General features: G+C 32.4%; 5 protein-coding genes and 1 non-coding gene across 7 annotated transcripts; 3 read left to right on the plus strand and 3 right to left on the minus strand.

The window, feature by feature from the left end:
- Positions 1-3,031: 3,031 nt before the first annotated feature.
- On the minus strand, positions 3,032-4,577 carry LOC144551677 (uncharacterized). Its single transcript, XM_078299742.1, has one exon. It carries the CDS (start codon positions 4,227-4,229, stop codon positions 3,615-3,617), a length of 615 nt encoding a protein of 204 aa, XP_078155868.1. The 5' UTR covers positions 4,230-4,577; the 3' UTR covers positions 3,032-3,614.
- Positions 4,578-21,282: 16,705 nt separating this feature from the next.
- GATA26 (GATA transcription factor 26) lies at positions 21,283-25,964 on the minus strand. 2 transcript variants are annotated; one of them, XM_078299767.1, is made up of 8 exons: positions 25,456-25,964; positions 24,286-24,627; positions 23,292-23,652; positions 23,078-23,147; positions 22,869-22,972; positions 22,365-22,551; positions 22,033-22,123; positions 21,283-21,828 (listed from the first exon to the last, which is right to left on the minus strand). In XM_078299767.1, exons 1-8 carry the CDS (start codon positions 25,493-25,495, stop codon positions 21,500-21,502), a joined length of 1,524 nt encoding a protein of 507 aa, XP_078155893.1. In that variant the 5' UTR covers positions 25,496-25,964; the 3' UTR covers positions 21,283-21,499. The 2 variants fall into 2 exon arrangements, with proteins under 2 accessions (XP_078155893.1, XP_078155894.1); XM_078299768.1 differs by having other exon boundaries at positions 23,292-23,646; positions 25,456-25,877.
- A 9,479-nt stretch (positions 25,965-35,443) lies between these two features.
- Positions 35,444-45,849, plus strand: LOC144551876 (serine/threonine-protein phosphatase 7 long form homolog). Its single transcript, XM_078299973.1, has 7 exons — positions 35,444-35,512; positions 35,608-36,005; positions 36,083-36,302; positions 36,387-36,758; positions 36,849-37,169; positions 45,638-45,652; positions 45,772-45,849. Exons 1-7 carry the CDS (start codon positions 35,444-35,446, stop codon positions 45,847-45,849), a joined length of 1,473 nt encoding a protein of 490 aa, XP_078156099.1.
- Positions 45,850-53,738: 7,889 nt separating this feature from the next.
- Positions 53,739-55,601, minus strand: LOC144551981 (uncharacterized). Its single transcript, XM_078300093.1, has 2 exons — positions 54,787-55,601; positions 53,739-54,017 (listed from the first exon to the last, which is right to left on the minus strand). The coding sequence occupies exon 1, from the start codon at positions 55,502-55,504 to the stop codon at positions 54,791-54,793; it is 714 nt and encodes a 237-aa protein (XP_078156219.1). The 5' UTR covers positions 55,505-55,601; the 3' UTR covers positions 53,739-54,017; positions 54,787-54,790.
- Positions 55,602-58,295: 2,694 nt separating this feature from the next.
- LOC144552231 (small nucleolar RNA snoR114) lies at positions 58,296-58,380 on the plus strand. The gene has a single exon (XR_013510976.1). It is a non-coding gene; the product is annotated as a small nucleolar RNA snoR114 (small nucleolar RNA).
- A 6,526-nt stretch (positions 58,381-64,906) lies between these two features.
- On the plus strand, positions 64,907-67,850 carry LOC144551678 (cyclin-P4-1-like). The gene is made up of 2 exons (XM_078299743.1): positions 64,907-65,474; positions 66,925-67,850. Exons 1-2 carry the CDS (start codon positions 65,113-65,115, stop codon positions 67,184-67,186), a joined length of 624 nt encoding a protein of 207 aa, XP_078155869.1. The 5' UTR covers positions 64,907-65,112; the 3' UTR covers positions 67,187-67,850.
- Positions 67,851-70,112: the final 2,262 nt, after the last annotated feature.

The raw sequence follows: 70,112 nt of genomic DNA on the forward strand, positions 1-70,112 counted from the left end.
ATGAAACATTATGAGTGCAGACTGCAGAGTACGACAGTTGGCTTGAACTTTTACGAGGAATTCATACTATGTAAACACAGACAATCCCAAAATGGCCTTGCTTTCTTTTTTACTTTAATTTGTTTTCTAATTTTTCTTATGTAAAAACTGACACCACTGTGTTTTTTAATAGAATCAAGAGAAATTTGGATATATACCCATCACAACTTCTTAAATTAGATATTTACTCATCTAAAATTAAAAATTAGATATTTTCCCATCTAAACATAACATATTTATTAATATACCCATTTTCAATTTTTCTCACTAAAAAATATTAATTAATATTAATTAAATATTTCAATGACAATACTACCCTTCACAGTTCTCTCCCCATCCCACCCTTCTTCTCATCCCTTCCTCCTTCATGTGCTATGACAACATTACATCAATAATGCGTTCAAAGTTTAAAATAAATCAAAGACATTTTTAACAGTCAATAATACATATACATAATTGACCAATACAGCAATAATGCTCCAATTGAACCCAAATAGATCCTAATCAGCCATCAATTATGCAATTGGATAATCTTCTAGCTGTTATTGGCACATAGTACAGCTGCTGCAGTACTATGCATTCTGTTTTGTTGTGTTCTATTAGTACTGGTACAGTAATTAGAAGTAGAGAATGTACTTGTTTCAAAACTAGTGAGAGAAGAAGTGTTGTCATAGTCAGGTCTGTCATTAAAATTTTGAGCTCCTTTTGCATTCTCAGGTTTAACCTTGTAGCTTGCGCCATTCAACACAGTTTTTTCTCTTCAGACAGTACAAAATGTTGTCTGTAATTATGGAATAAAATTGGTATCTTGTATCAACTCCATGTCAAGTCACACTATAAGTTAACCTTATTGGGATATTATAAACAAAGACATAGTGAATTAAGACCGATTTTTTTATTTATATCCAAAAATTAAATCAAATTACAAAAACTAACCGAAGTATCGTTGAATTTCGATTTCTACCCAATCCGGTTATCCAATAACCGGATTTGGGATAAATGTCCGGTTATCCAACAACCGAACTCAAGAAATATAACCGGTTATTGGATAACCGGAAAGTAAGTTTTTTTTTTTTTTTTTTTTTTTTGAAAACCAGAAATTTCGAATTTTTTATATTTTTTTATATTAAAATATTAGAAATGTTGATTATATTTCTTTAAAAATAGATGAAATACAATATAATTTGATTTATTAGAAAGACTGCAACAAATAACCCGGATTAATATTTTTCAGGCCGGATTTTTCGCGGCTGTAAGAAAAATTAATATATTTCTTTATGTGCTATTAGAAAAAAATAAAAATGCTTAGATTCTGAGTTATTGATTCCGGTTCAAAAGTCACTTCTAGGTAATCTAGAAAATATTGTGATCCATCTAATAAATTTAATTGATAAAAAGTTGTTTCTATTTTGATAATTCTTTTTGAAAAACAATTATTAAATAAATTAAAGTTTTTATTTTTTTCAAAAATAGAAACAACTTTTTATTAATTAAATTTACTAGATGGATCACAATATTTTCTAGATTACCTAGAAGTGACTTTTGAACCGGAATCAATAACTCAGAATCTAAGCATTTTTATTTTTTTCCAATAGCACATAAAGAAATATATTAATTTTTCTTACAGCTGCGAAAAATCCGGCCTGAAAAATATTAATCCGGGTTATTTGTTGCAGTCTTTCTAATAAATCAAATTATATTGTATTTCATCTATTTTTGAAGAAATATAATCAACATTTCTAATATTTTAATATAAAAAATATAAAAAATTCGAAATTTCTGGTTTTCAAGAAAAAAAAAAAAAAAAAAACTTACTTTCCGGTTAGTGATTAACCGGGTTTTCTTTAAAAAAAAAAAAAAAAAAAAAACATAACTTTCCGGTTATCCAATAACCGGTTATATTTCTTGAGTTCGGTTGTTGGATAACCGGACATTTATCCCAAATCCGGTTATTGGATAACCGGATTGGGTAGAAATCGAAATTCAACGATACTTCGGTTATTTTTTGTAATTTGATTTAATTTTTGGATATAAATAAAAAAATCGGGAATTAAGAGGAAGCGAGGTTGGAGGAGATGAAGGGTGCGCTAGGGGAGAGGGAGGGCGGTTGGGAGAGAACAAATTATCGTTCCTGGAGAGAAAGGGCGGGATTGGGGAAGAAGAAAGATCTGCTGCGCGGGAAGGTTTTAGGAAAGAACTGTGAAGAGTAGTATTGTCATTGAAATATTTAATTAATATTAATTAATATTTTTTTAGTGAGAAAAATTGAAAATGGGTATATTTATAAATATGTTATGTTTAGATGGGGAAATATCTAATTTAAGAAGTTGTGATGGATATATATCCAAATTTCTCTAGAATCAAAATGCTAGACCTTCATAGGCTTCATGGCTTCACATACATAAAAACCATAGTACTAGAATCATAACGAAGAAAACTCAAAATAATATGACTGGAGTGAGTCTATGGTACTATGCATATCACGGATGGGTCCGTACTATGGATCAATATTTTCATTTTAAAAATCTTAACGGTCGATCCAAACTGTTCAACATAATTTCCATATGAATATGTACTTGCATACCGAATTTTATAGTTTTTAGAATTTTTTTACTATTTTTTAAAATAAGTAAAAAATCACTTGATCTGAAAATTCTGGACCATCTAAAAACAATGATTTTTTTACCTATCTTAAAAAAAAGTAAAAAAATTATAAAAAATATAAAATTTGGTCTTCAAGTATATATTCATATTGAATAGTTTGGATCAATAATTAAAATTTTGAAAATGAAAATATCGATCCCTAGTACGGACCCATCCCCATCCATGCTATGCATAGTACCACAGACTCACTCGTATGACTGTTTACATTCGTCAATTGTAGAACTGTATGAACCTACGGGCTTGTTAAAAAAAAAAAAAAAAAAAAAAAAAAAAAAAACAGTAGAACTGCCTAGTCTTCACTTGTTCATACTCACCACAGAAGATCCGGCCGTAATGTTTTTCTGTTTTTCTGTTTTTCTATTTCCGATTTCAGTTTTCCATAAACTTTTTTATTGCAGTCAATGAAGGAATTGGGGAATGGAAGGACCGCTAATTCATCCAACTCCAACCATCGGTTTCCTCCGTACCAAACAAAAATGCTTGACGTCCCCGGTACGCTCCATTGCACCCAAACCTTTTTCTGAAGCCTCGCATAAATTCTGCTTTCTTCTCTCTTCTTTTCCTCTCTTTTGAGTTATATCCTTTTTAATTCCACTCTCTACTCTCCAGTCTTCATGAAAATTCGGGGCAAATTACACAATTCCACTTGTTGAATTTATTGTTTTCAAATGTACCAACTATTTCTCAGAGAGGAACAAAGGGAAATTTTTTTTCTAGCTCTATAACTTCCCCTAAACCTTCTAATTAACAAAATTACAATAATCATTTCGCACCAAGTCAATGGCACAAAGTCTTAATTTCCTACTGACCTGTTCTTTGTTCAAGTTTTGTTGATAATCTCTATAAATAAATAAAAAGGAAAATTAATGCACCAAAATCAGAAAAAAGAAGAAGAAAATAGTGAAATATTACTAATCACCATGGGATACTACTGCTTCGAGATCTACTCCCTCCTCCCTCTGCTCTCTCTCTTTCTCCTTCTCCACCACAGCCGATGCAGCCACCTCATCCCCATTCGCTGTTGCTTCCTCAGCAATTAAGAGATCATCCCTAATCCTCAACAATGCATGTAAGAACACCATCGGTAATCCAACAACAGCTGTCATTTGCAAACTCTCCACAGCTCTAGTCGCCACCAATTCCCCTACCACCACAATTACAAACACCACAGCAACCAGCCTCCGATCAAGCACCCTGCGCAATATTGTAGAAGAAGGAAAAGCCTTCAGCAACACGGCGTAGCATAAGATTGCCTTAGCGGAAGCCATGAGAAGAAGCATGGAGCTGCGGTGGTGAGGAAAGAGAGAGGCAAGGAGAAATGTCCAGAGGATAGCTGCGTAGTGGATCTTGAAAGTGCGGATGTTTCGAACGATCCGAACAGCGCCCGATTCGGCATCAAGAGGGAATCCAAAAGCTCCTGGATGTGGCGCGAAACGGATTAGGGCTCGCCGGGTCGCGCGGACCTCCCCGTAGACCCGGTCCATCGCTGCCGCCGCGGACCGACGGATCGCGCCGCCGGTCACCATCCAGTGTAGGTGCGACACGGATTGTGATTCTGTGCTTTTCTGGTTTGCGGTTTTTGTTCAATCGTCGGTTGCGATGTTTCTTTGTTCGAGTTTTTATTGGGAGAGAAGAAACGGTAAGGGCAAAACTCAAGAGACAACTGGTGCTTCGTAGACCAGTGTTTCAGTACAGTTCTACTGACTACCTGGTCCCACATGTCTATTTTTTTTAATACGGGTGACTGTCAGTGACTTGTTTATTTAGATGCTGTTATGAAACAAGTCCAGGTAGCATTTCCCGATTCGAGGTCGGAGCGTTGAAGTGGTCTTCACGGAAAGCGTGAAAAAACAATTAGTCTATTTCCATGTAGAATGTCTACAGATTGAAAAGATTTTTGATAAATGGATAAACTATTTTGATTTTTTGTTTCCATAGAAAGAATAAATAATTATTTTGGTTATTTTAGAGGATGAATGTTGAGATTTATTATGTTTTCGGTATTTCGGATTTTGATGGGTTCTTTTGGAACGCCTATATAGATCCAAAGTGAACAAGGAATAAAATACAATTCATTTTGAACTATTTTCTACTTGGTATCAGAGCCTAGAAAACCCTAACAACTCTTTTTTTCTCTTTTTTCCTGGTTTTCACTGTAACAGATTTGATCTGCCCAAGGCAGAAAAGAGCTCCCTCCCCACCAGTCCGCTTGAGCTCCGTCTGGCCCGCTAAGCTCCACCCTAGCCGCCGCTGGAATGACTTAGATCCACCTAGATCCGCCTCTGCCTAATCGGACCAGCGCCGGCTCTGATCTAGTCTAAAAGTTTTGATGTTTAGATAGCAAGGAATAAAACAAAAAAAAATATTCGACTCAAAACAAACGATCTAGTTATTGCAAGTGCAAGAAACAATCTTAATTAGCCTAATTAAGAAGAGAATAACATAATATCTTAGATTTGATCTCCAAATCAAATCAAGAAGAGTTGTCTTTCTTAGCAACTTCTTATTTCCTTTCTCTTTCAACGGTGGTTGTGCTTTAGTCCTTTAAATGATGAGCCTCCTTAGATATCTACCGAAAGATTAAAGAAATACTTGTATTTCTAAGGCTCATAAGAGATTAACAAGTAGAATCTTAATATTAGTTTAACTCTCTTGTTAATTTCTGAAAATTTCTTAGAGGATTTTTAAATCTCAACACATGAGAGATGGGAGAGAATGGGAGGGAAGAATAAATTTCGGCCAAGAGATAATAGACAAAAATTTTAACCTTTCCATACTAAAACTCTTATATCTCCTTTTAGGTAACTCCAAACGGCTTAAAACTTTCACCTTGGATTCTAGACTTAAAGGGCTTCAAATTACATAGGTCATACGTTCAAAGTAGTTAATGTTTGCCCTTTTAAATTCCTGTTCAAAGTTACCTCAAAAAATGTCTCGAAATTTCTCTCATCTTTTATGAAATTGATTAGGTTTAATGACATATTTAATTATTCCTTAAATCATGCCATCACTAATCAATTCTCCCCAGAAATAGCGACGCTATTTGCTATAGTTTTTTTTGCATGCTTCCCGCTATGACGCGATAAACGCTATTTAGAACCTTGTTTTTCATGCCGGATTTTTTGCGGTTGTCAAAAAAATTAATATATTTCTTTATGAGTTATTGAAAAAAATAAAAATTCTTGGATTTTGAGTTATTGATTCCGGTTTAAAAGTCACTTCTAGGTAATACATAAAATATTGTGATCCTTCTAGTACATTTAATTTTTAAAAAGTTGTATTTATTTTGAGAATTTTTTTTGAATAAATATATTATAAATATTTATATTTAAATAAAAAAATGCAAAAATGCAAAAAAACAAATTGAAATTGCAAAAAATTATAGCGTTTTTTGTTTGAACCCACAAAAAAAATTTGCGGTTTGAATATATTTCAAAAAAATAGAAAACCTGAATAGTTTCTGAAATTTCATATATTTTTTTTAATGTTAATAAAAATTTCGGTACAACCTCCATATAGAGGTTTGCATTCGGGTAGGGTACGGGTACCTCGGGTATACCCGGGACGGGTAGTCGGGTAGGGCGGGTACGGGTAGGACGGGTAGTTGGGTAGAACGGGTACGGGTAGGTCGGGTAGGTTTTTAAAAGAGTGTACCCTATCCGTTTCAAACTCGTGCCCGCCTTGGGTAACGGGTACGGGTACCTCGGGTACGGGTAGTCGGGTAGGGCGGGTAGGGTACGGGTATTTTTTATTTTTTTTTTGTTTTTTCGTTTTTTAATACTGTTTTTTTTTCTGTTTTTTAGTTTTGTTTTTAATACTATTTTTTTCGGCGGCAAAATAATTTTGAATTTTGAATTAAAAAAAACGGGTAAAGGTACACGGGTAAACGGGTAAAGTTGGTCGGGTAAACGGGTGCGGGTACGGATAAAACGGGTGCGGGTAGGCGGGTTTCGGGTACGGGTTGGGCGGGTTTTTTTCTCGAATCATTGAGTCCGGTCCGTCTCAAACCCATACCCGTGTACCCGTTTACCCGCCTATACCCGGGCACGGATACGGGTCGGGTAAAACGGGTAATACCCGAATGGGTATTAGCAAACCTCTACCTCCATATGCCTTTGTTTTGTTTTTTCTAGTTTTATCTCTCAAATCTCTAATACCTTAGTCCGGACAGTCTAAATTTAATTATGCATTATAATGTATGTGAATGAAAGTTATTAAACTTTTTTAAAAAGAAATTAAAAAACAACTTATTCTGGTCCTTTTAATTTTCTATCGAATGATAAACTAAGTAACACTAGTCAGTATTCAGATTCAAAAGTTATATGTAATTTTATCTCGAAGGAGTAATATGATAAGAAAATTTATTTTCTCGACAATACAATTGAAAATTAGGTTTTGGTCTATTAATAAAGACAATACTCACCGTACAGGAGGTTGCAGGTTCAAAACTCTATTCGAGTAATCCTTATGGATATTAAATAGTTTGGTAGCTTGACCTCCAATCTTTACTAAAATATATATATTTATATATATATAGAGAGAGAGATAGACTAATGTGCTTTCGGTAGCATATGGGCCGAAATACACACGATCCAAATTTGAAATTTCAAAATTCAAAAAGTCGATCTGAACTGTTCATCTTGTTCTCCATATTAATACGTGCTTGGAGACCAAATTTTATATTTTTCTGAATTTTTTTTAGTATTTATTAAGTCACTTTGAAAATTGCTAATCCAACAGTTTTACTGTTTTGTTAAGCCACCGTTGGATCAAAGAATGACATCAGATTTGTTTCCTGTTTCGTCGCTGTTGAGGGTTCATATCCATCATTTATTTCGGCCAACGGTTCAGATTACTTAACAGTTTTTATCTTTTAAAAATTTAATGTTGTTACTCCGATGATATTGGGTGTTTACTTTTTGGGAGAATTTCATGTATCCCCCTCAAAAACTTGGAAATTACGTATTTCCCCCTCTAAAATTCATAATATCATATTTACCATTCTAAAGTTAAAAAACTCACAAATTTACCCATTTTAATATCTTTTCTATTAAAACTCATTTAAAATTTTTGAAGTACCCATTATACCCTTATGCCAATTTTAAATTTTGAAGTCGGAAGAAAACAAAAGAAATCTCAATCTCTTTTTAGGTGTTCAATCAATGGATTTACCAAAGCTTCAATCAATGGATTTAAAATCTCTTTTTAGGTGTTCAATCAATGGATTTCACACTCCCAATGTCTATCTAAAACTTTCTCGAATGACGCAATCAAATCAGATGAAGACAAAGCATGAAGATTAGAGACATCTCTCATGGGATGGGTTCAAAAATAAAGATCACAGTTTGTTAGAAGGGACAGGAGCTCATGTTCATTTGCAAATGAAAATCGAATACTCTCATCGCGTTGTTATGCATTAAAACAAGTTTTGCTATAAATTGAATTCCTCAGAGAAGGTCTGACAAACCAGTGTGTGAAATTTACAGCCAAGACCTTATAAATATCACACATTCCCTTTTTTAGAAGAAGACATTAGTTTATCAAGAAAACATGTCTAATACTTGACAGAGAAATGACTCAATCTTAAAAAAGAAATAGGCTGCAATTCGATGAGGAAGGACTGCCACCAGCAAAATCTGTTAAATCTTCTTATTTTGTATCAGACAATATCAATCTACTCCTGTAATTAATGAACTGGAAATGGCATTCTCAAAATAAAATACCAGTACCTAACTGCAACGCCTCTGATGTAGCAAAGCTCAGAATCATAGCAATGTCACGATATATTGAACAATTTGATCCAATTTAAAGAAATCAGATCTTGGATACAAAAGAACAGTAAATAGAAACAAGAGATAGAAACCAGAAAATTCTTATTCAATTGCATGAAATGAGACACTTCTAAGCCTTTTATAGGGAATCGTAGAGAAACAAAATTTACAGAAATTGGTTTACTAAATTCTTCTAACTACTCTCGTTATTACAAATCAGCGTCTAGTCAGTTTAATTGGCTGAGTTGGTGTAACAGGCCTTCAATTAACAGATTGCCTTCAGTGCTCTCCAGGTTGTTCCCAGCGCTCCTCTTCTATAATGAATTACTGACATTACAAGACCCAGTTCTCTTCTCACTGACTGAGTCAAGATTGACCCGGATCGTTGCACTAACTCTAGCCTAGTAGTACGCAACAAAATAAATTAGTGTTAGAGAAGAAAGGACGATGGAGAAAGGAGATGAGGTTTCTTTTGTTTTCTTCTTCAGACTGCCAAATAAAAAATTGGTACAAGGATAAGGGTAAAATGGGTACTTGAAAATTTTTAAATGAGTTTTAATAGAAAAGATATTAAAATGGGTAAATTCGTGAGTTTTTTAAGTTTGGAAGGGTAAATATGATATTATGAATTTTAGAGGGGGAAATATGTAATTTCCAAGTTTTTGAGGGGTATACATGAAATTCCCCCTTACTTTTTTGTCTATTATGATATTATCATTCTCACTCAGCTGCAACTCGAGATCCTCGTTTTAGACAAGAGAAAAACAATATCCATTATCATTTTTCACAGCTCTCCCAATTTGACTCGAATTAAGACCTCCTCATGTATGGAGGATAGAGTTACTAAATCCAGACCATTCATTAACTCCGCACAATTCTCAAAACAGATCTCTTAAATCTTCAATAGCCACCTCTAACCATTCTTTTCTAACTGTAAGAGTACCGAGTACGGTATCTCTGAGGGTATATATATGGATTCATCGACAGTGCTAAAATTGATAGACAATTTTCTTTAGTAATGATCAATTTTCTGTAATGGACGGCTCAGATTTAATTTCAGCCGGTGCGTGATCGGAATGACAGTAGGGGGCAATATAATTTGTGCTTTGAGATTCGTGCCAAGTTAAAAATTACAATCTCGGATTGTCCGATTCAATTCTACCCAGTCAGGTAACCTGAGGGCATACGAATTCAGTTTATTTATGGTAACAGAATGCTCATTATCACAATGAATGATCACTTCATTTTTTATTCAGACAATTAGTCGAGCACTTTCTGGAAAATTAATTTCTAACTTCACATCATCACATGCAACACTATTTAATCTTTCCAAATAACATACAAAATGAATCATATTATGTCCAGACATCATAACCAAAGTAATTGCATTTCTGTAATGAAAATGGGTTGTTAGGCCTGTCTTGATACATCAACAAACTCATATGCTCAAAATGGGTTATTGATATCTGATTTTTTTTTTTTTTTAAATCAGGTTTTTTTGGGTTGCCTAGCTTTAAAAAATTGGATTGCCTACCTCTAGCCTCTGTCCAGCAGATAAACTCATTTGTTTTTTATTATTATTGAGTGTTCTTCTTGATTTCTTTCATTTTCTATTTTTTAGGTTTTCTAGCTCTAGAACCGGCCTTGTGTGAGTTGGAGAAGAGGGAGATGGATCTGACCAAGGGACCTCATATGTCGGCCTCACAATCATCTCTCCAGCTTATGTCTTGAATTCGGGTAGAGATGTTTCGTGTGGACCGTGTACAAATTTGAACAAGGTTCACGTGGTCTAGTTGATCTAGATTTATATAAAACGAAAAGATCTCTTGAAAATTTAAATGACATGATGCCTCCTTCTTTCTCTGGGTCCCACTAGTCAGTTTCCCTTTGGTTGTACCCAAATTGCATCCAAAAATTGTATTCGTATCTTGTGAAATCTTGTAAAATTCATATAAAATCAACAATTTGGAGATTTTTCGAGTTCTTTATATCGAAATTCTCGGTTTAACGCGTAGAATATTATCATGGTATTTTATTTCAAGAAAATCCAAATTCTTTTTTTGCGAATTTCAAGAAATTAGATTTTAAGGCATTGATGTTGTAACTTTTGCTATGTTGAATTTTTTTTGCAACTATATATGTTCGCCTACCTTAGTGTTGTGCTCTTGGGTAGGGTACGAGTACCTCGGGTAAACCCGAGACGAGTAACGGGTAGGGCGGGTACGGGTAGGACGGGTAGTCGGGTAGAATGGGTACGGGTAGGACGGGTATTTTTTTTTAAAAATGTACCCTACCCGTGCCCGTCTCGGGTAACGGGTATGGGTACCTTGGGTACGGGTAACGGGTACCTCGGGTAGGGTACAGGGTTTTTTTCTGTTTTTTTACTGTTTTTTTCAAATATTTTCTTTTCAATATATCTATTCAAGAAATGCCTCCACCAGGTCATCAAGACCAAGGCATCCAAATCCGAAATATGCAAATGCTGCCATTTCCACTTCAGTGCCAAATTCACCTGGTAAAGAATTCCACCAACGTGTAATTGCTTTATTCAAATCATCTTGTTCAGCCCAAACTTTTTCAAATCTTGTAACTGGTGTATTATGAAAAGAACCTAAAGAAGTATCTAGGATTAGAGGATAATGATCAGATCCTACACGAGGTCTAGACATAACCACGACATCAGATCAGAGAAATGTCTATCCCAATCACCTGATGCAAAGAATCTATCTAATAATGCAAATGAAGGTATTTTTTGTGCTTATTTTGTGTTTTTTTTTCTTTATTTTTGTGTTTTTTTTGTGTTATTTTTGTGTTATTTTTTTTTCTTTTTTTCTGTTTTTTTTACAAGCCAGCGGGAATTTTTTTTTTTTAATTTGAATTTCAAAATTAAACGGGTTAATGGGTACGGGTTAAACGGGTAAAGGGTGCGGATAGAACGGGTAAAGTATGCGGGTTTGGGTTCGGGTAAATGGGTGCTGGTACGGGTACAACGGGTCCGGGTAGGCAGGTTTCGGGTACGAGTAAGGTGGGTACAGGTTGGACGGGTTTTTTTTCCAAATATCGGTGTCCGGTCCGTCTCAAATCCGTACCCGTTTACCCGCTTATACCCGGACACGGGTACGAGCAGACCGGATTCGGATAACCCGTTTAGGGTATTAGCAAACCTCTAGCCTACCTAACAGAATTTCTAGCTTCGCGACTATTGATATATCAACAAAATCATAACCAATTTTCCAAAAATCAACAAAATCAAATGCTCCATTGAAACTTCAATTCCCTTTTCATATTTACAACTTTATTGTATTCTTCCTATTATATTGTTGCTTGTAATTTTGTGTCAAGATATTAACAGAGCAGTTTTTAATTCATGTGGCGTACGACTGTACGAGTCACACACTGTTATTTTGCTTTCATTGTCCGTGCGCAACATGAAGTAAATCCTACTCTGTCAATATCTTTTTTTTTTTGGAAGGTTAGATGACTTGTGCCACTAACAATATATTGATGATAATAGAAAAGGTTTATTTACAAGCATAATTAAACTCAAGACAGAAATCTCAAATCTCAAAAGTTCCTAACTAAGCTCGTGAATGCATATCCTCTGTATTAACTCAAAAAGGAATCTTTTGAGTTAATGAATCTCAACCGATTTTAAATGGAGCCAATCCAGCCTCTGCTTATGATATAGGGGCCTTTAATATTAGTGTAAATCTAGTCTCCACGAATCTTAAAACAGATCGGATGATTGAGTTAATGCAGAGGATACAAATTCTTAAGCTCGCCCCGATTGCTACTAGCAAGGTAGTATATACGCTTGCGGGAATTCAGTTGAACAGTACATTTTCTATTCTACTGATTGGTTATGTTTATGGAGCAAATGTTGAAGCTTTCTTCAACAATGGAGAGTCAGCAAAATTACCCGTGGGCTCCGGGCCAACTGGGCTTTTTTGCCATCCCTACTCACAAGTCTAATTACACAGATCGTCTGATCTGTGTTGGCACAAATGTTAAAGAAGTTTGGTGAACTTCTAAATTTAATTACATTAGTTCTGATTTTAATTTTAATCAGACGGTCTGAATTATTTGAAATTTTATTATATTTTGATTCTCACTATTTGTGTTAAATTAAACGTTGTAAATTAACAAAAAAAAAAAATCCTACAAAACATGCCTAGACTCCAAATTTTGAATTTGAAGTTCGGACACTGGATCGGTGCTCGCTTACCAAAAATGCTTTAAGTTGTGCGTGAGTGCGTGACAAAAGTAAAAGCAGAGAAAAATCACACTGTAAATTCTGAATTAAAGACGCGCTAAATCGAGCGTGATCTGATTTTTCAAAGTTGGGTGTATTCGGTTAGATTCGGTACAAAGTACATGTCTCACCTTATTTTGGTTCTTTATTAACGAACTTGACAAGTGCTGCACAGCTAACAAGTTTTTTTTTTTTTTAATGAACCATCAACATCTTTTTGTTTTAAAATCTACAAGTTCGTCTGCCAAAGAGCGACAAAAAAAAAAAAGAGAAACAGTCTTTTTTTTTTTTAAATCTTGACAGCGGTTGTCAAGCATAATTTTCATTAAATAAAATAAAACTATATTAATTTTCTATTATAACATCGCCACATTGAAGTCTAAAGAATACATCAACATCTAATAACACACCATTTAAATCATTTAAAAAAAAAATAGAGAAACAGTCAAGGGTGATTTCAAAACCATAGTTGCCGCCGTTGCCATTTCTTTTTCTTATCAATGAAATTGTTTGACTCGTTGTAACTTTGTTTTTCTTATCAATGAAATTGTTAGTTGACACTTAAAAACACTAATCTTAAAAAAATAAAATCTATAAGTTCGAATATAAATATTGTTTTTAGGCCGTACAATCAAAATCAAACAGCAAAACAGAGTTGCAGGAATATCTTATTTACTTTGTATTGCGTGATTTATGAAAGCTGTTTAATACTCATATTTATATTTATGTTGAGAGGGATCTAATTACATCTTTTTTTGTGATACCGAATTACACTTTCGATTTTCAAAATTTTCAAAGTTTAAATAATCAATTCAAACCGTTCAACATAATGGATATATTAAAATGTACTTGTAGATCAAATTTTACATTTTTTGGAATTTTTTACTATTTATTAAGTGTTTAACAAAATCGGTATATTCAGACCATTGAATTTTTGTTCCCATATTAATAAATAGTAAAAAAAATTCAAAAAATATAAAATTTGATTTGCAAGTACATTTTAACATATCCATCACGTTGAACGGTTTGAATCGACTGTTTGGACTTCAAAAATATAGAGTGTAATCCAATGTCAAATGTAATTGGATCCCTCCTCATTTATGTTACATTTATAAAAGCTCTTTAATATCTTATTCTAAAACTTGCAAGTTTAAAGGAATAAAAAAAAAATCACATTTATGTCATATTATTTTTGAACTGTTCAATAACCAAAAGAAAAGTTAAATAAAATTGCAACTTGGCATTTTCCCTTACCTTGCCATAATTTTTAGAAGTCTAATGAAATTCTTGTTTCTATTCTAGAATTTTTTAAAAAATATTTAAAAATCCCATGTTACAACTAATTTTCTGTTCAAGAATCTCCATAATTAAGACTAATAATTGTACACGCAAACGCAACTTGCTCCTTCTATATTATCTAATCAATATCAAATAGTAAATTTAAGTTAAATATATATATATCATATTATCACTATACTGTATAATTTTTTTTCTTCATGAACGTCAAGTATAAAATGAAAAGGCATAAAAAAACTTACCATACGATATGAAAAGGAATTCCATTAGAAAGTTGTATTTGTTCTGACTATTCGAGCTATATAATACAAATCAATCTGCATATAATATTTTTCTATGCTAAGACTTAAAAATATTTTATTTAAAACTTTTTATTTCAAAAATGTTATAGATCTAAGATGCCCAGTCAATACCTACAAATTAATATTTTAGCAAGAAAAACTATGCAAAGGCATTTTATTTTCGGATTAATATGAAATATCTAGCCAATTTTCATTTCTATTTTAGAGCCTGAAATTGGTTCGGTGAGATTTAGTATGTGCTATTACCTATTAATCTGACCGGGTTAATTAATAAGAAGAGGAAAATTTTCAAATTCGTGTCAGGGACGATTTAAATTTAATATGTGCTATTAATCTGAATTACTAAATGTCACATGCATATTTATATCGTCATTTAAGATCAGATAGATAATCAAGATTCCAATCGGATTTCAACCATTAGAACTAAATTTTCGTTTCTTTCTCTCGCGCGCACTCAATTCTCGCTCCAAGATAATCTCTCTTTCTCTTTTCTCACATTTTTCTTCACTTCACTCCATATATTTTTCTACAGGGAGAGAAAATTAATTGAGATATTCCGGTACTGGATTTCATAAGAAAATGTGCTAACTAGTGAGATCCACTTATTAATAATACATCTCTTGAGAAAATAAAACTAGTGACTTCTTTAACAAGCAGAGGAAATATACTAAATGATATTTTGTTCTTTCGTTATTACCGCTAAGCATTTCAAATCTTTTTGTTTAATTTGACAAGTCACTATAAGACTTTCTTTCACACTCTTTGCTCGTCTCTCTTTCTCTTGCGCACACTCGACTCTCGCTCAAAGATGACCTATTCTTCCTTTTCCCTCCCTTTCTCTTTTCTCGCATTTTCCCCTCACTTCACTTCGCAGGGCTTTTTTTTATGGGGGATAAAAAAATGATTAAGACTTTGTTTCTGGGTCTCATAGAAAAATGTGCGAGCTAGTGAGGTCCACCTTTTAGTACTGTGTCTATTGAAAAAAAAAAGTGCTAGTAACTTCTTTAACAAGCCTTTTGAGTCTCGAGGTGGCGGAAAAATACGGACGAGATTTTATTCTCTCATTTCTTACTGCTAAGCATTCCAAATTTTTTTGTTTGATTTGATCAGTCACAGTAACATTTTCTTCCGTGCTCTCTCATTGTCCCTCTTTCTTTCGCGCGCACTCGACTCTCGCTCCAATATGACCTATTATTTCTTTCCTCTCCTTTCTTTCTCTTCTATCGCATTTTCCCTTCACTTCGCTGCAGGTTTTTTTCTATTGGAAGAAAGAAATTGATTGAGGTACTCTAGTATTGGGTCTCATAGGAAAATATACTAGCTAATGAGGTCTATTTTTTAGAATTGGGTCTCTTGAAAAAAAGATGCCACTAACTTTTTTAACAAGCTTCTTGAGCCTTGTGGTGGAAAGATACGAACGATATTTTATTCTCTTTATTACCGCTAAGCATTCCAATTTTTTTTTGTTTTATATGATCAGTCATAGTAAAATTTTCTCTCGCAATCTCTCATAGTCTCTCTCTCTTTCTCTCGTGCACACTCGACTCTCGCTCCAAGGCGACCTCTCCTTCTTTTTCTTTCCTCTCTTTCTATTTTCTCGCATTTTCCATTCACTTCACTCCAGTTTTTTTTCTACTTGGGAAGAGAAAATTAATTGAGATACTCTAGTATTAGATGTCATGTGAAAAGATGCTAGCTAGTGAGATTCTCTATTTAGTACCAGGTTTCTTGAAAAATAAATAACTTCCTTAACAAGCTTCTTGAGTCTCGAGGCGGTGGAAAGATACAGACATAATTTTATTCTCTCATTATTACCGCTAAGCATTCCAAATCTTTTCATTTAATTTGATCAATCGCAATAATATTAAAACAAAATCTCTTAAACGGCTCTAAAATCATCTCTCATGAAAAAAAATTATGGCTTGGATTTATCAAAATGTGCAAGTGAAAAAATAAAAAAAATTCTCAATATCGATCTTTAGTACATATCTTTTGATATAATGCAGATGACAAAGGCTCAAGCATAAATCTGTTGGTGTGTATTTTTCTAAGAACACATCTAAACAATGTCAAAGGACAAAATAAATTTGTACAGGTAATTTCTTTTTTCTACGATGGCTTATATTAAAAAAGAAGACTTATGTGATTAAAGCTATTACATAATGTAACTAATTACAAATATTGTATAGATTTATAAACCTATCACAGATGATTATGATCATTACAATCACCGTTATACGGATATACACATGTTCAATTATTATAAGAGATATTTTAAAAAAAAAATGTCGGATAACAGTACTCCTTGCCTCTCAAAAAAAAAAAAAAAAAAAAGAGATACAAATGATAAATTTAAACATCTAAAATCAAATAAATCCAGAACACATATTGCCAAAGGGTGCCTAAGATAACAATAGAAGTAGCCAAGTAGGTATTGAAAGCTACATCTTATAATTTAAAAGTCCATTTATTTAGTTCTGACGCAATAAAAATTTATATATCATTCCGGGGTACAACTAAGTCATGGAAAAAAACATTAAGATTGTCTTTCAGAACAGAGCATATAAACAAATGAAAATGAAGCATACTCTAACACGCCTCACCACTTCAGAAGCATACTCTAACACGGACAGAATTTTCTTTATAAACCATAATTAAAAAAAAAAGATTTTTATGAAAACAAACATGATTATTATTTTTTTTGACAAAAATCATAAAATTAGAAATGTCATTTCGGTCCAAATTTTTTTTTGGGACTGAAATGACAATTCGGTCTGAGATATTTTCACAATTTTTCATGTGAAAACGACTCGGACTGAATTGACATTTCGGTCAGAAAGAAAAATAGAGCCGAAATGACATCTTGATTCTTGTGATTTTTATTAAAAAAACAAAGCAATCAAGTTGGTTTGATAAAATATATTTTTTTATTGGAAGTGTCTAATTGTCCACAAAAAAACTGTCATTTGATTTGCGTAAAAAATTATATACTATAATCTCATATAACAAATCATAACAAAACACACTTTAAAATTATAACATACAGCGGGACCACTTTGTGTACTTGCAACTTGCACAACTTGTCAAACTAACTGTATTTGCAACTTACAGTTAATAACAGTTTTAAAATCTTCTAGAACATTTTAAAACTGAACCACTTCTCAAACTTGCAGTTTTTTCAAATTAACCCCGGAAATTATGCAAAATTATTTTTTTGCATCAAAATTAATTTTTTTGAATCAATTTTTTTTCGAAATTAAAATTAATTTTAATTCTTTTGAAAAAAAATTCATAATTCTTTACTTCAATTATTAATATTTATATATGCATTTATATCCTGTAAATTAACACTATACATACTGTATGTATACAGATGCAAACTATAGAACTTCAATACTGTAAAATTCTCAAATGCAAACTATAAAAACTAACAGATGCAAACTATAAAAATGTAAATTATAAAACTAAGATAAAAACAATGCAAACTTCAATACTACAACTTTAAAAGATGTAAACAGTAAAACTAACAGATGCAAACTATAAAACATCAATACATCAACTATTCATAACCACATTGTTAAACATTAGTAACTATTCACAAGCATAAACTGTCGCTATTGAAAACATCACTATTCAACAATAGCAAAAACAAACAATGACATTTTAAACACAAATTCATACATTCCACACAAGCGTATTAATCAACATGCAAAAACTTTTACTTCATAACCCTTTGTTTAGTATTGTTTAGATGAGTTAGAAGCCTCATCACTAGAACAATGTGTTATTTAGAAATATTATCCTGCAAAAAAACAAAGCAAATAAGGTTATAAAAACTATATCCTGTAAAACACTCAACATATCCTGTAAAACTGTAAACTATATCCTATAAAATTATGAACTACATACTGTGAACCTTTAAACATCAATTATAATAGATATTGCTAAATGATACATATATCATGTAAAACTGTGAACTATATCCGGTAAAATAATCTACATAACATTTAAACCTAATTCATATATCCTGTAAAATACTATATAGATATTGTAAATCTATTATAAAAATACTGGAAATTTAAATTAGTAAAACTATTAACTAGATCCTGTAAATATTGCATATATATCATGTGAAACTGTTAAACATATCCAGCAAAATAAAGAAAAGTAATACAATGCATAGCTCATGTAAAATATATGATATATCATGTAAAACTATAAAACATATCCTAAAAAATACTCTACAGTAATTTAAAACCTAACTGACCAATCATGTAAATTAATGTGTAAAACCTGTAAACTGATTACATGCATCCTGAAAATTTAAATCCGTAAATAACTCACTCAATTTAAATTTTACCGCTGCTCTTCAATCTAAATCGCAAATGATAAAGATCAGAGATGATTCGTCGTGTTGTTCTTTCAAAAGTGAAATCAAATATTGTAAAACAAAATATCGAATCATGTAAGTTCTTCAATCAGAAAATTCAAAACGATAACATTACGAAAGCGATCTATGTAATTTTGAATTCAAATATCAAATTCAAAATAAAAAAATTTCAAATCAGACATTGAAATAATGTGAGATCCGATATTAGTCACACGACGGAGTTGAGCACGAGGCCTCGTATGGAGAGACGACATCAACAGTTATTGCTGCCGATCTCGAGAACTCGGCGGAGAGAGAGATCGGCGAAGAGAGAGACCGTCACTCCATCCAATGAAGAAATAGAGAATTAGAAAGAGAGAGAGTTCATTGGATATAGATCCGCTTCGGAATCGATTCTCCAAATTCGATTCGAGTTTTAAATAATTCACGCGAAGATAAAGGTGTAGATCAGAAGAGAACAAAACAAAAAGAGAGATAGTTCATTGGATTTGATTTCTATTATGATCAGAAAAGAAGTTTTGATGAACAAAACAAAAGAAAAGAGATGTAGATCTATCGGAGGAGAGAACTTGATGAAAGAGAAGAGATTGATCCGAAAAATTGAGAAGAGAAAAAAGAACAGAGAAAGAAAGAGATCGGAAAGTTATTAAATAAGACAGTTAAGACAGTTTGGAAACATCGTTAGTCGTTGAAAGTCTGTTAGTGGATAGCGCTGTGGACAAAACGTGGGACAAAGGTCTATGAACCAGAACCTTTTCTCTTTTTTTATTTATGGTTTCTAAAAAAAATTCACACGGACATGTTGTTTTAGATATTTCCAGATAGATTCTTATGTAACATAGTTTTGAACTTCATAATCAATTTTCTGAATGCCATTCATTGTAGTGGAATACTTCGAATAATTAATTTGAAGTCTAAAATTGTTATCCGATGTAGAATATATTTCGAAAATTTTATTACAATATGATGTATTATAGGAACGGTAAAAAAGCTCGTAGCTCGTGATTCGATTCGAAAAAAAATCACAATTAATTCGCTCGATTGAAATTCGTTCTGAAACAAATTAAATCAACTCAGTTTGAAATTTGTTCAAACTTGAACTGAATGTCGCTCGGTTCGAAATTGGTTTGCGAACTGTTCATTAGTGAGTATCGCTAGATCGCTACCTCTCGTCCTCTCCCTTGCTCTCAAGTTATGAAAGCAAGATTAAATAGATGACGATTCTCCTCTGGTTCATCTCAATTTGAATTATTAACAAATCAAATCGAACTAGTTCGAATCACACAAAATCGAATTCGAACTCTTCTTTTCAGTTCGAAATCCTGCTTCAATTTCAAACCATTTCAATTCAAAATTAGTTCAAACTCAAACTCAAACTGAGTTAAGTTCAATTCAATTGCAGCCCCAAATTTGACAGTAATGCTTATTCGACCTCCATATTTTCTACAATTTCTTTAAGACCAGCCATAATTAGATCACGGAATCCTCCAAGTCCAAATTATTTCTTCCTCTTTCCTAATTGTTACCATCTTTGAACAGATGCACATTTTTTTGGTGACTTTCTAATTTGACCTCTTCTAATGTGACAAGCCAAGCTACCGTTGAAAGTGGAAACTTAATACAGGGAAAGTGATAATATCCAAAGATTTTGTCAAATCCTCCACTAAGAATCTAAGACTAGCTCCAGAACTCACTGTGGAGAGGAAGGGAGGGAAGGGAGAAAAAAAAGGTCACATTAAAAATTAAAAATGAACTTTCTCTGTACTTCAATTTAGAAATCGATAAATAGAAATTAGTTACGCTGTTATCAGTCACGTGACGTGACTATCCTTCTTCATCTTAGTCACGTTACGTGATGATTTTTTTCAATATTATTTCTTAATTATATATTTTGTAATAATTTCTTATTTTTTTGATACATTTTATTATTATTTTTTATGAACTAACTTAAATTTAAAAACAATAATTAAACACGATTAGGCACGTTATGCAAATAGTCATGCTAACGTGATTATATGCATAGCTATTTACATAACGTGACTGTTCTCTACTATTTTAACTATATCATATAAAAATAAATTTTACAGACTGTTCTCTACTATTTTAGCTATATCATGTAAAAATAAATTTTAATCTCTGTACTATTTTAGATATATCATGTAAAAATAGATTTTAAGACCAAATCACATCACATTTTTACTTCTCTAAAAATCGGAGTGATGAAAATCGCTAAATTTGTATTGCAATTTCACATTCTTCTTCCTATCTTCTTCGTATCTTAAGCATTAACAAATACAATCATATCCGATCTTTTAGACATCTAAATGGCAAAATGTCAGTCAAAATTGTCAAAATTTTCATCAAAGGCAAATAAGATAAAAATGTCATAAAATTTACTAGCACCAGAAGAACAACAACTTTCTTTTAATAACCATTGAATTCAAAACAAAAATTTCAAGCTAGAGACATCATATTTTCCAAACCGAGATAGGTGACAAAAAAAAAATCACAGAGACGAGTTACTTAATTTGGGGTAATATAAACCCTCCCAAGTCCCAACTCAAAGAGTTACAATAACTAAACAATATAAAAAACTTTATTTAAGCCAAAGCTGTACTTTACCAGGCTATCTAAAAAGGGGAAAGACAAAAACCAACCCCATTTAGTCTAAAAGGTGTAAATACTACAATTTTACTCTCCACCAACACCACTATCTGGTTATTTAAAATAAAATATCAGTAAAACACAGTATGCTATATCTATTAATACTACAATTGAAGCTGAACTACTTAATGGTACGACTAGAAAGGCTATTTTCTGCTGTTATCTCACTATCTAAAAGGGGGGAGCTATTTGCGTGAGATTTAACTTTCAAGGGGACATTGTATAGAAGTTCAGCCTCGGGTGACGGTGCATTGCGAGGGGCATCCATGAGCAAGTCATTGTCAGAACTATCTTCATAGTGCAGAGGGACTGGAATTAAGCAAGAAACCCCCTCCTTTTCAGTAAATTGAGGTGCCCCAGCTGTAAATTTATGGCCTTTCTCATGAGAGGGAAGGTTTGTGGGCCCCAATTTGCGAGCTTTACTAGGGCTTCTCATGGCTCCTTTGACCTCTGAATCACACAAAATATGAACATGAACAAAAAGAGAAAAGCCATAGGATAGGGATATGGCACACACCTTTAACAATAGCTACAATCATATCATATCATATCTGTATGTACTATAAATTTTATAGCATATACTTTGTTTTACTGACTACAACTAATGGGGTATTGATTTGGAACCGAAATCCTCCGAAAGAACAAATACCAAACCTGAAAAGCTGTCACGAGGCCTCTTAATTGATGCCTGACTAACAAGTCCACTCATCGGTTCCTTACCTTTTGTCTGGTTCCGACGTTTATTCTAGAGAAAAAGAACAAAAAAATAGCTCATTAGAGGTTATGTTTTCAGGAAATTTTTTATTAAACTGGTCTTAGCATGAGATGTGCTGCTACTTTACTATTTGGAACATAACTAAATTTGTGTCAAACTCTCAACATCTTTTATGCATCTAAAAAAATAACATTGCTAAAAGAAATGGATCCATGCATTCCTGGTACTATGCACCTGGTGTGACCTGGTACCAACTGAAATTAGAACATACCTTGATTTGCTCATAGCACTCCACCCATTTAGACTTGGTGAGGTTACCAAACACTAGACTTTTCAAAATTCTACATTCCTCTCCAGTTGCTCCAGAAACAGAAAGACTCAGTACACCTTCACTTAGAATTGTCTTGAATTGGGATACAGCATCCATAAAAGGCTTGCTTTTAAACATTTTATCTACACTGCAAATATACAAAAATAGATACAACATTAGATTGCACACATGCAATAGGAAATGAGTTAAGATAACAACTTGTAGTTCCGATTTTTTGAGTTGATAAAGTAGGCAGTTAATTTATATATTCTTGATTCCCACTCATGTGTGGTGGTTTGTTCACGAATCCATCACGTGCAAGATAATTAATGGAAAATATATTTTTTATTAACAGAGGCCTGGTAGGATTAGTACTCAGGTCATTGGCTCCGATAACATGAGAATATTTGCTTTAAAAACTTTTGCTATAGAGTAGGTGGTAGGTCATTTGCCTAAATGACCGACCTTTCAGGGGCATTATTGGTATCGACTGAAGGGAGGTACTTCAGTAGTTGCTGCTGCTCCGCACGTGTTAACATTTTCATGAAGCTGTCATAGTTTATTATGTCCTAAACAGGGAAACATAAATTAATAAGTGCTTGCCACATCAAAATTAAATGTGAAACGGCTTCTAAGTAGATGTAATAATAATCAAATTCACTTTGAAAACTTACTAGTAGGTCTATTGATACCAAAGGCGACGTCCTGTCTCTCATATCCAATTTTTCATTACCAGTGTTCGCCCTAACAGATTAAAAGTAGAGGTGGGATGATAAATCTTTGAAAAGACATCAAGGAAAAGTTTATAAGACATCGAGTATTTGGAACTACAATTTTGGCTGTGAACTATTATGTCATTACAAAACTATTACTGCCCAAGACTCGTACCTCTTCAGACTGTCTGGGCGAACAATGGAATCAGAAAAGGAGCTAGTAACTGTCGGTGCAGCGCATTTACTATTTACCGGGACTGAGCTCGCCTCCGACTCTTCTTCCACGGTTTCTGAATTGAAATTCGAATTTAAATTTCTAATTAAAACACTCCCATAGCCCGTCTCCAAAGAATCAAACTCTGGATAGAGGAGATCATCATCAGAAGGCGAGTGTGACAAGCATTCCTCATCCATTATTGAGTGAAGATCCTGTGTCAGCTTCTCAACAGGAGACTGCTTTGTTGGGCGAGTCACATATGTTCGTTTTTTTGACGGAACGATTGAAACCCATGAATCAGATTGCACTGAACCTGAAGCTAAACAAAACAAAAATTAACACTAATGTTGATCTCACAATTTAACAATGGAATAATGCATATTATCTCCATCTACAATTCAAGAATTGCATTTCAGTGCCTAAACAAGTTTTTCAACTTTGTAGAGTTTCAAAGATGTGCTCTAATACACCACTTTTAGTGAAAAAAAGTTTGAGTGTTTGATAAACCAAGTATAATATTGGAAAACATAAAATCAATACATTATATTTTTATGGTAACAAATCTTATAAACAGAATGAGTGTGAAATATTGTGGTAGATGTATTATTACAATAATATCCTTGTCAGTAAATTTTGTCATCAAATAATAGCCATTTGATTAAATCAATAATGGCCGTCCATATATTGTTTGGTGCACTAGAGACTCACCCTAGAGTTTATGTGCTTATGTTTCGGGGAAGGGGTGTCGTACCTTTGGATAACTTAAGCTCGTTAGCTAAACTGGGTCTTAATTGATGGAATTTGCACAAGTGCGCAATTGGACTTATGTGAAGCTTAAAACCTACTTACTTGATTAAACTTAATAAGTTAAAATAAGGCTTAAGACTACAAGATAAGGAAGCACTACCATACTATATTGCACAAATTATATTTTAACGAAGTCAAGACTCACCAGTCAAATCATTTGTGCGAGTTACCACACAGCTTTCAGAGGAAATAGCTGACCCAGAACCAGAACAAGACCGGCTGCTCATGTCACCTTCTAGAACCATCCGGGTGCTCCCATAACTACTCAGTTCCTCCTTCGGCAGTGTTTTCTTATCCTCAACATATTTGAATGATACATTTTTAATTTTTATAGGAAGTTTTGGTTTAGGCTTGACTTCAACTTCTTCAAAATCACGGGAACGGGTTGGCGTGTAATTTACTAAAGTGCCTTTTGTACGCCACCTGGACCCACATGCATTGCACAATACTGGCTTGTCTGGTGGCCCATTCCGCCAGAGAGGTGTACCTATTTGCACATTGCAGTTGGTTTTTAGTTTTCCTTTTTAACTAATTTGTTTTGGAACTAGGAAATTGCATTTGATGATTACTATACAGCCTAAATTTATGTTAAACCAGTCATTATTGACAACTGAAGTACCCAATTTTGGGGGCCAGTGTCATGCAATGAAAATCAGATAAACACTAAACAGGCCTCAAAAATTGGTGGCAGGTGTGGAATAAGACTCAACCAAAATTCAACTGATACATAACCAGTAATGTACTGAAACTGTTGCTATTCCCTTCGTCGCATGGTAGTTAAAATAGAGATTTTTCATTTCAATTACACCATGAGCCACCGAGGCATTGCCTTATTTAGAACTAATTCAAGGGAATTTGACTTTTAGTAACCAGTTCCTTGAAATAAGAGTAACAACATCATGATATATTTAGATTGGACAAAATTACAAGCATGCCTAGGACTTACAGAATTTTTTAATAATAGTATTAAGTATCATTTCATTGCATCACAAAATCATGCAGTGTATACAAAGGATTAATATAAAAAAAAAAAAAATTTGTGCAAAATTGTAAATTTTGTACTTAAACATGATATGAACTATGAACCTGAAAATTAAATAAATTTTATAGAAATTTCAAGTTTACTTAACATGCACCAAGCAAAGGGTAGAACAAACAACCTAACAAATCAATATACACCAAACAAGGAGCGTTCAGTAATGAATAGGTACCAAAACAATTTTTCAACTGATAAGCACAAAACCACCTAAAATTACAACAAATAAAAAAAATTAAAAAAATTAAAAAAAAAAATTATCAAAAATTAGGAGCTCACTTGTAACTCCACAATGACAGCAAGGCCCTTGTTTTCCCATTTCGCTAGCCCCTCTTCGCCTTTTTCTTAAATCTTCCGAAAAGAAAATCTCTATTATAGAGTTAAGAAATTTTCAAAACTTTGGTGCTTCAATTAATTTGAGTAAAATTCAATAGAAAGTCCTGCCTATTTTGCTTTTGTCTCTTTGCTTCTTTGGAAAAAAGGAGTAAAAGAAGTTTCTTTCTACTATTTCTCTTGGCAAAACTTAATGTTCTCAGACGAGGGAATTAAATGGGGAGAGAGATAGAGAGAGAGAGAGAGGTGGAATCAGTACAAAATGCAATAGAAGAAAAGAAGGTAAGAAGAAAGCAATTGGAGGTATCAAAAATTTAATGGTGGGGGAAAGAGAAAGGAGAGGAGGTGAATTGAATAGGTGGAGAAGGCTTTTCTCCCTTCCCCTTTTCTTTTCTTTAATTTTGTATTGTTTGGTTGCATGACCTGATGACCCCTCTCTCTCTCTCTCTCCTCTCTGCTGATGTGTGTTTGTGCTTAGTAAAAGAAAGTGAAATGACAATTTAATTGTAGTAAATCAAAAATATATTCTTTTGGATTTATATTTTGACTTATTGGATAAATACTTAGTAAATAGTAAATCGACGCGACTTGCGCTTTAACCCTCTAACTTTATCTTCACATTCATGCTCAAAGATTTAGTGTTTAAATGCAAATCGTTTATAATATGCCAAGAACAAATCTTGGTCGTACATGTAATTAATCAACGAGAAAGTAATGGTGGGGAAGTTGGTCTGCCGAAATTTTTATTAATAGAAAATATATTAAATAAATATCGAAATTGGAGAACGTTTTTGGATTTTTTCGAGATATAGGGAAAACATGATGAAAAATCATGGCCTCTGGACGTTATGAATTATCACGGACAGCATTAACGCTTAATTAACCACCATTCATTCTAACTGAACCGCACAAGAAAAAAATCAGAAAAAACCCTAGCCGTTACTATCTATCACGGCCAGAAGCAGAAAAAAAAGGATTGGCCGTGATAGCCCATCACGCCCAAAGGTGAAAAAAAAAGATTTTTTTATTGATTTTCGCGCCTTGCCGTTACTGTTCATCACGGACAGATTTTTTTTTTTTTTGCGCCTGGTCGTTCCAATCTATCGCGGATAGGATTTTTTTTCGGTTTTTTTTTATAGTTCAGTTAGAATAGTTAATCTTGTTAATTAAGTGCTAACTCTGACCGTGATAATCCATAATGGCCAGGGGCCGTGATTTTCCATCACGTTTTCTCTATTTATCGATAAAAACCAAAAGCGTTCTCTAATCTCGATATTTATTTAATATATTTCTTATTAATAAAAATTTTGGTGTATGTATATCTAATTCTAAATTCAAGCAAAAAAATAAAAATAAAATAAAAATAGAGAGAAATAGGGGTGTAAACGGATACGGATAATCCGCTCCGTATTCGGAGATTATCCCTATCCGGATTAAACGGATACGGATAATTTTTGCATATGGTGAAAAAATCGAGGATACAGATACGGATAATTTCATGAAGGTGAATATCCGTATCCATATCCGCAATTATTCGGTTCCAAAATTACTTCCAACTAGCTTTAACTTTACTATTCCGGATAGAAGTTGTTATATATTATCACATATTCATTTCAGTCTTGGTTGTAGTATAAATGATAATACGATATGGTTTTCAATTTAATCTATTTTTTGCTGGTAATAGTGCTACAATAATGCAATTTTCTTTCCTTTTTTTACCTTCATTTCTTCATTTTTCATTATTTTTCATTCAAGACTTTAGTTCGTAAATGTAGTATGTTTTTAGTCTCTGCTAAATTAATTTTAGTCATCTTTTAAAGACAACAACAAATCACTTTTTTTATATCTTAAAGTGCATAACTCAATTATCCGGCAATTATTCATTTCGTATTTGTATTTGAATATGTATCCGTTGATTATCTGCTCCGTATCCGTTTAAGACGGATATGGTTTTAAATTTTAATATCCGTTTACTATCCGTATCCGTATCCGTATCCGCTCATTGAAAAACATATACATATATAATATTAGCATTATCCGCTCCGTTTACATCTTAATTAACAATAAAGATGAATTAGTTTTTGATGTGGTAATAAAAAATAATATTTTAAGTTGTAGCCGATTACGAACCTGAGATTTTATCTTTGAGTAGATCATGCTCAAATTTTGATGGAAAATGTTTGACTATTTAAAATTTAAACACAAAAAAAAGATCCAAAATTTTCAATTTCATCATCCATAAAATATTTTGTATAAAAAAATATGTTATTACTAGACACATCTTGCCACATTACGTACTAGAGTTTCAACTGATCCAATATATTTAGAGTCTGTTTGGCCAACCAAAATCTCGTGAGATTTAGGTTATGTTCGGTAAGTCATAATCCTATGGGAATTAAATGAAATTGGGCTAAATTTTTCATTTTTTCTTAAATTCTGTTTAAATGGTTCATTTTTTCTTTGTGAATTTCTATAAAATAGTTTCCGCCCATCTCCTTTCTCTCTGTCTTCACGTAGATTTCTTATACTCTGTTTGGATGGAGAGTTGAGAAAGGAAGGGGAGATGAAGATTAGAAGGGAATAAAATAGAATATAATTGAAGATTAACATATTTAATCCCTTTGTGTTTGGATGATTACTGAGAAAAATAAATTTAACTTTCTTTTTCGTTTTATTTCTTGTTTAGTTAATTAAAATTTAGAAGGTTAATGAAAAATTCGATAAAAGTTGTAGGATTGTAACAAAAAATTTGTATGAGAATTATATATGTCAGATATAGGATTGGACATTTGTGTTATTTTTTTTCTAAAAATATTTGCAACAAAATTTATTTTCATTTATTACACATCAAATTGAGAGAAACCGATTCTTCACTGACAGCCACTGTCAGTTTCTAAAAAAAAAACAGAGAGAGAAAAACCAATTCTATTAAATATAATGATACAAGATTAAACATTTCACCTACTGTATCATTCACTTCCGACATAATTTTATCAATCAAACACAATTCAACAGAATTTTTTTTTTGGGTCTACTCCCTCCCTCTACTCTCCATCCAAACAAGGTGTTAGTCTCATCTTTCTCTCTTTCTTCTGTCACGCACAAGGCGGCCTCTACATATAAAGATCCGGACTTAATTTAATTTTTTATTGTGAGACTAATCACACAATTATGATCTGGATAATTGTTTTTTCAAATTACATAAACATTTAAATAGGTGAGATTCCATTTGTCTTATTTTTTTGACTAAATTTGATTTTCATATCCATATTTCATATATATTTGTCTTATTTTAAGTAGGTTAAAATTTGAATAGAAACATGTTTTTCAATAAATCAAGATTTTTCACAAATAATCTCACGATACAACCAAACACTTGGTTCAACACATTCTCATAATCAATCCCGTGCGTACTTGTATTCATGAGTTTCTATTTTTGAAAAAAGTGGGTTTCGGTCCCGTCAAATATTATCATGTGTAATATTGTGACAAACAAACAGGCTTTTAGTGAATTTTACGCTCTCATTAAATATTTTGGATTTTCATCTCCGTCAGATTTCATTCCATGTAATTTCATGACAAACGAATAGGTAATGAATTTTACACACCCATTAAATACTTTTACTAAAGTTGTATTCGGACAACATTTTTTCCCATCCCTCAATTGAATTTATTTTCCAACAAAATTCTCATTTCAGGTCAAAAACGCCAGGAAAAAAAACATCAAGTCTGACCAAAAATTTTTATCCCACGAGCCAGAGGCTGTGCCAAACATTTTAGTAGGTATGGGGTCAAACCTAAATAAAAATCAATCATATAAAATTTTTTTATATTGTAAATGGAGGTCAATCTGACACTCCTGTGACATTTTCTACTAAATTATATACAAATTTAACAATAAATACAAAATTTTTGAAAATAAATAAAGGTCAATTGACCCCATTTACATATAGTGCCTCCGCCTCTGCCACATGCTAACCATTATTTTATTTTATTTTTACGAAGTGTCATTAATTAAATGAGATAAAAACATATTATTATGAGACAAAAACATAAATGGTTATATATATTTCTTTACTTTCATAAGTTCCATCATATTCCTTCATAAAAAAGTTTCATCACTTTTACAATTTGAAATTTTTTCATAATCTTTTTAATTATATGCACAATTTTTTATGAACTTTATTTAATTTTTTTATTTTGACTCTAATAAATTAATGTTAATATAAGTAATAAATTTGAGTACACGCATATATGGATAATTTAGTATTTCAAAATTAAACTTCATTGTTAAGAACCACTCTGCATGGAAAAATTCATTTCAACCCCCCCAAAAAAGCATACTCTCTGATTTTTTTTTTTAAATAACAGTGGCTGTCAGTTGTAAAAATACTCTCGAAAATATCTATGTCAATTATAGCAGCAGTACCTCTCACTATCTTTATTTAATCTTTTTTTCCAAATTTTCAGATGTGAAATTTATTTTATCTTGCTATTTCATTGTAGTGAAAAAGAGTCCGGTATACAGAAATTATGTAACTTCGTTTTACAAAATCAGCATACATAATTTTTTAACCGAAATTTTTATTCTTACAACAATCGAAAAATAAAATAAACCAATACACCTCCGTTTTTTGGGATCTCTACATTTATTCGGGCCGCAAAGCCAATTTGTGGCTCATTTATTGTTAGATTGTAATAATCTAGAAGTCAATAATACGATAAATTATCATATATGTTTTGTTCATGAATTGAGTGATTAACAAACTGTCATTTTGTTGCCTTGAGTATTATTGTATTTATGAATCATTTCGAGTCAAAAACTGGAATTGTGAAACTTTATAATATAGATGATATATATTCTTAAAAGTCTCTAACCAAGGTAATTAGTAGGAACACTAATTTACCGCTACAAGGTTAGTGTGTGGATTAAAAGACGGTCAAGTTTTACAGACTACTGACAAGAGATGTCATTTTAATCACATAGATACATGTTTTAGGAACATGATATTTGACAGACCTTGAATGAAACATTAAATGGAATTGTGTTCGTGTCATTAATGTTTTCATTCAGTGTTAAGTTCTAAAGTATGAGGTATTCATTTTTCCTACTAAGAGATGTGTATGTATGATTGTTATCTAACGTTGTATGTAAAAAATAGCTATAACGGTAGCTCTTCGGTATACGCAGCTTAGCTGAGGAAGTGATGGTTTACCAAAAATACTATTATCTCTCATATCTCTATACAAGTTATAGTATCACTAAGCCCTTTGATAGAGTAAGATTATCTGCATGCGGTATGACTACAAGAGTAATCATATTTGATAATCTGCTCAAGATCAAGAAAATATTAAGTTTGTAAGGATGACACACACCTACCTTGAAACTGATCTGATAGCTATGAGACAAAAGAATTAACACGAGTAAAATAGTTTACTGGATCGTGATATTGTACAGTACATTATCATCTGTGTAATTGGATAGTCATAGTACATTCTGTCAGGTGCCTCCTATGATTATAGAAGTTAAAACAGTTTTTAATTCTATTTACCAACATAACACAGTTTCTATTGGGTCACACCATATAGGAGCTAATCGGAGAATTTTATTGATTAATTATAAATTTATTATGATTAATATTAAGATGGTTATAATTAATTATACGTGATATAATTAAATTATAAATGTCATGTAAAAATGGCAAAGCAAAAACAAAAGGTTAATTTATAAACGTACTCGGTACGTTGTATAAAAGTTATCGAAACAACAACCGAAAGAAATATAATTGTACATGACAATTATGTATATTTGATTTGGATTTTAAATGTTAATTATGAATTTAAATTATGGGCTTAGAACCCATTAACAATTAAAGCCTTAATTAAGATTAAAGTCCAAATCGATTCAAAACTTATTGGGCCAAAGTGCAAAAATCCAATTTTGCCTTCTCCTCTCAAAACGGCCATCTAATGGCATTTTTGTAATTAGGCCGAATTTTGGGGGTATTTTGGTTATTAGCCGAACCTCCTCAAATGCCTATAAATAGAGGGGTGAGGTTAGAGAGAAGTTTACTAATTCACTTAATATCAAATCGATTAGGTAATGTATTTTCTCTCTTTCTCGATTACGGTTGTTACGGGATCTGGAAATAATATATTTGCGAAAGTTGCAGTATTTCTGTTTTTGCTTGTTAGTGAATCGGAATAACTGCTGGTCATGAATATTGTTATTTTGTCCTTTTCTCGGTGAATAGTGTTTTTGCATAATTCTGCGATTTACGGTATTTCTGGCAAAAAAAAATAAACTGGTCTCTGGTTAGTCCTGGTGGATAACCGATAGAGGTATCAGACGTCTGATACTCCGAGGCAAGCAGTTTCCCAGATTCGTTCTTCTTGGTCGGCTGCAAATCTGCAATCCAATTGAAATTTGGAGACAAAGTATAAATATGTTATATTAATCTATTTAATTGGTAAGTAAATTAAAGTTTTAGAAATCAATCATGGAGTAGATCTGTAAAGGATTAAAAGGTCCTTGCAATGAAAAACTGGGGTCGGACAGTCTCAGTGGTCTTTCCGGCATATCCTTTTAATCCCTGGCTTGAGTTAGAAGTAAAATTTTTGTTTTACGGTATTTCTGCAGCTTAAGCCTAAACGGTATTTGGTAGCACCACGAAACTCAACATTTATGGGGGGCTGCAGATTGGCTTAGAGGTCCCCCAAAACCTAAATATATTCAATATTACAGTACATTTTTTGTGCTTTAGGGGGACCTCTAAGCCAATCTGCGCTCCCCCCATAAATGAGCCGCAGATTGGCTGTGCGGCCCGGGTAAATATCAAAATCCTCCAAAATGGGGGTGTTTTAGTTTTTTTATTTTTTATTATGGTATTGAAAAAAAAAGAATCGGATTTTTGAAGGTATATTTGTTGTTAAGGTTGAATTTATGGCGCTGCAGAAGTTTATTCATTATTGTAATACGTAAAAGTATTTTTAAAACCAGTTTAGTAACTAAAATCCCAAACTTGAGGCATTTCTGTTGGATAAAAATTTAAAGTGATTCGGTAAATTATCAAATACATTTACCTGAATTATTGAGGCATTTAAACCTTGGAAAATCGTTTGGAATAATTTTCAATAGCGTGGTATATTTTTTTCAAAATTTTCAATTGCAAGAACCGAGGAAAAAAGGGCAAAAAGATTAGATTCCAAAAATCAAAATAAGTGAAAAATTATATAAAATTGCATTTATGGAGGCTTAAACCGAGGCAAACTAAATTTGAATCAGTGACACCAACAATTATGAAAAATCATCTTGAATTCGTGTGCTAAAACATTGCAATTTTTCATTCGGAGACCTAATATGAGGTCAAATAAATTGGAAAAATAAGTTCGAAACAGCAAAATTATGGAAAAATGGTAAACACCCGTGCAAAATAAGATAATTGACCGGGACAAGATTTGCTGGTTAATGCATTTATTTGCTTATTAAAGGATAATCTTAATTACACAAAAATATCAGTGCATTTAATTTTTTTTTCAAAACAACAATGATTTGATTGAAATGAATTAAAAGTTCATTGACTTGAGAGGTAGAAGGAAGCTTTCTACCTTTATTTTGAAGTTCTATTATGAATGGTCACATGGAGAATTGGAGATCCAAGATTTATTGTGCCTCTTTATTGTTTGTCAAGACAATGTTTTAGGTGTATCTAAAATCAAGTCAGAAGTTTCTTAATCACCCTTTATAATATTAATTTTTTTATTCATGTATATTAAACTTTAATTAAATTTTCTTTCTCTTATAAGTTATTATCTTATTCAGTCCTCCTCATAAAAATACTGAAAATGTACTTCTAATTTAGTGGTTTAAAATTTAACTTTAAAACATTATATTTTACGTTTTAGCTTCTTCAATTTTATTTTTTTTATTTTTTTACTACAATTTGCTGAGAGAATTCACGATGACATTATACGAGGGATAGGGAGCAAAAATTGGTTTTTTTTTTTTTTTTTTTAAATACGAGTTGGAGTCAAGCCACCCAACACATTTCAAACCTCTGTGTATTAATATAGAAGATTTTTCCACTTTGTGAATTTTAAATCCATAACCTCTCATATAAAAGTTAAAGATTGTTTTGTTTTGATTTGTCTCTTTTGTTTTAGTCCGTATATCTGCAATGTGTTATTTTTCTCTTCTTTAATTTGATTCCCTCCGTGCGTGTGATTTGTATTTGATAGGTTTAGTAGTTAATAAATGAAGCTGGACTCAAAAAATTAATATAAATAAATAAATGATGCCAATTGAACAGCTTTTTCAAACAGAAGAAAGACTTGGTTGGTTCCATCCAAACAAAATAAATAAATAAATAAAGATAATAAAGAAAAAAAAATAAGAACCTAGTTGTCTAGTTGATGAGTTGGCTGCATGAGCACGATAGCACTTTTCATCAAAAGCTCTTTTGTACGGTTCTCAAACGCCTGAATAATTACTGTCTTCTACACGGGATATATTCTAAAAGTTATCTTAAGAGTATAGAATTTGGCCGTTTTTTTTTTATGTACCACCCTAATAAATAAGAATTAAATTAATACCATCCGTTAATTCCGAATTAAGATTCCGCCACGTTCGCACAGTAGATCTGCGAACGGGTCGCTACCCGTTCGCGTAATAGATAAGCGGCCTGACCCGTTCCCGACGACCCTTTCCCGACGACCCGTTCACGACGACCCGTGCGCGTAATAGATCTGCGGACGGATGACCCGTTCCCGACGACCCGCTCCCGATGTGACCCGCTCCCGACGACCCGTTCGCATATCAGTTATGCGTACGTGGCGAATCCGGATAAATACCGCTGCGCAGTGGGTTTTACAGAGGCCCTGTCGCTGTACCTGTCTCCGCACCGCCCAGCACAGTAAACAGGTAATTTTTTTTTTTATTAGTTTAATTTTGTTAAATAATTTAATTAGTTTAGTTTTAGTTAGGTAAAATAATAATGACTTGTTTTAGGTAGATCTGACAGTGAATGACTTGTAAACGAGACAGATCCGGAGTATTTTTATTAGTTTAATTTTAGTTAGGTACCAAAATAATTGTATATTGTAAATTAGATTAATTTTTTTTTCTAGTTTTAGGCAGTTTATTTTTGTTAGGTACCAAAATAGTTGTATATTGTAAATTAGATCAAATTTTTTTTTGTAGTTTTGTAAATATTTGTGTTAATTAGATCAAAATAATATATTGTCTATGGTTTCTCATGTGTAATTACAATATGTTGATATTATAGTAGTATTATGGTACCAAAATAGACATTTTTTTCCAATGAACAACATAGTAAGCAATCTGATTAAATAGTAGTATTATAGTAGTATTATGGTACCAAAATAGACATTAATTAAAATTGTCTATGGTTTCTCATGTGTAATTTATAATATACTATTATTTGTGTATAATTTTTATTAAATAGTAGTATATTGTAAATTACAGTAAAATAGTAGTTTAGTTGGGTACCAAAATATTTGTGTATTTAAACCAATTTAGAATTGTGATTGTATGTAGAATTTAGAAATTATATTTAGAATTTAGAAATGTACCTATTTAGAAATGTACCAATTTACAAATTGACAAATTTAGAAATGTTGTATTTAGACCAAAATAGAGTATAAATGCACCAATTCAGAATTTATTTTTTTCTGAATTAGTGTAGATTGTAAGATTTTTTACCGATTCATTCAAGAATGGTGATATATTATTGAATTACCATAGATATTTGTATTATTGTTAGATTTGTACTATTTGAAATTAACAATAGAGGTCAAAATTGATAAAATTGTTTAATTTGTTGTTAGTATGGCGTCAACCAGCGGTACCAATCAAAATCGGACGCAAGATGATTTACAGTTAGATTTATCACTGGCCCGTCACGTATTTCCAAATATGACGGAAGAGAGTATCAGTCCTCTTTGCTGGTATAAATTCGAGGAGCACAAGATGAAAAACGCATATGTAAGTTTTTGTTTTGAGAAATGCAAATAATTTTCATTTTCATTTAGATAAAAATAGGTAAGTTATATGTTTGTTTGTTTTGAAATTGAATGCAGACTCATACCTTGACGAATACGCGGAACAATCAGATGAGTATCCTCTACGACGACCGATATGCTCCCGTGTTGAAGAGTTTGGGTCTGTGGCATGTCTCACAGCTGACCCCCATTGTCGCAGATGTCGCTCTTCTATCTGCGTTGGTCGAGAGGTGGCGGCCGGAGACACACACATTTCACATGCCTGTCGGAGAGATTACGGTGTCTCTCCAGGATGTCAGTTGTCTCTGGGGACTGCCTATTACTGGACGGGCGGTGACGGGTGTGGAGTACGGGGACTTCACAAAGGACGTCGAAGAACTGTTGGGACCCAACCTGATGAAGGAAAGGTCCCTCAAGAGGTCGAAGGTTGCATCGAAGAATGACATCAGTATCCCTCTTTTGCGGGCGGCATTCAGGTAAGTATTTTTTTTGTAATAGTAAGTATTTGATTGTGATGCTTCATACTCTGTACTAAATTAGTTCGTACATGTAGTGGAAAATTGGAAGAAGATGCGCCTGAGGAGAAGATGGATCGGTGGACACGGGCTTACATAATGGAGCTGTTCTCTTGCTGGTTGTTCCCAGATTCCTCTGGGAACACCGTCCCTGCTTGTATGCTGCAGTGGCTGAGGGACTTGGATGACCCTCCACAAATGAATTGGGGTGCGGCGGTCTTGGCATGTCTGTACCGAGGCTTATGCATTGCGTGCCGGGTATAAATTACTCTCTCTTCTTATTGTAAATAATTTGTTTTCTCTTATCGAATTTAAAAATAAATGCAAATTGTATAAAAATAGGTCGACAAACAAGGTCTGTACGGACCGATTGGTCTCCTTCAGCATTGGTCGTGGACGAGATTTCCATTTGGTCGTCCACAACCACTAGACGAGGGTTGGGTTCCAGACTGGGGTCGTCCGGACGGGGAGACCTGTCCTGCGTATGCTCAGAGATTCTGCGCTAGAAAGACCTTTGTCGCGACCCCTCACGGCAAGCCTTCGGGAGTTTTCTTTTTCAGAACTCAATTCGAGCAGATGACTCCAGATCTACATGTCGAGTGGCGACCGTATGATTTTCGCGTCACAGTGTATGAAGAAGATGAAGAACCTTACTCTTTCCTCACAAAACTTCCTTCGATCTGCAGTCGCGAGCGAGAATACTGGTTTGCTCAGGTGCGACTAGATTTTTTTTATTTTCTAGTTTACAATTAATAAACATATTGTAGTTTAAAATTGAAACTTAGACACATAAAATATTTGCAGGTGCCGCTTATCTACTACCAGGTTGTTGAGCATTATTACCCTGGACGGGTAATGAGACAGTTTGGTATGGCCCAGTATTTTCCAGTCCCGGATCCTATCACAAAGGACGACTGGTATGATCTTCACCAACCGTTATGCACTACGGTCATGAAGGATTGGCGGACGGAGCACGCCTTGCATGTACAGCGACTGGAGGCTATGAGTCCGGATGACATGGTTCCTGATATGTACCAGATTTATGCTTTCGAGGAGTGGGACCAGCAGTATCGACAGTGGTACCAGGAAAATTGTGCATTCACGGTGTACATTACTACTACACAAGTAATAAATCCTAATTTACCCTCAATTCGGTTGCAAGTGTACAACCTTGTCAAGTAGTATTTAGGGATCGTCTCCACAGGGACAATTCGGAATATTAAACCTAACCTAACTAATTTAATTTAGTAAAAGGAAATAAAGGAATTTGTTTGTTTTCTATGATGGTTTGGTTTGTTGCTGATCAAATTGAATTAACTAAATTCTAGGTCTAAATGTGGTTTTAAACAAGAATGAGAAATTAGGGTCTCTTAGGGTTCCTATCCACTAATGTCACGATTAATTGATTTATTAAGGTTGTTCTTATAAATATGAAGGCACAGTCTAATGTTATCGGTATAAAGTGATATTTCTATGTTAATACCGTCTTTAAATTAGTATAAATGTCACCTCTCGGTACTTGGTTACACTAACCCAAAGTTATTAAGTCTTTAACTGTCCCAATTGGTATAGAAAGTTATTCGTCACCTCTCGGTACTTGGTACAATTTTCTAACCTATCGGGTTAAGCCCGTATAAGATGAGCGTCTCCTCTCGGTACTTAGCCTATCAAATACTCTTTTCTTTATGGTCAGGACTAAATATTCAATTTCTCAATTGTAAATACCGAATCCTAGGGTTTCATGCAATTTCGCTTAAGTCATCACAAACAAGTAATATAAAGAAAAGATCATACCAAGGAACAAGTAAATATAATATAAAATCAACTAATCCATGACATAAGTTTCAAGTTCTAACCCTAATCAACCCTAGAAATAGCCTTAGCCAATCATGGCTGCAGCACACAAGAGAAATAACAAGTAAAAGAGTTCTAAGAGAAAGAAATCAATGTAACCACTCGAAGAATTCGCTATCTTCTTCTCCCTTCTTTTGTCTCTCCTTTTTCTCCTTATTCTCCTGTGCTTTTTCTCTCTTTCTAATGTCTAAAATTCGTCCCTCAAAACGGTTATCCTTCCAGAAATAAAAACAACCAATAAATAGCAAAAATCGCTTCTGGAACTGTTTATTGCGGGCCGCAATGTACTGTAGCAGTTAACAGACTGCGCAGAAAAATTCTGAACAGGTCCTTGCGGGCCGCAATAAAAGTCCTTGCGGGCCGCAATACATTCCTTTTATATTCTCAGGTTGTAGATCTTCTCGTTAGCTTTCCAAAAAGTGGTCGCAATCCTAAATCGGAGTTACGAGTCAAAAGTTATGGCCGTTTTAAGTTCAGACTCAATTTTTGGCTGACTGCTACAGTGTATTGCGGACCGCAATAACTTTATTGCGGGCCGCAATAACTTTGCTGGAATAAAAGGGGCTCTGACTTGTTTGGTTGCGGGCCGCAATAACTCCATTCCGGGCCGCAATAAATGTTGGCAGAAGCTCATTTCTTCGTGCTAACTCACCTGTTTTGAGTCGTTAAGCTCCATAAACTTGATTACCTGTAGAACAAACATAACTAGGGCAGTAACTTGAACTTTTGGACATTTCTAACCTAATTAAACCTAATTTAAACTAATTTAACCAAAACTTGGCTTAATTTACATATCTAACCCTAGGTTTAAATAGATACAATTTTGGCTTATCACTTGTACCGGTAGCTGTTGGAACCAGGTTTGATTGCCTTGGCCAATATTAATTCTTGCGGTAATTATCAGTTCATAATTACGGTGGTCAATACCGAGTTGTTGGTACACTTCCCTATTTAAACCTCTAAAATCCAAATCAGGCCGAATATTAAACATTTTCGGCACTTGGTGGCTATAATAAGCGCCATTTGGTCCTTGTAATACTTCACCATCAAAATAACAAGCAATTCCAATCATAATTTGTTGAATAAACCTAATAATAAAAAATAACTAAATTAAAACAACTACAAAAAATAAATTTAAAAAAAAAAAGATGAAAAGGAAAAAAAACCTACCTATGCAGCAGCTTCGGTGAAAATGAGGGTGTAGAATGCTCTGCAGAACTGATCTTCTATATAGGGAGAATCTGCCACGTGCGCAGATCAATAATGCGAACGGGTCCGTCCGCCGATCTATCACGCGCACGGGTCATCCGTCCGCAGATCTGTTGCGCGCACGGGTCGTCGGGAACGGGTTAGTCCGCTTAGCTATTACGCGAACGGGTAGCGACCCGTTCGCAGATCTACTGTGCGAGCGTGGCGGAATCTTAATTCGGAATTAACGGATGGTATTGATTTAATTCTTATTTATTAGGGTGGTACATAAAAAAAAAACGGAGAATTTGGCTAGTATGATATTTGTTGCAAATGATACTAATTTTAAAATTGATTGTATATACTTCAAGTGATTAATCTAAATCGTTCAAACTGATTTATTTTATGAGTGATGCGTTTACATGTAAACTTTTTTATATTTTCAAGTTATTTTAGTATCAAAATTAAACGGTAAAAATGTTGAAAAATGAATGTATTAAAATTAACTTAAAAACTCACACATTTGACCATTTGATTTGATACTAAATAAATTTGAAAATTATAAATTTTGCATGTAAACACATAACTAATGAAGTAGATCGGTTTGAATTCACCATTTGAAGACGATTCGATAGATTTTGGAGTTGGTGTTATATAGGCTAAAATGACACTGATATTATACTAGCTAGACTCTGGAGTATATATTTAGATATTAAATTAGTTTGGTGATTTTGACCATATTTAAAAATAAAAAATAAAAATATATCGTTGACCTTGTAGATTGGTTGTATTTTTGTCAATTAATTATAATTTTTTTTAAGTCGTTTAGGTGGTGTGTGGCTGTGGACTAAAACTAATGAGGTATAATTTAGTTATTTCAACTTAGGTTTATAAACTGAATTTAAGTTATTTCTTGTTTGGAAAGAATTTAGTGGTCTAAGACATGATTTAATATTACAAATATTTTGTCTTACAAAATTTGTAATATCAATAATAAAAATATTCTTCATGTTTTCTATTCATTTTGATTGAAAAAAATTGTACAAGAAAATGAGTTATGTACAAATTAATTATATATTTTAGAGATGCACATTATATTTAGTAATTCTTCTTTAATTAAACTTATATGTATACCAATTTATTTTGTGAGAAATATGTTGGGTTATTGAACAAAAAATTATTTATTTGTAGTACAATTCCAAAAATATTTTATTTAATAATTTTTTAGATTGCATATTTTGTTAATTTAGAAAGCTATGCCGTTTTACTAAAAAGATGTTGATTATATAATTGATAAAGTTATAAGTTTCTTTATACTTAAATGAATTCAAAATTAATTGCTTATTTTACACTTCTTAAAAATTGATTGAAACTAATAAAAACAATGAAAAATTAGGTTTCATGTCTAAATAAAATCAAACCATCTGGAGAGGTGGGTTAGTTTAGACCAACTTAGGTTAGTCTAAAGATCGGCTTATTCCATCTTTATCCGGCTTAATTAAATTACGTTTGGTGGAATAAGTGAACCCTAAAGACCTTATTCCACTGTTTAGATTGACTTGTAATTTATTTCATTTTTGTGCATTATTTATAAATGTTATATATGGACTTTTAAATATCCAATTTAAAAAAAAAAGATATTATTTCTAATCTTTATTAAAACTTAAAATTATCAAACTAATTCATTGTCAATAAATTACTACCTATTCAGAAACAAGATATGAGATATCTAAAATGAGCAAATCAGTAACTTTTCTGTTTAATTATTTAGAAACATTTATTGTCTAGAAGTTATTAAATAATAAACACACAAGGCACACAAATTCGTAGAACCATACGTAATTAAAAATAGAGGAGAATTTAAATACTCTCTTTCTCATGCTTCTGTTTTTCGTTCTCTTTTAAATATTTTATAACATAAATTTTATATTCATCTAACAAAGTAAAACCATTGACATCATCTATGTTACTTGAAAACCAAAGTCTATAAATTCTCAATAATTTTTACAAGGTCTTAATGCCAATCCCCATAAAAGGTCGAAATGCAAAGTATCTCCATTAAATTATTTTCAAAATTCTTAATTTGTCATTATATTCACCATCATTTAGCAAACAATTTATAGCACACTGCATAAAAACATATAAACTAGGCTATGGTACTATGCATAGTGCATATTAATCTGTACTATAGATTAATATTTTTATTTTTAAAATTTAAACAGTCAATCTAAATCATTCAATGTAATCTCCGTACAAAAATGTATTTGTAGATCAAATTTTACATATTTTAAAATTTGTTTACTATTTTTTAGATTGGTAGAATATCACTTTTTAAATTTTACATACCACTGTAGAATATCACTTGATTTTAAAAAAAATTGGACCATTAAAAAATAGTGATTTTTTATCTGTCTAAAAAATAGTAAAAATATAATATGTGAGTACATTATTATACGGTGGTGATCGTATTGAACAATTTATATCGACTGTTGTAACTTTAAAATCAAAAGGATCTATTTATAGCACGGACCAATATGCACTGTGCATAGTAGTATAGTACCATAGCCTCACTCTAAAGTATCTGCTGAATTTTGAAAAAATAAATAAATAAATAGAGAAACAAATCTTGGTTAATTAGACGGCCAAGATCATATTAATCAGGAACGCATTGTTTTTGATTTATCTCTAAATGACCAACCATTCATGTTATAATAACATGCAAACAAATTCTCTAGTTTCAGTCATCTCTTTTAATTTATTTTTAAATCTAAGATTTTCTTTGTAAGTTTTACAAGTCCCAAACATTGGTCTTCTCTCCATTTTATTTTTGGGTGATGCTGACGATGCGAAGTTCCACAAACCACAATTAATTAGACAAAAATTAAATCTATTCTTTAAAATTAGAAAATTGTATAAAAAAAATCTCATGCTTGTCAAATTTTAAACATAAATCAATTTAATTTTTAAAATTATAAATTATACAATTTCTTCGTGCAAAAATTCTTACAGAGGAGAATAAAAAAGAGTTTAATTATTTTTAAGTGTTTTTTTTCTTTTCTTTTTTCTGAATTTAGTTGCAAACACTTTCTCTTCCAATTAGAAGAGAAGCATGTAAGATATAAGCCATCCGATCAGGACAGATGATGAGAAAAACACAATCGAACGGTTGAAGATATGAATGATGTAACATGATTAAATATCTTTAAAACCCAATTCTTTTTATGTCATAAAAAATAATTGATAATTAATCGGTGCATGTATATTTTTAAGGTTTTTTTTAATAAAGATTGAAGATCAAGTCACTCAACTATTTAATTTATATAATAAATTATTTTTATTCTACTACATTTTTTTATTATTTTTGTCAGATCAATAATCAGTTCTCACATGATTTTAAGTTTTAAACCTCATAATTGAATAGAGAGATCTTTTCACAAAGCAAATCTTGGTCGAATAATATTATCCAGTGCCAGTATAACTGTATAAGTGTATAACCCACCCAAAAAAAAGCAATTTACAACTGTGCAAGTAGCAAATGTCCAGTCAAACTGGTCCCACAAATTTTATTAGGAAGATATGTACAATCATAAATTTATTTTTTTTATTTTTATTTTTGCATGAGATGGTGAATTTCACCCTCAGATAACATCCAGTGACGTACCATATACATTAAATTTGAACTTTTATTTTTTTTTTTGTTGAGGAAAAGACAAGAATCATGCCCCAAAAAAGGGAGAATTTCATATATACCACTCAAAAACTGTAAAATTACATATTTACCATCTAAAATTTTCTAATTACATATTTATCATCTAAAAATTTAAGAACTCACATATTTATCGAATATAACGTTAGTATATATCAAATATATTCAAAGCTCAGATTAATTATGTTTAATTTTCTTAAAACTATAATTAAACAAGGATTAATTTAGCACTCTTTTTTTTTTTCCTTAGAACCGTTCTCCTTTATTTCCAATATAAAAGATTAAAAATAGATATTCCAAAATGTGCCAGTAACAAAAGACAGATTCTCAAACGCCATTACTACATTGATAACTGGTTGCAAATTTAGTACGAGTTATTTTATTGGAAAAGTTGGAGTGGTTACCTTGTTTTTAGACGATTAAGCTGGAGTTGGAATCCTTATCTCCGAGTCTACTGCCTCTTCTCTTCGAGTTTAAGCGGGAGAGATGAGATAAAGAAAGGAGTTTTAGTGAAAGTAGGAAGTTATGTCAAAAAAGACGGGAGGAAAATCTGTACGCAGAAGAAGAAGGGACAGAGAAGGAAAATAGACTAAATAACTTATTAATTATATTTTATATAATCTTAAAATTAATTAATCTTATTTTTTGATTAATTGGGTAAATTGTGAGTTATTAGATTTCTAGATGGTAAATATGAAATTATAGAAATTTCAATGGTAAATGCGTAATTTCACTTGTTTTAGCGGTATATACGAAATTCTCCCTAAAATAAAAGTGAAAGAATTTAAAATAAAAAGGATGACAAAAGGATGAGAGAAAAAAAATTAAAATTACAAGTTTAGAGGGGTTGAAGAGTAAATAAATCAGATCCATGGTGCTGTATTACTGTTACGCATTGTTTTGTTGCCTCATGAACGAACCAAGATGTTTACTTTTTATTTCAGCTATAAATAATTGTATCCGCCGTGTCACATTTTTATGTGAAGATTTCTTCTACGTTGAACTTATTTTTTTGACACGAGCAAACAGGGGCGGATCTTCTGTAGCACAGGGCAGTCACCCTTTTGGATTTCGAATTTTAGTAGTGATCTATTGGGTACCGATCGACTTTGTCCCTTCTTGAAAAAAAAATTTCCCCTTCTGGATGTTTAATTTGTAATTCGGGTTAAATTTAGTGTTAAAATCAAAATAAATTTCTTGAATTATGATTTGTAATATTAATTATAAGTTATAGGATCAGAAATTATAAGTCAGGGTATTGGAAAATATAAATCAAAACATTTTTTTTTTTATCGAGTGCCCAATTAGTTAATGGGTTTAAATCCAATAAGCTATTTAAACCCAATTCGATATTTTTTTGCTCTCCCTGACAAAAATTCTAGGTCTGCCTCTGCGAGCAGTTATCAAAACAGGACCGGACCGGTTGGTTCAACCGGAAAAAACCGGAACCGGACCTCTATCTGGTTCAATTCTTATGATGGATCGTCTAAGTTACTGAACCGTTCAAATCCGGTTCAACCAGTCGGTTTTTATTAAAAAATGTTGAATCAAACCGACAAAAACCCCGGTTCAAAACATATTCGTTTCTCAAATCTCCGTCTCCTTTCTCAAATCTCATTCTCCTATGATTTGTTGTTTTTGTTAAGTAGTAATGACTTCAATCTCCTCCAGTAGTAGTTTGTTTGAAATCTCCTACTTCAACCTCCTCTCTATTGTGGCTCTCTCATTTCAGACTTGAACTAATCTCAAGACTAGTTCAAATCTCGTTTTCAAGATGGAAGTCTTGAGAATAGATCCATGCATCATCATCAAGTACTTTAAGCAATTTCATGAAAGTTTTGAGTTAATTTTTTGAATAGGTCCAAGCATATAAGGTGTTTGGTGAAATGCCTAAACTAAAGAGCATTTTGATCATAATTGATTTGTGGTTAGAGAGCACAATTGTCGGAAAACCAAGGTGAATTAGGCTCAACTCAAACATGATGATTTGTGGTCATAATTCATGTAGCTGGAACTTAGCAATTTAATTAGTTTTATGTTTTCATGCATTAGGATTTTTTAACCAGTAAATGGCGCTTCAACACAAGGTTTAAGTTTTTATGATCTTAGGTTTTTAGTGTTTTCTGATATTTACTTTCAATGTATTGGGGCTTTCTTACCAACAAGGTAGTTTGTACTTTTACAACACTAACACTAGGTTTTCATTTATGTTTTTTGTTAAATAGACATGTAATCTTGTATTTCATTTAAATGACAAGTTCCATAAGGGCTTTTTTTCAAAATAAAAGAAAAAAAAAACTGTGCAGATTTCAAGCTCTTTCACACTGTATATTTATTGCATTAGGGAAAAGTAATTTTTTTCAATTGTGCAGGTTCTAAGCTGTTTCACTTGGTGTTTTTATTACACCAGGGAAAAGTAATTTTTCTTTAACAAATTGCACTAGTTGTTTTATTACACATGGAAGCAATAGTCAAAATTATCATGTGTGTAATGTAAATTTCAGATTGTTTGCCTATGAAAAACACAACAATGGTTATCTCTTATGAAAAGACCAGCAGTTGAACCAGTTGACCCACTAGTCCGACCAATGAACCATTGACCCAGAGCTTTACCGGATCGATGTCCGGTCCGGTTCTGATAACATTGTCTGCGAGCAAGTTATATTATTACCTCTCACATTAAACCATGTTTTAAAATATGTCATCTATTCAAGGAAGTGTGGCAAGTGTCCCAATTTTTTTTATTTTTTTTACAAAGATGCTTGTGATTTTGAAATAGAAGAAGAAAAAAGAGCACATGATGAGCTATGATTTGAACAATGAATTGATGCATTTTCTTCTACAGGCTGTCAGAGACTTGGTAAATGAAATATACACACATATATATATATGATATGGTTCACCTCTGAAATTCCACTAATTTCATTTCGGATGCGAGATTGTTTATGGAATTATTGGTGAATATTTTTCTACTTGCAGTGTTTGGAAAGCAAATTGCAATTTCTTTGTCTTTTTCTTTTTCTTTTTGGCAGTAAGCAGAAAGCAGTAGGTATTTGACTTAACAAATAAATTATGATAGAGAAGTATAGAGCATCTAGATCAATCCTTTTTAATTAAAGGTACTCATTGTTAATGGTATTTTTTTTTCTTCTTCGGGTTAAATTAATTTGATAATTTTGATAATTATAAAATATGTTTAATTATAAATTTTCAAACTCGACACTTAAAATGTTATATATACTTTATGTAAATCATACCTATAATAAATTGTTGATTTAAAAAATTATAATTATAAATGAATGACATTGTATTCATTAATACATGACCAACATATAAAACTAACCACGTATTTATATTTTTTATGTGAAAAAAAATAATTCCCCTGAAAATTCGCTGTCATTAATAACATTATTAACAAATCTCAACAGTTTTTTATCTTTTTTATACGAAAGATTGAGCATCATTTTTAATTTTAATTTTTTTTTTTTGTCTAAGACCAGTCTGTTTACATAACATCGGTGATAAAATTGTCCCCGTCGAGTTAAAAATATTTTCAAAATCTATTATTACTTTTTTTTATTAAAGAATTCTGATTAACGTTTAAATGCGGCTACATAGACTACATATGTGTACATATGTGTATGCAGTCAGCTGTCGCTTGGAGAATGTCATGCAGTCCGTCCAATCAATTTGAATATGCAGCCGCAGGGGCAGAACTCGACTTTAAGTATAGAGAAAGCTAACTAACTAGACATTATATATTTAAAAAATATTATATAAAAATCAAAATCTATATTACACGAGATAATATGATTTTTCACTATTTGATTTTATAAAAGTTACAATACTGACATTACTAGACTGAACCAAACATATTCATATAAAAATGGACATGTTTATAAAAATAAAATAAAAAAATAACCTGTAACATATTCATATACCTTTCCTTATTTTAAATTTTTCAATAGTTTTCTATCTCTGCTTTTTAATCCGTGGCTTCCCTTTTCTTTTCTCTGCTTCTAGATTTCTAAATTTAAAAAGTTAATAAAAAAAAAATCTTTTTTCAAATTTAGAATGCACGGTTATTAGAAAGCAAACAAAAGAAGTTTTTTCTTTTCTAAATTTAGAATGCACGGTTAGAGAATCAGTGACTTTCTTATTTTAAATTTATAAATTTCCAATAGCGAAAGAAAAGAGAGTTTTTCAGCTTTTTCTTTCTTTATTTTAAATTTAAAAGTTTCTTCTTTAAAAAAGAGGCTGAAGAGTATAATTAGAAGAAAAAAAACTTATTTTCTTTAACTGTGCATCCGAAATATCAATAACTTTAATTTACTTATGTTAGGTAAGCGCATCGCTATTATTTTCCTAATTTATTTTGTCCATTTCTATATTTAACAGCTTTTCAAGTCCGTTGTTCAGGTGATTTGATAAGTTGGTAAACCAAAACAAAAGAAGGGATATGTTACTTTCATACATGTCCTTTGAATTTTTTGTATTATTATAGGGGTAGCTAATATATTTTAAAATAACAATTTTAGTAAAATTTCTTTTTACCTGTTAACAAATATTGAAAATCTTGAAGTTTACTTAGCTAACTTTATCTTGTACTACCTTCCGCTCCTGTGTGGCTGCATTTGCAGATTATGTGGAAATAAAGCAGTTGAAATTCTGAGATCGGGTACTGTTCACCCTGAAATTTCTGAAATTCGAAATCTAGCCATTGATTTTTTTCAAGAACGCATCTTGAAACAGCTGGTTTTTTCTTGCACGTATCTCGGAACAGTTCGATGACTGGATTCGGATTGCAGAGATTTCAGGATGAACAGTACCGACCTCAAATTTCAGCAGATTCAGATCCAGTTTATGTGGTCCTATGCAGATTTTCACTAGTTGCTTCCAAATTCGAAAAAGGCCTAGAAAAGAATTGCATTGGGAGAGGCTTGAGGACAAGTATCCTCTCAGGTATTGAACGATGGGACCCATAACTTTACCGCTTAGATTAACTCAATCCAGTGCCCATCCAAGAATAGCGCAGGGGAGCAGTAGTATTTGTGCTTTGAGATTCGTGCAAAGTAAAAAGAACGGTTCGAATCCACTCATTCTAATAATTCCCTTGTCCGGTACTGGAGAGGTTATGAATTCGAGGGTTAAACCTATGATCTAAGAAAAAAGTGATAAAGTGTATAAATCACTCGGCTAAAATAATCTTGTGTTACAAATTAGTTTTATTTTATATATGTTTTATGAATAACTTATAGTAAAATTGTATATGTAGTTTCGTATTACAACCTGTTTATATAGTATACAGTGATTTTTCGTATACATAAACAAAACCATATTTAAAAACACTAATTCTGATACACTTAAAAAAAAAAAAATTTTGAAACCGAAATGGCAATTCCGTTCTTATGGTTTTTGTAAAGAAAATAAAATAAATAATCATGTTGGTTTCCGAATTTTTTTTTTTTTATAATGGTTTATAAAAAAAATTCTACTTGATATGCGGATACCATCTGGAATCTGAATTCCTAGACTGCGGACAAGTCTACATAGAGAACGTCATTTGGATGGAGCATCTTTCTTTTTCCCGGGAAATAAGCTACGTCTTGGAACTGCGGCCGTTTTCATCATTCTTTAGATCACCGGTACCGTAAAATTAAGATAATATATTAGATCAGTGAATCTGACACGAATCTTAAAGAGAATCTCTAGACTCCCGATTGAATTATGCTTGACTGGAAAGAAATAAAAAAAAAATAAAACTGTAAAATTATAAACTCCACTTTATAATATCCGAAAGAATACTTATTCGTAATTTGACTGGATCCGACAAATGAATTTCTTGTTTTTATTTAAATTATTTTTGTTGAAGAAATCGCGATGGAGAGAGGTGGACCAGATAATTTTTGTAAAATATCTGTATCTATCTGTATCTGATATTAAAAAAAATAAAAACATGTAGAAATATGTGATGAGTATCGGATCCGTTTGCAGGGCTAGGGAGAAGGGAGGTGCGACCGAATGATAAGATCATAAGATAATGGAATACCATCTAATGATTCAAAGCAAGAGGACATGACATTGACGGGGACCGAGAGACGAGCTAGAGTTGGGTCAAACCATCATTCCCCATAAAAACATTTATGCAATTTTATACACATATATATTCTACGGAGCTTGCTGTAGTCTATGCCTGTATCTAACTCTTTTCTTATTTTAAATTGACCATTTTATTTTATAATTATAGAGATCTGGAGTTAAATTATAAGATTCAACTGCCACACATTGTAATTTAAATTTCAACAGAGTTAAATTGTATAATTAGTTTTCTGCTATAATTATGCTCCATGTTTTTTTCTTCATTTTTAAAATTTGAACGGTTGATCCGAACTGTTCAACATGATTTTTGTATTAAAATGTGCTTGGTGACCAAATTTTATATTTTTTAGAATTTTTTTACTATATTCTTAGGAGAAGGGTTAAAATGCACCATTGGTTTTGTGCCCCAACTATACCCCACATCTCCATCTCCATTTACAAAGTTCAAACAGTCGATCCGAACCGTTCATCTTGTTCTACATATTAAAATGTGCTTAGAGACCAAATTTTATATTTTTTGAAATTTTTTTACTATTTTTTTAGATAGATACAAAATCACTGTTTTTGGATGGTCCAGATGCAGTGATTTTGTACCTATATAAAAAAATAGTAAAAAAAATTTCAAAAAATATAAAATTTGGTCTCTAAGAATATTTTAATATGTAGAACAAGATGAACGGTTCAGATCGACTGTTTGAATTTTGTAAACGGAGATAGAGACGTAAAGTATGGTTGGGGCACAAAACCAATGGTGCATTTTAACCCTACTCTATTTTTAGATAGCCACAAAATTACTGTTTTCGATGATCCAGATTCAAAAATCTCTTAAAAATAATGATTTTGTATCTATCTAAAAATAATAAAGTATATATAAAGTATAATTGAATTAAAAAATGAGCGGTTTATTTTAGCATACTTCCTATGAGGTCGTTTGAAAATGAGCAACGTTATTTGCGCTTAAAACAAGATCGGTGTAAATGGCATTTAATTATAGGCTCGGTCAGATGGAGCGTGCAAAATTGAAAATTGTCGATGGTTGCTAAAATGTTGGATCGATCGGTTGACTTCATTTTTGTAAGAAATCGCTGTTGTAGTCAATTATACAACATTGCAATGCGTTAAATATATTTGGATTATTTTGCATAAATAGTCTGATGTAATTCACTTTAGCAACTTTTTTTTTAATTTATTTAATCATTTTCTATAATAATTAATAGTTTAATATGTGATTTATATTATAGAATAATAAATATTTTAAAAATAACTCGTATTATATCTGAATCTCAAAATTAGACCTTGTCAAGTATGACAAATTAACCACAAACTTGTTAGTATGCTACGCAGCTCATTTGTCAGCGAAATTGTTACACGAAGTGACATGCCATAAGTGGAACAGGGAATCATACCAATACCCTCCTTCATTTCTCCATTATCTCGATCATACGCTGTTAACATGCATGTTCAGTAATCAGTATCAGTATTATAATTATATATTTCTTAATTTCTTCGGTTAGGACTTAATTATATCGCTTTAAGATAAGTAAGGGAAAAAGGCAAGAGGAAAGGCCAAAGAAATGAGGTCATAGAGGAGACTGCGTTAACTTTACAGTCATGAATAGCTGCAATCTGGAATTTATAATTTTATGACTACTCGATCCGTGTCCGATCTGTTTGCACCCCTAACTTCTCTTCTAGAAATGTCCATTTTTAAGTTTTATTTTTGTTTGATGAAAATATGCTTTTAATAATTACAATCATTTTTTTTATTAAAAAATTAGTTTTTCATCTAGTGATAAATGATAATGTTTTCCATGTGATTCGAAATTTGAATAAAGTTTGTTAAGACATTGTAATTTAGAAAGCTTAGACCTTCATTTTCTCTTTCAAAAAAAATTAAAATTGTGTTAAATAGTGGTAGAAGAAATGGTCATAGAATATTAAAACACAAGACTGAATTTATATGTAACACCTGTACTTATTGATGCCAAATTACTCTGAATTCGTTAAGATCGAACCATAAATAGAGAAGAAGGTAACATTACATCTTGAAACATTTTTTTTTTTAATTGTGTTAGAAATAATGAATCGTAACAAATTAAGAATAAAATTAGTGCAGCAAAAAGCAATTTAATTTAGATATTCTTTTTTTTATATCTAGCCTTTCTAAGTTCTATCTTAATTTGTTCCGTCTGTCTTCTTCATGTGAAGCTTTCAAAAACACTAGTGGGAGACAAGCCACAACAATATATATCAAACGTGTCCCACTGATTCACAATCGAAGTGTCAAGTACTCGGGATTCTCTCTTTGCTGAAATTTGCGTTCTATGTGTATTTACGTACCTAATTAAAATGTAAGGTCTACGACACTGTAGACACATCTCTTCAACAAAAGGATGCATTGCTTCTGACACATCTCTTCATCCAACAACGCATCTATCACGTGATGGAAGAAAAATATGTAAGAAACAATTAAGACCATAACGCCATACACCCACATGTGCACGAGATCAATGCGTGATCACACTCTCCAAGCCACCATGAATTCACATCCTCTCATGTTACCAGACTGAGTGCAATTGAATCGGATGATCCAAAATTATCCTTTTTAACTTGGCACGAATCTCAAAGTACAAATAAAACTGCCCCCTCTGTTATCCCGAGTAAAGACCGGCTGAGAGTAAATCTGGCTGTCCGTTTCAATTGTGTTGAGTCAGGTACCTGGGAGGATACGGATCCACCCGCCAGAATTCGCCTCCTCTGAGATATCTCATATTTTGCGTGACTTTTTAAAACATCTCAACCATTGCAATACGTTCTGCGCGAATCTCAAAGCTCAAATAATACTGGCCCCCTATGTCACCCCCGAATGGGCACCGAACACGTCGGTCACGCAAAATATGAGATATCTCAGAGGATACGCACTCCACCCGACAGAATTCGTATCCTCTGAGATATCTCAAACTTTGTGTGACTTTATGGGAAATGCCAACCGTTTAAATACGTTCTACACGAATCTCGAAGCTGAAATAATACCGGCCCCTGTGGTTTCCCCGAATAGGCACCGGACACGTCGGTCACGCAAAATATGAGATACCTCAGAGGATACGCACTCCACCCGACATCCCCAAGATATGAGGTACATGGGGATTCCGTACAATCCGGAAGGACACTCCCATGTCCTCCCCTTCTCCTATATATTTTAAAGTAATTTATTTTATAGACCTGTTCTCATGCCGTATCAATTCATTCTCTAGATAGGAGATCAAAATATATCCCATTACTGAAAAACACCATTTTCACATTTATTTTAATCCATGACCTAGTTATTGTAATTCTCTTTTAATTAGTTACTTTTTTAAAATTTATTGAAACGAGCATTTTAAATAATCAGTTCTTTTCCTTCCCGAGTATGTGTAGTGGGTTGTATCGACGATTTGGATCAAAAATTAAAATTTAACTCGTTCCATCATCCAACTAGTGATAATGTGATATGCATAGCATGGCAATCAGCCAATCACCCCCTTTTTTTTTATTGAATATGTCGAATGGTTCTACGAATGATTCTAACGTGGACTATATATAATTTGAGTGCAAACAGAGAGAATAGAAACAAATTTTGAAACAACTAATGCTAAAATCTTACATTTACTTTAACTTTGTTTTGTCAATATTGACACCGTACCGATATTGAATGATGTACGTCATGTGCCACACAGATGTTCAACGATCTAGCAAGTTCGGCTATATATTATTTATGGAGATAAAAATTCAACCCAACAGGCAACAGTAGATAAAAGAAGAGATAAATTGATACTTAATAATTTCTTAAAGACACTAAAAAAAGCATCTCAAAACATCAGAATGCCAACTACTATTATTCTTTCTAGATGGACAAACAAAGCATTTTCTTTCGGCACTCCTGTTTAACCACAATGTCTCATGTTTTTGAAAAAAAATAAAAAGTAACAACACGCTTTTTAAGTTTTTTACAAAATTTTCATTCACCTAAATTGAAGCACAGTATGAGAAAATTATAATCAAAATACTGATAGGCATCAATTTGCCTATTAAACGGGTCTAGAGAGAAGGGATCCGAATTGAATTGACTCTAGAACTAGCAAAATATAGACCTGAACCAGACCTAACTTCCTAATTTATTAGATAATTGATCTATATAGATTAAGATTTAATAATTACCAATAATTAATTACGCAAACACGGACGCTAAAAGTGCATCTAAATATGGTTATGTATTAAACCGCGTACCGACACTAAGAGACCTCATCTAATCCGGAGTGGTTGGATTGCTTAATTGAGGATAAGAAAGAATTTTCTTCTCCTAATTGCTTAGTCTTGAAGTTAAAATTTATCAACTATTTATTGATTGCAGCAGCCCCTCTCGCAAGGATAGATCGCTTTTGACTTGATACTAACTCCAAAAGAGAAGGCTCTAAAGAATCAATGAATTGAAGCTACTTAATAACAGCACCAAAAAAGAAGCCTCGAAAGAGTCTAGGAACTTAAGCTGGTCCAATAAAGCCCAAAAAACCTCATATAACCCATCCATTAAAACTTCGACAGCTTCAATAATCTCACCTTTTTGGCAATGATTAGTGACTACAAATGCATTACATCATAAATTGGCACAGATACCTAGTTAGAAAGGAGTTCAGGATACTGGTAACCATAAAAATTGATTTAATCAAAATGAAATTAAGACCATATGATTCAATGATAAAAAAATCAGATTTTACATGCCCCATATGCATCATTTGGCGCACATGTAATAAGAAACAAACCGTTTGGTTCCATCCTTGGACATATAACAGAATGTTGATCAGCTGCACTGAGCCAATAAGTATCCAGTTAAACCAGTTCATTTAACAAAAGCAAAACATACATATTTTACATCTATTACAGACCCACTACCTACCAGTACATCACATACCAGCATACATTTTACTAAGCTATCTTCTATAGCAACAAGTACTTTCCCTTGACCTTACACAAAATACATACACAACATGCATCTAACTCTCAAATAACCAAAATGATGATCAAGGAGAATCTACGGGTTTTACAGTTCTGCCATACTCTACCCTTCCAGCTGTGGCTCCGGCAGACCCCTGTCCAAAATGAAATTTACAATTAGTGCCACAATAGCTCTAAGAAACTTACATATTGGCCCTTAAAAATGCACTTAATTATGCTGCCCCAAAATAAACCAGCATCTCACTAACCAACCAACCTCAACTCAGCTTCGTCGACCAACTTTCTCTGATTTAAAGCAATTAAATTTAGCTTGCTTCTTATTGCTCTATACCATATACAATAGGACAGGTATGGTGCTTGCCTTAAACTATTCCTTTCAACATGAATTTAGTACCAGTTCAATCAGTTAAGTCAGAGTATACCTAATTGATCCTAACCTAAGGGCACAACAAGGAACTCATGTCAATTCAGCATTATAAGCACATCTTCCAAATACAAATGATTTACTGTCAGATTCTCATAAAATCAATCAAATAAATTCCAGACATAATACTAATTAACGTCTGAACAAGAAAACAACCTTACAAAATGAATCAGGCTCATAGGCATCTACCACGACAATACCGAGAAAGGAGGCAAAATCAAATCAGTTTTGTACAATCACCTTGTGGGTTTCTCCATATTGTAAACTGGTAGTGGTGTTATTTGCAATTCACGGGTGTTATTTCCCCCGTGAATGTCATTTTCTATATCATTAAATTCTCAAATTTGGTATGTTGTCCCTGTTCCTCCTATTCTTCCTTCCATTTGTGTGAAAGAAGATAATTTCCAAAAATTACCTCCTTGTACTTGCCCATAAGAAAAGAACAATATCAAATTTGAAGTTTCAAGATTTTGAATTACATGATCAGAGAGAATCAGGGAAACCTTCAGGTGGCCACCAAGAAGGATTTTCAAACACAATCCCTTTCATCTCCGCAATCTCCAAAATATCCATGTCGGCATACTTTTTCTCATCAAAATCCCCAGAAATGGCCTCAATTGCTTCCTGTACAAACTGTGCTAAAGCGAAATCAATCCCTCTATTCTCTGTTTGGATTTTGGATTTACCACGCCTAGCTTTCTCATCCTCAGCACTTTGATTTGAAGCCCAAGCTGGAAGCTTTCTCATCCTCAGCACAGCACTGGCAGCAGTGACTGCCTTCTCTTTTCCAGTCGCCTTTTCTGCTCCTCCTTCCACGTGAGAAAAGGAAAACTGTTTCTCAATGCCATGGCTCTGATCCTCAGAGCAAGTTGGAGGCATTTGAAGGTGTTCTTCAACCTGTTCTTTGAGGTTTGTGCAAGGGTTAGGGTTTTCGACTGGTCCTTTGTTTTGGTTTGCACAAAGGTTAGGGTTTTGCTCTTGGGAAGGGGAGGAATCATCTGGCAACTTTTCTTTAAAATGTGCTTCTTGGTTTGGAGAAAGTTCAGGGCTTTCGTTACAGGGAGAGGCGGGGAGCGGCGTTTTTTCTTTTGAACGAACCTCTTCCTCATTTTGGTCGAGATCAGGGGAGAAGGAAGCTAAATCGGATCCGGATTCAGTTAAAGAGAACATTATGATCTTTTCAGGAGACATCGGCATCGCACCGGCGGCGCCTAGTGAGAGAGTGAGGGAGAAGAGCGGGGATGAATTTTGAAAAAAAAAAAAAAAAAAAACAGAGAGAGAGAGAAAGAGGGAAGGAGCGAAAGCGGGGTAAAGAATGGAGAAAGAAAGAAAGTTCATATATCTTTTTGTACGTACGTGTCGAGATTGCTCATGCGCGGATCTCAACGAAGACGAACGGTTTGCATCTTGGTGTACTGTAGTGTGAGGTACCAGTTGTACTTTGTTTAGTTTCAGACTCGGCGTATTCTGCCAAGAATCTCTCGGCCCAATTTAGCAATAGGCCTCTTCATGGCCCAATTCAGAAATTAATTTAGCTAGACCTAGTAGTTGGATGCATTGGCCCATTATTAATGATTGACCATCTGGCGTTATCTTATTATAAGAGGTTTAATATACATGATTTTCATCCTAGCATTTTCTGAATGTTTCTAAACCATTTAAAAAAAAAAATAGAATAAAATTCCTGTTCTTATTCGGCATGCACCTATTATTTGTGCACCGCCAAGATTATTTGCGTAGATAAAACAGTATGACAAATGGTCAATCATTAACCCTACATTTTTCAACACAAGTTACCGGCATCTGTACAATTTTTAAAGAAAATTGCAAAATGTAAAATTATGAGAGAGGGTATAAACTATAAAGTAATGAACTCAATTTTAATCCAATGTATTACATCTTTTGCATGTGCAATGAAATGATTGATATCATGTGATTGTGCTTTCATGGATTCATCTTCTGTTTGGAATATTACATGAGATGTTTATTTTAACCCCTATTAAAAAGGCAAATCTATTTTATCTGCCGTTAAATAAATATATTTTTGTAGTGCTAAACCTACAAATGTGGTCCCCATATATATATTCTCTAGTTTGATTATGGTAGCATACATGAATAATTAATGGCCAAAAGTTCCTCTGCCTGTTTTTCACCATAAACCAAACCTGTTAACAATAAAAAAATTAATTGAGAAAGGGGAGGTAGCACAATTAGCTAGAAAAAAGTTCTAGAGTTGTTGTACTCAAAGGTCGAGAGTTCGATTCCCACTCACGACTTCGCAGTTTTTGCGAAGATTTAAAAAAAAAACAATAAAAAATTAATTTCTGTCAAAGTTACGCTAATTTAAAATGCATAGGTACTTCGTATTCAAATCTCAATTTTTAATTCAAATGGCTGATTTTTCTGTATATTGTGGAAACCAAATTGTATGTTTTTAATATTTTTTTAATAATTTCTTTACTTAAATGGCTGATTTTAAGTACAGATTTTTTTCTTATTTTTCTATATTTTAAAGGTTAAATCTAAATAATATCAAAAAGTTATCAAATTGATAATGAAATCTATGAGAAAATGGATATGTTTTACTTATAAAGATGACAAGAACATTTTGAAAATAGACTTAATCTAAAACGTAAAACTAATCATATATATTATTCAAAAAATTCGAATTATTATATATTAATTTATTTAACAATCAATAAATTTACAGACCTATTATCTTGCATAGCTTCTATGCTGCAATGATTTACAATCATTAAACTAAAAATTGATCATTTTAAATTTTTAATTGCTGAAAAAAGTAAAGAATTAAAAAAATTGATGATTTTTAGTTTAATTATTCTTTATTAATTTATTTGATAATCAATAAATTTACAAACCTATTATCTTGCATGGCATCCACGCCGCAATGGTTTACAATCAGTAAACTAAAAATTGATGTTTTAAATTGCAGAAAAAGTAAAGAATTAAAAAATTGAAGACAATCCAAATCATCTCATCATGATAAGAGTTTTTTTTTTTAATATTTTCTGTTCTAACATAATATTTCAAGTTATTTTTTTATTCTTTAACATTTATTATAGTCCGTTGTATTACAAATTATAGATTTCCTGCTTTTAATATTATTAACTAAAAACAAATATACATACATCCTAGCTAGCTATTTTATTGGTATTACGTGTGAAATCAAATTACAGAGTATAATAATAAAGTCTGCTTTTCTAAACAACAGCGAATCAGAACATAACACTATCTATCTTACTTTTATTTATTTATTTATTTTAAATTGGCCGGTAGGTAGTTTCCTGCTCTAGTTGATAGGATATATAAAAGTAGTTTTGCTATGTATATTTATATTGGAATTTTTTTATAAACCATAATTAAGAAAAAGATTTTTATAAAACCAACGTGATTACTAATTTTTTTTTTACAAAAAACAAAATAACTGAAACGTCATTTCAGTCCGATTTTTTTTTTTGAACCGAAATGGCAATTCGGTCCGAGATATTTTCACAATTTTTCAAAGTAATTTTTTCTTGAAATCAGTGAAAAAGATTCGGGTTGAATTACCATTTTGGTAAAAAAAAAAGAAAAGGGACCGAAATAGCATCTCGGTTCTTATAATTTTTGTAAAAAACAAAGCAATCGAGCTGGTTTGATAAAATATATTTTTTATTTATGGTTTCTAAAAAAAATTATTTATATTGTGCTAAAATAAAAAGTGAAAACCAGATGGATCCAGGTTAGAAGGATGCATGCATCATGCCCGAACATAGTAATTTTTGTTATTGCATGTTTATGTTTTATTGCATATGAAATAAATGTTTGTGTGCATTGTACATCTAGTAATTTATCAATAGCTGATAGAGTAAAACTGTATAGATATAACACAAGGGTTGGTGGCGCAGTTGGCTAGCTCGTAGGTCTCATAGCTCGTAAACCTGAGGTCGAGAGTTCGAGCCTCTCTCTCACCCCAAAAATTTGAATAGAACGATGAAGACTCTGCCAGTATTGATGACTTGGGGTCATCACAACCGTCTGATTTATCAGATGACACTCGCATTCCTGAGTTCTGTTGTGTTACCTTTTTTGTCCTTCAAAAAAGAAAACTATATAGATATAATAAGTTCATGAAATTGTTACTTTTAATTTAAAATATAAAATGCAATGATTGTGATCAAATTTTTATAAGAATGAAAATTATCTTAGTATAAAAAGTAGCAGAATTATTGACTTTGTATAAAGTTGAGAATATGACGAGAGGTGACAAACTTTCTTTGGATTTTTTTTTTTTTATTGTCAAGAGGTTGAAGATCAAGTTACTCAGCTGTTTATATTCACAAAAGAAACAAATCATACGAGTTTCGAACATGTAACTTTGATTTGAACAACTTAGTAGTGCACAGATTTTATTTACTTTTCTCTTTTTTGCATGCTTTAAGTTTGTAATGTCGATCGGATGCATAAAATCAAGGTGTATTTTTTATTTATTTATTGTAGGTTTATGCTAACTTCGAATACCATTTAAGCAAACACAAAATTGCTGCCACAATAAAATAGTTTTTACTGAAATAATTTATGTTGAAGGGTTGGAGTTGGAGACTTCGCCAATAACACTTTTCTCTCGTATTTTTCTCTTTTTTCTTTCTTCGAAATTCTCTCAGGGTATGTTGCATCACGTGTGAAATTCTCTCAAGGTATGTTCGACAAAGTTGTAAAACAGAGAAAAAAAATAAAATTTGAACAAATTTTTATTAAATACTATTTCCGTCGTGTTCGGTTTGAAAATAGAAAAATAGAAAAATATAAAATTATCAATTTCATCTCTTAAAAAATAGCAATTCCTTAATTCCACCACCTCCATATTATAAATAATTGGCTCATAAAAAAAATGAAGGAGAATAGAAACTTGTAAAATGTAACAAAAAAATTATTACAAAAGTTCAAACTCAGTTCTACTCTTTTTTTTGTTCTCACAATTCTATTCAATTATTATTATTATTTTTTTGACTAAAATAGAGCCTCCGTTTTAATATATTTCCACTATCCAACCGTACAGTTCCAAATTTTTGTTTTTGTATCTGCTTCATGTAGCATTACAGCAGGACCCATATAGTTCGAAAAAGTTTCTTAGAATCACAGCAGATTTAGAAGTCTGTTGTGATTCCAATGAATAACATAGACCCTGCAATTCCAAATCTATCCATTCATTTTTTTTTTCATGCACAAACCTCAAAACTAGATAGTTCTTATGCATGAATCTCAAAACCGGTGAATGGGTGGATTTGAAATTGCAATTCCCTGTTATTCCTTGGAATCACAGCAGATTTATTTCCAGCATTACATAGAGTGATAGAGGGTTCTTCAGGTTCTTCAGAAATGTAGTATTTGCTAAGGAGACCCTGATAAGTTAAGAATTCATAGGAAAATTTCTGTAAAATGATATTATAATTTGTTAGATGTCCGTATATATCTTCTCTCGAATATCGTATTCTAATAATTATTTTCTAAAATGTTTGTAAAAATACACGAAATTAAACAAGTTTAATATTAAATATAGATATAAATATTTTATTCACAATTAAGTTCTTTATATTTTTTAGACCTTAGAAAATAAAATTTTATAATGAGTTATTGTAGAGGAACTGTCTCTATGCTGTATATTTTACTAGAGTATAGTAGCCTTTTGGATTTGGTTCATTTCATGCCAATTGTATTGTATGATGTTAATTTTAATACAATTCAGATAAACTAAGTTTATAGCTGATAATTACATTAAATCTTTTGACAGAGTAATTGAATTGATTCGCGTATATTATGTATATGCTTTCATCATTTAAAAATGATTATATGTGAGCATAAAAAAACGCCAATTTCTTTAAATATACAATTTATTTAAAAAAATAAACCAAAAAATTTTCGTTTATGAAAAATTTAATTTATACCATAGCCGCACTATGGAGATGTGGCACCATTTAGGTCCTGTTCGGCATATTACTGTTTTTTCAGAAACAAGAATTTTGTAATTTATTATTTTTCAAAAAAAAAATTAGATTTAAAAATTTCATAATTTTTTGTATAATATGATTTTTTGTTAAAAATTAGCTCATATATGTGGGACTCCGATGAGAACAAAAATCTGATTTTTTTTTTCTTTCTAAATGTGGGACGCCAAATTAGACACAAAAATTTCTAGAGGAGAAAGCAGTAAAGTGTAAAAACACGAGAGTAAAAAAAAGCGCATGGGTGAGATGGAGATTTAGCGTCTCACTTAATTTGTTTTTTTCCCTAATTTTTTGTATAATCTGGCATCTCATTTTTAGATTTTTAATTTTTTTTTTTTGTAGTGGTAGCGGTCTTGCTTTTCTATTTTTAAAATTCTACCGTGACATTTTCTATTTTTAATTTTTTCCTTTTTTGTATTTTCTATGAATAAAACTTTAGAGGCCAATTAACTCTCATTCAATTCAATACAGTGGATCTGACTTCGTGTAACACAAACTAATGTACTCTGTCTAGTACTGTAGCCTCGCTCTTTAAGTCTTAATAGTAATGCCAAATTCAATGAAATAGAACTATATATATTATTATTTTTCTGTTTTAATATTTTATGCTCATTGGATTGATATAACTTAAATTCTTATTATTTCTGGTACGTCTGTTAGGTGAATCATCAATAAAAATATTAGGCTTGAATGATGCAACGCACAAAATATATATAGTCAACATAAAAAAACATGACTTCTATGTTGTGTCAAAGTAAACCAAACCAAACCAAACCGGGACCGTTATGTCTTTATCCGTGAACTATTTTACAGTCATGCGTGCCAACAAACAACGTCACAGAAGAATTGAATCTGTGAATTGTGACAACTAGCTAGTACTTGTGCACAGATAGTCACTCATATCTCGGCCACAAAAGAACTGATCGTAAATAAATTTGTAGAAAATATGATCGATCCTCAATTCCTCATGGGCACAGCGGGTGAGGCATGCGAGAACAGCTGTAGATTTGTAGGCGGAGCGTGGTTGGGTTGTAAAGCTTGACCTTTTCTTTTCCTCCTCGAATTCGCATCCTCTAGATATCTCATGTGTTGCGTGAGTGACATTCTGGAAAATCTCTTCTACGCTCGCATTCCAGCTCTTCTACACATGTCCAAGGGCTTTTCCTCAAAAAAAAAAAAAAAAAAAGCTCTTCTATACACGAGATCTTCTGTGGCGATATGAAATACTAAATTTGTACCGGACCATAGTGGTAAATGAATGATTCAGATTTAGTTCGTCAAGGTCAAAAATTTGTGATTCAAGAATAATTCATAAATAATATGAAATTATAAATTGAATATGGATTGAAGATCTCAATCTCAGTTTCACAAGAGAGCAAAAAAGAAAAATCGCAAATTATTTGTAAAATTTGGGAAAGATTCGATCAACCGAATAATACACTGATTCATTCGTCTCAGACTCAAATCCAAATTATTTACGAATCTTGTCACTGTAACCTTTACTAATTATGTCACGGGCACGTTATGGTATGTCACGTCACATCACGTGTCCAATCATGTGACGTGTCTCTCTTCAATCGAAAATAATACATCACGTCATACAAACTGACTTGATACATTACATAATCATTTTTTTCAATATAATTTTTTTATTTTAGTTTATTTTGTAATATTTTTTTATTCATTTTATAAAAAAATTAAACTTTTTTTTATAAACTAACTTAAAACCTAAACAAATTAATTAAGCATAATCAATCACGTCACATAAAAGTATTCTTTTATGTTTGATCACGTGACATAATCAAGTTACGATATTTAGTGTCACATTTTTTTTTCTTTCACTACCCGAGATCTTCTGTGGCGACTATGCAACAATAAATTTGTAGAGGGTCGTTGTCCTCTTCCCGTTTTGTTCTTTCTTTCTGAAAAGGTGAACTTTTGACCATCTTTTTTTTTCCCTTTTATTGCTTTTCTTCTTATATCAAACTTATGTGATATTTTGAGTTAACGACAAACGCAGTCCGTTTCCAGTAGTCAGGGGTGGTATGAAAAAAATTACCTTTTTTTTTTTCATACCACCCTCAAAAATCAGAATTAAATGAATACCACCCGAATAATCAGATTTCAGATTCCGCCACGTTCGCCAACCCGTTCGGGAAATGGATCTGCGGACTGACCCGCTCGCGTGACCCGTTCGCATCGTGGATCTGCGCACCGACCCGTGGATCTGTGCACTGACACGCTCGCTTTGACCCGCTCGCGTCATGACCCGCTCGAGTGACCCGTTCGCACTGTGGATCTGTGCACCGACCCGTTCGCACCATGAATCTGCGGACGGGTCAACCCGTTCGCAGATCCACGGTGCGAACGTGGCGGAATCTGAATTCCGATTTTTCGGATGGTATTCATTTAATTCTGATTTTTGAGGGTGGTAGGAAAAAAAAAAACGGAAAAAATTATATGGTTATTCGAATAATTGAATTTATGCGAACTGTTATGTTATTTCCTTGATATATGCTTATATATCAAACTTGCTATATATGGCCATCTTTCCTTATTTATTTGCTTGATTTGTATGCTTATTTAATTTTTTTTTCTCATGCGCAGAGTGTTGCCTACTTATTTGCATCCATGATAAAGTAGGATATTAATTATATGCTTATTAATTACGTGAGATATTTTGGTTTTACAGATCGAGAATTACGAATTAAGTTTTGCATAACATTATTTATTTTTTACATCTATTAACTATTGACTAGCATGACCATTGATTTCTAATACTTTTTTAGACAAGTCTTTAAACATAGTTTAATACTAACTCAAGAACTTTCGGTTTATTGAATTGAATTGTCTAATTTTTTTTAACCAAAGTGTCACAATAATTTATCAAACAATATTATATCAAGTGATTAGGAAACAAATACAGAGCGAATTGATTTCAGTTTGGATGTGCATTTATGTAAAAAAATATATCGACTTAATTTCATGCAATTTATACAAAGTTTCTGTGCGATGATATTTTAAAATCAAAATGTGTGCTTTCTAAATTCTAACCGGACATTTGATCAAAGTTAATATTAGTGTAAGGAGAAGGGTACTTCTGTCTTAGTTTGTAATTCTTTGAATATCTTGTCAAGCAATCTCTCATTTTTATAGAAGACAACAATTCAATCACCCATAACTCCAATTTCATAGTCAAACATTTTGAAATGGCAGAGAGGACAAAATGACATTCACAATAAGTTATCATCTCTATTGAATATTGATAGATTCATTTAATATCCTCCGTTGATGTATCCACAAATAATATGTTGTCATTATGTGTCATTAGGTAGGGTGTGGGAAGACGACAATTCAAATGAGCCTGTGTAAAAATTCTCTCTCAAAAAAAAAAAAAAAAAAAAAAAAAAATGAGCTAGTGTAAATTGATTTGTGGTACAATTTGCTTCGGAAGGATTAACCAGTCTAGATATTGCTACAATAGTTAATATATATATAACAAGGTGAGGTGTACCTTACAATCTCATTCAACCAAAATTTATCTCAAGGTTAGTTTTAATTAAAGAAACTTTCACTTTATTTTGCATTTTATATTTTTTTTCCAAATTCCTAAATTTTCAGTTGTTTAGACTTTAGACTACTGTTTATTTTTCATGTTTTCCACGCCACCTAGGAACAATCATCACTTCAGTCTTATATATAGTTTGCAAAGGTTACATCAGTAACATGCACAATTTGTAAATTGATTTATGCTTCAGAAAATCACTAATTTTTAAAAATGTATAAATCACTACTTTCGGATGAATCAAAATCTCTGGATCGCATGATTTTCTTCGTACCTATTTTAAAAATAGTAAAAAATTCTTAAAAATATAAATTTTGGTTTTTAAGTACATTTTTTATATAGAGATCATTTTCAATAGTCCATATTGATCCATTACACGAATTGTTCCGCACTTTACAAAGCACCGTAGCCTCACTCTATTATATATGTATCTGTTAGCTGAAAATGAAAAATACATAATTATTAACAATAATACAAACATATATTGACCTACATTTAGATTGATCTAATTTGAACGAACAATTAAGATTTAGTCACATTAGATATCACTAAAATCAGTGGACCCGACGATTCAGATTAATCTCAGTTAGATTAGATCAAACTCAATTTGATGCCTATAAAAATTATAGGAGATCCATTTTGAGATTCGTGCCAAATTAAACCGAAAACACATATTTTCAGTCAGGTATTGCACTGGATGTGAATTCAAAGTCAGTGATAGGAATTCCAATACTACCCTTACCCTGTCTAATTGTCGGTGCGCATGTATGTACTTACACCTATGTCCGAATTGGGAAAAACGGAAAAAACAAGAGAGAAAAAAATAGTCAACACCGCACTAATTAACTGGAAGTCATTTAACATTTAACTGGGAGATCGGAGATCGCATAGAGAGGTAAATTTTTCTTTTTTGAGAGAAGCATAGAGAGGTAATTGCTTAATCTCCAGGGGTAAATAAATGTTACATAGTTACATGGGAACACGACTGCTACTATTCTTTCGATCTTTTCCTTTATCTGATTTTAATTTATTTCTCCGTTCCAATTAATTCGAGACATCTCACTACTCGCATGTCGCATCTCCTCTTCCCTTCTTTCCTCCCTCCCTCTTTTTATATCCCTTCCTCACTCTCTCCCCTCCTTCCTCTCAGGGGGCAAAGAAACTAAATCACCCAAAGCAAGCAAGGCACAACAAAGCTTCACAACAAGTGCCACCTCAATTCTCGATCTCTATCCATGTCGGACACGGTGTGTGACCCCGGATCCATCCCCAAAGTCGTCTCCATCCTCTCCTCCCTCCTCGAGCGCGTCTCTGAGCGCAACGATGCCGCCCCTTCCACCTCACCAACTAGTACAGCAATGGTGCCACGTGCCGCAGCGTCAGCTTTTCAGGGCCTGACAAAGCCAGCCATATCGGTGCGGGACTACCTAGAGCGCATTTTCAGGTTCGCCGGTTGTAGCCCCTCCTGTTATGTGGTTGCTTATATTTACCTCGATCGGTATCTGCTCAGGCATCCGAGCGTCACCCTCGACTCGTTGAATGTGCACCGGTTTTTGATAACCAGTGTTCTAACAGCCGTCAAGTTTGTTGATGATATGTAAGTTTCTTGTAATTCTTTCATTGTTACCTCAATATAATTATTGAATTTTGTTGGAAAATTAGTGTCAGATTGGAATAAATTGTGAGTGTCCTAAAACCTCTCTTTCCAAGTCATATATTCTTTTTTTAGCAACATGTTTTTTTTATTCTCTCAAAAAGGAATTTAGGGATCAAACATTATTATTTATTGATTATGCTTTAACTGAATGGGGCTGTTCTGTTCTTCATTTTATCTTAGCAAAATTCAATTTTCTTTTAAGAACATGCAGCAAGCGTATGATTTACTCTGCTTTTATGAAATAGCATGTTCTAGATATTTTGTTTAAAAGTCAACAGAGAACAATTGGATTGAGATGGATATTCAATTTTCTCCAAAACTCATTACTCGATGCATTAATGGGAAAATACAAAAAATAATAAATATGAAATTCAATTCAATTTGAATTCAAAAGAATTTTGGAATATTCTTACGTCTCAAATTTTGGCTTGATCTATGAGCCATATGTACTATTTGGAACGTAGCTAGCTATAGCCTAGCATCAGGATGCATGATAGTTAGTTTGAGATTTGAATTGGGTTGAATATAGATTCTATCTTATGATCTATCCATGCAGTAATAATGTTTTTTATCTGATAAATTAAATAGTGTATACTATATTGCCGAGCTGTTGCATTTCTCTTTGTTCGTTGCACTCATGACATGTGGGCCCTAACCAGCTTTCATTTTCATCTCATCTTTTATTAATTAATTTAGCGCCAACTTGATCAATAATGCCAGTTGTTAGATGGGGACAGTTAGTTAATATCTTTTCTCTTGGTAAAACTTTGAAATCAATTTAATCATGTTTTAATATTAAAAATGACATAATTTGTCTATTTCTTCATCATAGAAGCAATTAAGGAATTAGGCGGAGTGATAAAGACTGTAGCTAGAGAGATTGAGTAGTGTGGTGCTCTTTTCTTTTAATTGGTTGGACAAAGTATGGTTGGTTTGATGTTACCCTTTTAACCAAAAGAAGACTATTTAATATAAACACCTAAGAAATGAAAAGTTTTCTTACTTACCACTGTTAAGCGTGTGTGTGTGTGTGCGGGGGGGGGGGGGGGGGCGTTTAGGGGGCATTTTCCTTTTTCCTTGGGGGAATGATACGAGACCATAATTTGGAAATAATATGCTCTTATCCAAACAGCATAAACCTTCTTTGTATCCAACTATTTTCAATCTCTTATTCTTTTAGGAAAATGATATTTTTTATCGAAATTCGTGCCGGTAAGATAACAGAGGATGTTGTTAGCAAACCCATTTTTTAACATGTCCAAATGTCATTTCTAATTAAAAAAACATGATCTCAAATTAACAATCCATTTCACACATTTTTTAATGAAAGCTTGCTACAACTTATCTGAAAGATATAAACTAAATTAATTAGTTTGTTTTTGGTATTCAGATGCTACAACAATGCCTACTTTGCAAAGGTGGGAGGCATAACCTTGATGGAGATAAATTACCTAGAAGTGGACTTCCTGTTTGGTGTGGGATTTGAATTGAATGTAACTCCAGTTACATTCACTTCCTACTGCTCCCTCCTGCAAAATGAGATGCAGTATTTGGAAACCCAACAGTTGCCTCCTCCCTCCAGGGTCATGCTCAACTGCTTCACTTCTGAGGAGGAATCAAGCAATTGTCACCACAAGCAGCTAGCCGTTTGATTTAGAAAATCCAATTTTGCGCAATTCATCCAATTTTTCTGCAATCATTGTAGGTAGAATCCATCTTGAATGTTTCAATTTTGCCTGTTTTTTTGTTCAGATGGGGAATCCAAAGCCAAGCAGTTGATTTTACCTTAAATTTCATAGATCAACCTTTTTGTTTCCCGTCTTGATTGGTTGAAGTGGACTGAAATCGGACAAAATTGGGATTTGCTATGGATTCTACCTCAGATAATTGTAGAGACAGACACCTTCCTGCAATATGACTTCGGTGCAATTCAATTGGAGTTACCATGCTTTCATGTCTGATTGTGTTTTAATTTTCAAGTTGGCTACGGCTAGCAAGTAATTTTCAGAGATTACTACATTTTTTCTACAATGGCCGTGAAATTTCTCCAGTACAATAGCATGGTATTGGTACCGTACTTATTTTTCAATTATATATAATTAGTGAGGTCAGGAAGATTGATACTTGGTATTGTCTATTATGTGTGTCTCAAGATACCAACATTTTGGATATGTGGTCCATTAGCCATTGTCACCTTTTATTTATTTTTATTTTTTTAAAGAATGGTTGTGAGCGCAAGGTCATGTTATAGACATGTTATTGCTGTAATGTGGATGGGACTAGTTGTATAAATGGTGATTGTTTTTTTTATTGCAATTGGGAGCATAAAGCCATGGCTTATTTTTGAAACAAAAAAAATCTTTTTATTTATTTATTTATTTTCATCAACAAACGTACGGCTGATATATATCTACATCAACGTTGTTCTGGATATAATCCACTTGAAAAAGTTGCAAGTTCTCTCTCTTTTTGGGTTCCTTTATAACACAGAGAATATTGTATCAGCTCCCATTACAGCTGGAGTTTGTTAGGCTGTGTTTTTAGGAACTTATAATATCAGTCTTGTCACCAAATATTATGATAAAGAGAAGTAAAATATATATAGAGTGAGAACATGTGGTAATTAATATGCATATTATAGAGCGGCATGCATTATATATATAGAGTGAGAACATGGTAATATGCATATTGTTTTTAGTAGGGTTAATTGTCAACCTTTACATCCTTACTTCACATCCTTCCCATTAAATTAATAATCCAGATTAATTAAAGCTATCGCCAATCCACATCAAGAAAAAGTTAAACATTTTATATATGTGGTCCAATATTTAACACCTACACACACTTATTCTAATAATTGGCTAAAAAAGAGCTTGGCACACAATGGCACCATGCATTGGCCATTGCAGAGTTCAACTCTGGTTTCTTTTTGTGGCATTATTGTTTGTAAATTTATGGAGGAGTCTTAAATATTTGCTAAAACTTGGTAATTTAATATTTAATACCCAATTCTGAATTGATATCCACCGAGGAATATTTTTTATTTTATTTTAAGTATGTTGACGTAGAAAGAGGGATAATAATTTTAGTTGTCAATTAAATTAACATAAATAATATTCCTGCATGTTATATAAGTATACTTAAAATCTGAAACACAAAGTACCTAAAAAGGATGAGAATATATATATAATCAGAAAACAGAATCAAAAGATTTTGGTGACAATTCATATGACCAATTCAAGTAGTGTAACAACAACTAATTAATGATCATGGGCTTCATGTAGGCCATGATCTTGCTCTCTAGTTTGTGGGTGGCAATTAACCCTTAAATAAACAACACCTAATAAAAAAATTCATTACAGGAAGTTTCTTGGTAGACCCATCAAAAAGCAAGCTCCATTGTCCATATATATGCTGGCGCAATGACACATCATAAGAGGCACAATACATGTTCTCATGTTCCTACAACAAATTAAAGGCTTTCATAATGGGTAAATCATTTTTTCATACTTACATTTACTCACCATACATTTTCGGTCATTCAATTTTGATCACTAAATTCACAGAAAGAGGGTTTAAATAATTTATATCTTTCATGCCTTTTCATGCCTCACATCATTTATTTTTATTTTTAAAATCCAAATAATTCATTCAAATTGTTCAATATGATATTCATATTAAAATGTGCTTGGAGATGAATTTTTTTTTTAATTGTTTTACTCCATAAACAGTTATTTTGTGCCTATCTAAAAAAATAGAAAAAAGTTTTTTTGGTCACCAAGTACATTTTAGTCTGGAGATCATGCTGAGCAATTCAGATTAACTGTTTGAACTTCAAAAATAGAAATAAAAAATGTGACTTGTAAGATACAACAAAATATGAAAAACGTAAAAGACATAAAACATTTGAACCTTCCTCATTTATAAATTAAAACTACATGCAAATTGTGAATTAGTGATAAACTCCATAGGTAAAGTGAACAATCTCATATTATCCTCATTGTTATATTTCTAGTGTTGATTTATGAGAAGTTTTGAAACTTTCTATATCCATACTATCTTATACATTTTTCATGCAACAAATAAAGGATCAAGTTGTTGTGTTGTTGTCTCTAGTTGCATCTAGAGGGGTGAATATAGTGTCTTTTAAACATTCTAAATCTTTTTTGATCAATTGTTCAAAAACTAAAAATCTCAAGTACTAATAACAATAAATAGAAGACTGAGAGAAACTTGACGCGAGATGTTAACGGAGCGAAGTTCGACAAAAATGTGTACGCTTTCAGAGCTTCACAGCCTCTTTTGTAGGTGCGTCTTTCTTTATCAAATACAAAAGGTTTCAATTTTAGAGCTGGTGAGCCTTTACAAACTGTCAGAAAATCACATGGCCTAGGAATTTGAGCACAAATGCTATAAGTTCAAAATCACACGAGATACACTCAATAGCTCACTCTAACCTAATATAATTTGAGATTAGTGAGATGAATTTCAAGTTGATCAAAAAATTTGAAGTTCTAATTTCACTCAACGATGGAGGAGCTAAGCACAGAGAAAATTTCGAAAATTTGCTGCTAATGA

Source organism: Carex rostrata, chromosome 3 (genome assembly GCF_964058835.1).
Source record: "Carex rostrata chromosome 3, lpCarRost1.2, whole genome shotgun sequence".
In the NCBI taxonomy this organism is placed as follows: Eukaryota; Viridiplantae; Streptophyta; class Magnoliopsida; order Poales; family Cyperaceae; genus Carex; species Carex rostrata.

What these genes read in the sequence shown, in the direction of transcription:
- LOC144551677 (XM_078299742.1), bottom strand. Translation starts at nt 4,229, where the DNA reads ATGGTGACCGGCGGCGCGATCCGTCGGTCCGCGGCGGCAGCGATGGAC.
- GATA26 (XM_078299767.1), bottom strand. Translation starts at nt 25,495, where the DNA reads ATGGGAAAACAAGGGCCTTGCTGTCATTGTGGAGTTACAA. An exon ending in ACCAATAATGCCCCTGAAAG is followed by an intron (nt 22,552 to 22,868) that starts GTCGGTCATTTA and finishes GTATATTTGCAG; the next exon opens with TGTAGATAAAATGTTTAAAA. An exon ending in GCCTCGTGACAGCTTTTCAG is followed by an intron (nt 21,829 to 22,032) that starts GTTTGGTATTTG and finishes TGTGTGATTCAG; the next exon opens with AGGTCAAAGGAGCCATGAGA.
- LOC144551876 (XM_078299973.1), top strand. Translation starts at nt 35,444, where the DNA reads ATGACGGAAGAGAGTATCAGTCCTCTTTGCTGGTATAAATTCGAGGAG. An exon ending in CTTTTGCGGGCGGCATTCAG is followed by an intron (nt 36,006 to 36,082) that starts GTAAGTATTTTT and finishes TCGTACATGTAG; the next exon opens with TGGAAAATTGGAAGAAGATG. An exon ending in GCTTATGCATTGCGTGCCGG is followed by an intron (nt 36,303 to 36,386) that starts GTATAAATTACT and finishes GTATAAAAATAG; the next exon opens with GTCGACAAACAAGGTCTGTA.
- LOC144551981 (XM_078300093.1), bottom strand. Translation starts at nt 55,504, where the DNA reads ATGCCGATGTCTCCTGAAAAGATCATAATGTTCTCTTTAACTGAATCC.
- LOC144551678 (XM_078299743.1), top strand. Translation starts at nt 65,113, where the DNA reads ATGTCGGACACGGTGTGTGACCCCGGATCCATCCCCAAAGTCGTCTCC. An exon ending in GTCAAGTTTGTTGATGATAT is followed by an intron (nt 65,475 to 66,924) that starts GTAAGTTTCTTG and finishes TTTGGTATTCAG; the next exon opens with ATGCTACAACAATGCCTACT.